This window comes from Chroicocephalus ridibundus, chromosome 3, assembly GCF_963924245.1.
Source record: "Chroicocephalus ridibundus chromosome 3, bChrRid1.1, whole genome shotgun sequence".
Lineage (NCBI taxonomy): Eukaryota > Metazoa > Chordata > Aves > Charadriiformes > Laridae > Chroicocephalus > Chroicocephalus ridibundus.
In genome coordinates this window covers 83,673,660-83,745,748 of record NC_086286.1, presented here as the reverse complement: position 1 = coordinate 83,745,748, position 72,089 = coordinate 83,673,660, and the positions used below count along the sequence as shown (strand labels likewise).

General features: G+C 39.3%; 1 protein-coding gene across 1 annotated transcript; it reads right to left on the bottom strand.

The window, feature by feature from the left end:
- Positions 1-25,191: 25,191 nt before the first annotated feature.
- Positions 25,192-60,042, bottom strand: MCHR2 (melanin concentrating hormone receptor 2). The gene is made up of 6 exons (XM_063331113.1): positions 59,943-60,042; positions 49,311-49,517; positions 41,648-41,857; positions 30,831-31,025; positions 28,697-28,816; positions 25,192-27,597 (listed from the first exon to the last, which is right to left on the bottom strand). Exons 2-6 carry the CDS (start codon positions 49,490-49,492, stop codon positions 27,273-27,275), a joined length of 1,032 nt encoding a protein of 343 aa, XP_063187183.1. The 5' UTR covers positions 49,493-49,517; positions 59,943-60,042; the 3' UTR covers positions 25,192-27,272.
- Positions 60,043-72,089: the final 12,047 nt, after the last annotated feature.

Sequence of the window (72,089 nt, the reverse complement as noted above, 5' to 3'; positions counted from 1 at the left end):
TGTTGAACTAGGTACATGCCTCTTTCTCTCGACACATGGAGAAGCGTAGCACAACTTGTTTTCCTTTACACTTCCTAGTCTGCAAGACTTTTGACAAAATAATAAATTAATGACCTTAGTAAGAGGAGAGCATATATGCATATGCTTACAAAAGTTACTACTAGCCTAATGGTGGATATGATCATTCTTATTCCTCATGTAGCTGTCCGCAGAAGAAATTAGACACCTTCACTGCTGTTCACATAATGGTAAAAAAGTGATTATGTGAAGTTGTTGACAGGATGATTCACATCAAGCTGGTGGGCAAAATTACCACCTTCAGCTAAACTCCACCGCCTCGGCACGGACATCTGCTAGTAAAACAGTCTCTGATCTGTTTGACTCATCGTGCCAGGCTGTGAACTCCAGCAGTTCAGGAGGTGCTTCAAAAGCGGGTCAGTGGTTCAGGCAGTCGGAGGGAGATCCACGACAGAATGGATTAAGCTTGCCAGCTACCCCCCACTTAGAAGTGCATGGAAGACAAAACTAATTTGCTCTCTTCCTTAGCGCTTAAATGGTACAGAGCATTTATGTCCATTTAAATAGATCAGATTTAAATACCTCATTTAAATAGATCAGATTAAATCCATTTATCTGATTTTTAGAGAAGTTGCAGATATATCCTTTATAAAAATAGGCTTTAAATGGTAATAATTTAGTTAAAATGACAGATTTATGCTGAAGTGCAATTATTGGTCTTTCATGGAGCAAGATGTTTTGTAAGGTTTCAGCAGTCAATAGGCACATGATGAGACTAAAAGTCTAAGCAACAGCATTAAGAGCATAACGAGAGCTGTCTAGCTAATATCACTGGGATTACTTGTGTTTTTTAAGTGAACAGGAGTCTGAGCCATAATCCGTTAAAATTCAGAGCAAGTATTTTATTGATTTTTGAATAAGTTCTTAAGCACTTTGCTAAACAGGAGGGCTCAGTACCTATAATCTTGTTTGCAAGTCAGGGATAACTACGCGCTGCTATTAAATTCTTACTTGTCATGATGCTCCACCACTGATAGCTCATTGGGAGATCATTATTGACATTCCATACCTATTTTTGCTGCACCTTGCTCAGGCTTTGCAAAATGTTAATCTAACTTGTGATTTTCCTATTGCATCTGCAGTCCAACTCACTTTATTGAGAAGTGAGCCTTGCCAAAAGCTTGTCTGTACGTGAAAAATTGCTTCCATAAAGTCTAAAATAATTACCAGCTGTGTCTTCTGAAATTCACACAGGCTACTATTCATCATCATTCAAACTGGACTTTGGATTCTTGTACTTCATGTTTATATATGAAACTTATGTATTTTTCTAAGTCTTTAAAAGTTCAACTTCTTTTGCAAGTCATTGGATTTTGTGAAAATGATGAAAATCAAATGATCTTTTTGAAGTGAGTTTAATTTATTTGAGTTTCCTGATCAAAAACTACTGGTCTGGATACATACTTGTGGCATAGAAATTAATTTAAACTTCTTGTATCCTCAAGTTACAGAACACAGTAGGGAACATTCTTCAATTTTCAACAGAAAACTTCTAATATAACATCCTTATTTTTACATATGTATTAAAAGCTATGCAGATTGTGTATGAAATGAAGCAGCTAGCTTGCTTCATTTATGCATATCAGTGTGCATTCAATGTTAAATGCAAACAATGCTTATGATGTTTACTAGATAATCTTAAATGAATTGGACAAAAATTTCTGAGCCATTCATATTAGGATAGCTCCTTGCAATTTCTGAACCATCAGCTGATACTCCCTCCCCAGACAGCATGCACTTTCAAACTTTTAACTAAGTCATTGCACAGTGATTTATAGCCATAAATAAACATGCGCATATATATATATAACCTCCTCCAGATAATAAGCAGAAAACGAATGTGGAAATAATCACAAGTTGTAAGTTATGAAATACAGAAAATTAATAAGGGAAGCTGTGGAGCTCAGGAAACATAGATGGTCGGCAGGGTGGGGGTATGAGCCGAAGGGGCCATGGAAGGTGGAACAAAGTTCTGCAGTTCATTAGAGTAGATAAGGGACACTGACTATAGGGGGAAAAACTCTTACTGGGAATGCTTAAGAGCAGATATTTCAATTACTGCAGATTCAGCTTCAACTTTGTAGAAAACAAGTCTGTCTAGATTTGCCATTGCCCTTGCAATAAAGTTATTCCTGTTTGTTCTTAATGTTAAGCTTAAAATGTCTTTAATTTGATGTAGCCCCCTATCCACTGCTCCCAGAGGGGAGAGCCACCAGCCTCTGACACAACTCAGACAGGCAGATATGAAAAGCAGCGTTGATCTACAAGTTCCATATAGGCTTGAAGGAGGCTGCCAGGGAAACTGAGGACAGGTGAGGGAATACTACACGAAGAAGACATCTCATGTCAAAAAGCTTAAATTATTAACGCCGGGAAGTGTAATTTTATGTCTTCTGTGCATTTACAGGGACACTGACAGATGGATTAAAATAGTTTGGCATCATCATCATCTGATAAAAATGGCAAGCATAGCAAAAGGGACCCATGGGTAACTCACAGTTTTAAGGGGACGACACATATTACATGGGATTTACTTTCCTCCTCTTCGGATATTTTGGTAAAGACAGCAGGAAAGGAACTGCATGTATTGAGCTCTGATGGGTTTTTTTGAGCTATATAAATGCAGATATACGAAGTGCATCTCAGATACTAAAACCAACAGTTTGAAAACCACAGGGATTATCTTATCTCATAACTAATTTTGGAGTATTGTAAAACGGAAGCATATTCAGCTTTGCATCCTTTTGCTTATGCTGTGTTCCTTTACCTTTTTCTCTCAGCATTTGCTTTTTCCTTTCAATTCTTGACTAAAAACCGATTACCGAATTACATAGGATGATTTCCCTACCCCACAGCAGCATTATGACTGTAAGGGTGTTAAAAACAGGGAAGGTGTCCCAGTGCCCTTGAAATATGGATGTGAACAAAGCTCTAAGATGGAGAGCCTTTAGCATGGATCCGAATGTCTGAGGTAAGTTTGTCTAGTTAAAAATAACTGAAGATGTAATTAAAGAGGGATGTTTGCAGCAGATGTCTGCATTTCAGATGCCACTGGGGATGCTATGAAAATAGATGGTCAAAACCTCTTTTCTTTTGGTTTCAAGGGAAACACTGCTAACTTTTCTGTTAACCTTTTCCAGTTCTCCCGTGGCCCTTTTTAGTTTTCTGTATATGAAACCAGCTAGGTATTTCTGTCTATTCTTTTGAAAAGTGAAAATTATTTGATTTTTTTTTTTAAATTCCTCCTCTCTTCTTCCTGCAGAAAGTGATAATAACAGAGGTTTTTTTGCCTAAAAAATTACAATATTTTAACATAGACATTTAAAAGAAAATAATTTTATACTGGAAGATGTCATAACAGAAATGTTTCAACCAATTCTGTATTAAAAAAAGGGCAATAGGATTAATTTGCAGGTATAAGACTAAACCAAGGCAAGACCTAAAAGAGTAGGTATCTAGGGGACACGGATAGCTCTAAAATCTTACACTTGTTTCCTGCTGCCAGAGAAAATCCCTACTTCTTTGATTTTACTCAGCAACACGCAGAACTGTAGGAAAGAATCACTACCATAAAATTGGCAAGCTTTTTTCTCATCTGTATAACAAAGAATACAAAGTATGTTCCACACCTGTAATTTTCAATCATAGAGATTTTAATCCTATGAGATTTCATTGTTTTGGCTTCCAGAAAAAAGAGTTTTCAAATCTACTTACTTAAGGCTGCTATGCAGGCTTGTATAATAAATCCTTCACATTTTCTGCACCGACCCAGGTCAGTGGTTTGCTCTTTGAAGCTGATGATGTCTTCAATGCAAGTGTTCAAAAGAATTGTTCGTATAGAGATGTCAGTTTTAGAGAAAGCAGGATGCATTGTTACTAGATTTATGCTTTATCGCAATACAGATTTGTCCAAAGGTATGCTACCAATTTTTAAGCACATTGGAGGAGAAGTTGTAGCAAATCCTGAAATTCCTTCAAGACGACTTTATTTTCTTAACTTTAACCTTGGTTTGGCATTTATTTAATCTCGATCACAGTTTAATTGCATTTGAAAATTGAAAGGATGCTGTCACATCTCTGTATCGTGCACTGTTTTTACTGTGTGAATAAAGAGGCTTCCAGCCAAACTATCACAATTTGTGGCAGAGTGATTTAAGAAATTATGGCCCTCCAGTTTACCTCCCTTTGCAGAGCAGGTAGAAGCAGATATGTACAAATGTCCAATGCTCCATGGGTCCCAGCCTGGCAGTGCTGAGAACTTAATGAACACCAGTAAGTGTGGCAATAGAGGAGCGAACACAGGTCTGTTTTTGCTGATTCTGAGAGGGCTAAGGATAAAACCTCTGGCAGAAGAGTAGCAGATACCACCTTGGAGTATCTTCTTTAGTTAGCCTAACTTGTCAGATGGCACTTGAAGTGTTTGAGCAGTTTTAGCTGCCAAAGAAAATATCAAAAAATCAGGGTAAATAAAGCCTCAGTTATCATTATCAGAATCTCTTATTTGCCTACAGTGGTTTGGCACGTGGACTTTCCACAGCTTTCACGAAAGTAGTGTTGGCAGCTTCTGTGGGAGGAGAAAAGCCCCCAGATGTTTTGCATTTATTTAGGGATTATGCTTTCTCCAGTCAGGTCACAATCCTGGATAGGAACAATTTTTATCTCTTTTTACATTTAAAACTTAACTTTTCTTTTTTTTTTCTTCAATTTGATTGACTTATCCGGAGAGAAAACAGATATCATATTGCTAACTTCCACTATTTGTCCCGCATGTGATCCTCATATGTTATCTATGATATTTATGTTAATATATATCAGTCATATAATAAAAGACTATCTCACAGGCTCTGGTAGTTATTGCATGGATTATGAGTTCAACTTCTGATCTCATACGGGTAAGAATCTTCAGACATAATGTTTTACTCTTGCAAAGTGCTGATTCAACAAACCTAAAAGAGATCTTGCAGGAACTTAATGACGGGATAAGAGATATCTCAGAGAAAATTTTTAGATATGCTCTTCCTGTTGGACAGAAATTTCAGCTTTCAGATATCCCCTTCCTGAGCAGAGGCCTTGCTTTTCCTGTTTATCTATATTGCTTTTCGCAATTTACTTTGGCTAATGTTTTCAACAAATTCAGGAAACTTTGCCTAATTTCAGAACATTAAATGAATTTGCTGTGGACAGCTAAAGTTTAAAACCAAAACATCTTGAGTCCAAAAAACAGAAACACCAAATTAAATGGAAAAATTTGGAAAATTAGATCATGAGTCTATGGACTTGGACATCTCAAAGAAAGGAACTATGTGGTTTTGAACTTTTGCTGTTTTTTTTGTTAATGTTGTTAACCCATTATTTTTTAATTATTTAGTTTAGGAGAAAAAGAAAGAAAAGCAATTTGGATTATTTCTTAGATGTTTGGTCTGTTTATTGTGCCTGTGTGTAGCATGTATAAAGCATTACACTAAAACCTCTGTATTTTAAAGAAGTGAAAACTCTTCATGTTCAGAAGCCAGCTGCAGTCTTACAGGTTCACTTGTTAGAACGCTTATTTTTAAATATAGTGTGGTTCTATGCTTTGCACAGGAATGAGTTTTACTGCTCACAAGCAGTTTTAGAGTGAGTGGAAAATAATTTTGCCTGTGAAATCATAATATCATCATAAATACATGAAGAAGAGTGATGTGTATTAAAATAAAAGTGTAGTATTAATTTTCCCTAAAATATGCATTCTTCCGTGCAAAGTAACAAAAATGCACACAGAGAAAATATTTTACCAATTTCTGTCCTCATATTCTTTCAAGAAGGGCAGAGACAATTCAGATAAAAGCGTCTTTCTGTTAAAGACACTGGCAAAACCTTTGTTGTCTTTATGAAGTTGACTTAAATCCAATTCTGTCTTAAAAGCTAATTGTTCTGCTATGCCTCCATCTGCCCCCTGATGTTGCTTTTAGTCTTTCAGAGAGTTTTAGATATTTAGCACTGTTTTTTATATATAATTGCACTAATCCTGACAAAGGAGCTAAACTGGGCCCTGAAAAAGACTCCCTCCCTTCTCTCTAATCATTGTTTTAGAACTAGTTCATACAGAAGATAAAATACTTGAGGAAAAATAGAATGTTTTATTGTTATTTTGTCCTTTTATCCCCAGAAGATCAGTAATTTTCAAACATAATCTATTAAAACCCTCTAGACATAAAAAAAAATATAATTGGGCTTTCAATTTTGACATTTGGGATTTAATTTAGGATATTTTTCTCAGTCAGTTTTTTTTCCAAATTGAATTGCTTTTCTTTTTGTTAAGCTATATTTTTATTATAATTCAGAGCAGCTAGAATGTATTCTTAAGACAACAAGATATTAAGTAACTCTGCAACATAACCTTTTTTGGAACCCTTATGCACTTCTAAGATGAACATCTTAAACAATAGGAAGTGTTTGAGACCACGTTTCTGTATAAATTTAGTCCCAAGGTTATAGATTTTTTTTAAAAACTTTAAGAAGAGTTTTTTATTTTTTTAAAAAATATTCTAAACATTAAAAAATAAAGGAATTCTGAAGGCAAATTTATATGGTTTTGGATAGGTCGTAGAGGATACAAGAGATTTGGATTGAAATCCTTTCTTTTTTCATTCTGGATCTCAGTAAATTCTATTGTTTCAGCCTTTAGTAACTTTGAAGCAAGGTGAAGAAATTATTTTCCCCCAGGTTTTAGTCATTCATTGAGGTTTTTTTGTGGGGCAGAGAGCAAGACAGTTTACAGAATAACAGTTCTTCATAACTTCTGTTGCATGAACATAGCTGTAGGCTCCATTGTCCAGCTTGGCAGTAGGAGAAGCATTTATCAATCACTAGACAAAAACAGTGGGTGTTACCTGACTACACACACACTTTAATTTACTAGACACCTATATCTGTTACTGTGCACTCATTTTAAAGCAAGTGAAAAAAAAAAACAACCCATCCTGTCTAGAACAAGATTAATCTAATCCAAAAGTAGGTGTATGTAGGAATGATTACTGTAAAACTCTTCACTACTTTTGCTTTCCCCTGAAGGTGCATCATACTTCAGACTTTCTCCCACTCAAAAAATGATTTATGCTGTTTAATTACTTTAAATATCAAGTACTGACTGTTTTAATATTATCAATGACTGTAATATCCATTTATCCAGAAGGCTAGAGAACACATTCAAGAATAAATAAAAGTTTTCACAGCTAGTTTCTGCTTCTTCCTGATGACTTGCAGCATATAATTCTCTGTATTCGTTGATGTAAAGCCAAAAGGTATTTTAGATCATCTGCTCTAACCTCTCTCACATGTCATTCAGCCTCATCTAGTCACTCTTGTGTTGAACATAGTAACTTTATGTAATGTAAGGATATCTTTGAAAAAAGTCTTTCAGGAAGGAATCCAGTCTTAACGAGGAGATAGACAAGCCCCTGCCGCTTCTCTCAGACAGCGCTTGCATTTACCCAACACACTGTGTGCACAGACCCTGTCTGTGGAGAGAAGCTCTCCCTTTCAGTCATTCAAGATAATATACAATTTCCTACAAGAAAACAACTCTACTCCTAAAGGATGCGCCCATGAGATCTTCTTGCTGCTATTTGAGATAAAAGCAAGGCTGCGCAGGTGGCGTAATTGCTGGTACTCGATGGGAGCTGCCTGCAGGCTCCTCTGTTACGACAGCTTGTGCTTGTTTAGGCTGACTGCTATGTGGATCTCTAATGCCTAAACATGCAACGGTTTCTTGGTCAGTGTCATGGTTTGGGCTGGACTGGCTACTGAGACCAACAACAGATGCTTCTTTTACTTCTGTCCCCTTCAGAGAAGGAAGAGCATCTCCCTTCAAGGAGAGAAGGATGAGAGAGAAAGAGACTTATGAGTTTAAAAGCAAATGAACTATTTTAATGAAATGTTAATAATAACATAATAAAAAGATAATAATATAAAAAAAAGAAATTAATGAAATATATATACAATATATACAAAACCAGTAACAAGCTCCCAAGATGACGATCACGTCCCTGGCAGGCACTGGGAAAGTCCTAGATTGGACTCAGTGACGGACAGGAACTGGATTCTGGATCTGGATTCAGGAATGCATGTATTGGGATCAAAGGCAGACAAACAGACAGAGTCCTCCTCGGATGTTGGCCATTGAAGAAAGAGAGCTGACACTTTGAACCCTCAGCTTTCATACTGAGCATGTGGCAGATGGGATGGAATACCCCGTTGATCAGTTTTGGGTCACCTGTCCTGTCCGCTCCTCCCCGCAGGTGGGATCCCTCTACACTTTTCCGTTTCCAACCCTCCAATGGGGCAAATAACAAAATTAGCTGACCTTGGTTGTTGTAGCAATAAACATAAGCAAGAGCCTCTCTGCGTACCATTCCCTGGCAGAAATTACGAACATTAGGTCTTATCTCTGCTAGAAGCCAACAGTGTGTGAAAAATATGCTGTTAACTTCAGAGAGTTCAGTTAGAAGAGGCTTAACTGAAAAGTAAAATTACTGAACAGAAACTTTGTTCTGTTTTACCTCAAACCCAGACAGACAGGATGAACACAGTCCCCAAATATTTAAAAATGTTTAGTGAAAGAATGAGCAGAACAAATAAGACACTGAGCATTAAATCAGCGTAGCAAACTCACCAAGATCTCATCACAATCAAAGCTCAATAGGTCCCTTGTTTCCTTCCAAATATACTCTCTAGACAGAAATTTGGATAAATTGCCTGAGCTAATAGAATAGAGAGTACTACACTGGTGCTGGATGATCAGCTACCCATAAAGCATTGTCCTTTTGTTTATAAAATCAAAGGTGATTTTTTTTTTCTTCTTCTGTATTGCACTTACTCACTGATTTAGCACACATGGGATTATGGAAAAGGCCAACAAAATATCTGATCTTCCAGTTGTACATCTTGCACAGATGTGGGTATGGGAATAGTGAAAAAATCTTACTGCATCTTGGTCTACTTGTGGACATGGGGAAAGAGTCTCTATTGAGTTACTAATATCCTGGAACAAAGCAGGCTTTTTTGTACAATAATATAAGAAAATAATAATAATAATAATAAGAAAAATATATCTTCTTCTGAAGGTGCACTCTAAAAAAATAAGATTGAAATATATACACCTTTTAATTGAAAGCTGACAGACTCTAGATACTCTTCTGTACTTAAATCTATTGTTCTTTTTAGCATTATGCAGAGATACAGAATTATTTAAAGGCTGTAGAAAGCCACTGCAGTGATGATATTAATAATAAAAAGCTGTCATGCAAAGGTTAACCTGGGTTTTCTTGACCAGCTGGCATTTCCCATTTAACCTTGCAAATTTTGCTACTTATTGCCTTTACCGCTGCACACCTTCTGTACCCTCTTTTATTGAATTTTTTTGAAGTGGACCTATATGCTTCTGACCCAAAACACAGAAAATTCACAGTTGCCAAATTCCTACTCTTGGTATCCAGACTTTCTGAACATCTTTTCTCTGGCCAAGCAGCCTGCAGCTGGCATGAGTAACCACCATAGCATAAAGTCATTTACGACTGAACTCCTCTTAGACCTGTGTTAATAACCAGAAGAGTAACTGCCATTATATGATTTAAGATTCCTTAAGCAAACAGGAGGAGATAAAGTGAGCTCAGGAAAGTGTTTTTGGAAAGGCACAAAGAGAAATACCTAAGGCAGGTGAAGCAAAATCTGAAAGTGTTTTATCAATGCTAAAAAGAAAAATAGAAGGACTATTGAAGTTGATCAGAATAAAGAAACTGTGATTGTGTGAAGGCATTGAGTGTAAAGTAACTGAATATTCATGGAGAGTTGAAATACAACATAATGACATTCCTGAGATCCAGCAAGCCTGGCCAACACGTGGCCAAAATCTTGTTATGGGGGATGGTTCTGCATATATCTGGTAAAGCTAACCTGCTAGAACACAGACTCATTTTATCTCATCTGATAAGTTGTCACTGCCCACTGCAAAGGTCTGTCACTCTGGAAATTGCATTATTTGATGCTGAATCTCTGATTTTTGTCAGGGTCTACCCAGTTGTTTCTGTCCTGTGTTGTTTGAATCACAGAATGACTAAATGGATATCTGGAGGTTATCTAGTCTGCCCCCCACCCTGCTCAAGCAAGGCCACCAAGAATAAGTTGCCTGGGACTATGTCCAGATGGTTTTTGAATACGTCCAAAGATGAATACTCCACACACTCTCTGGGCAACCTGTGCCAGTGCTTGGTCACCTTCAGAGTAAAAAAAATGTGTCTCCTGATATTCAGATGGAGCCTCCTGTGTTTCAATTTGTGATCATTGCCTCTGGTCCTGTCACTGGGCACACTGAAATGAGCCTGACTCTGTCTTCTTCATACCCTCCTTTCAGGTATTTATATACGCTGATTGGATCCTCCCAACCTCCCCGAGCCTTTGCTTGTCTAGGCTAAATGGTCCCAGCTCTCCCATCCTTTCCTCATACAGGTGATGCCCCAGTCCCTTAATGACCTTCATGGCCCTTCACTGGACTCGGTCCAGTATGTCCATATCTCGCTTGTACTGGACAATGTACTCCAGATGTGGCCTCAACAGCTCGAATAGAGGAGAAAGATCATCTCCCTCCACCTGCTGGCAACACCGATAAAAATGAGTGTAGCAAACATGATTGTTTTAAGCCACTTGTGCATGTAGAAAGCACAATTTTATCCTAATAAGAAATCAAGGAGTATTGTAAGATCCATGATGTCAACTTTAACACAAAACCCATCTGTCACTCTTGGTGGGAATGGTGCCTCTGACAGATTAAGATTGAAAGAGTGATGATTTTAAAGACAAGTGCAAAAACACTTTGCAGTGCTTCAGCAAACCATGGAATATATATTCACCTTCTGGAAGAAGGTGTCGTTGTCATGAAATCTCAGTCCTGCTCGGTGATCTGCATATTCCAAGGCTATAAGCCAAATCCATACTGTATTAGTATTATGCTTTAAAAGGTAAGCAACGAGGTCTGTGCCCCTATTCCTCTCCAAGAGGAGGATTCTGGAAAGGAGTTCCATGAAATCCCTTTTTGTTGGTACTTGTCCTATGGGATTTTCCTGGTAAATGGTTGTGTTTGTGTTTCTGAAGAACAATCATATAACCCATCCATAAAGCTGGATCCCTCTCAAATCTCCACGATGGTGAATGGTCTGTTCTAGAATACAGTATAATAGTCTGATTTACTAATATAAGGATTTCTCATTAATATGCTCACTAGACAGAAATTTTGGAGAAATTATCTGAAAAGAGGCATGATCTTATCCAAGAAAGGGTATTACATTGATGTTGGATACCCATATTCAAGTTGGGGAAGAGCTGGCTAGGTAGTAGCTCTTCCATGGTGATTCTCATGTTGGCCAAATAGGCATCAGCAACATACGCTGAAGAGGGCTGACATAATTCTCTTGTGTCTGAGCAAGAGTACAACTTGCAAGGCATCAGAAATAATTCTTTTGTTGCTCTCAGCGCTGGAGACTGCACTCCAAGAAAAATTGGAGCCAAATGGAAAGAGTCCTGAGGAAATCAGAATCAACAGAAGCCTAGAAAATGTAATTTTATGGTGTGCAGCCAAAGAAGAAAAGCCCAAGGGAGAACATGAGAGCAGTTTTCAATTACACAACACTGTTGTAAAGACATGGGGAATAATCTGTTTTCTATGTTCAAGAAGGAGGTGGCAAGAAGTAATGGTTTTAAATTGAAGCAGATTAGATATTAGGAGTATGAACAGTAAGGATTACTTATTAGCAGTAAGAATAATGGAGTAGTAAGTGAGGTTGCTTAAGAAGTTGTAGACTCTTTATCATTAAATGTCTCTCAACAAATATCTGTCAAGCATGACATAAGCTATTACATTATCCTGATGGAGGAGGGTGGTTGTGGTGATGTCTCAAGAACTGTTTTGAAGTCTGTTTGTCTACCCTTCTACGAATCTACGAACTTTCTGGAGACACAAGTCAAACACTTAGAATTTTTCTCACTTCCATTTCATTTTTTTTTTGCACCAAAGTTATATTAATCATCCTCATCTGTATGATGAGGCCAAATGTGTTATATGGGTCTTCCAGAATGCTTTTTGTTAGTACGCAAGAAACTCTGAGTAAGAGGAGAAGCATCATGAAGGGAGTGATAAATATAGAGCAGCTGACACATCTCAGAAAGCTCTAGCTGATTAGTGAGTAGCTGACTTTAGAAATTCATATTCATGCTGTGGAAGATTCCAAGCAGGACTTCACTCTTGGTTTGTCTTCAGACAAATGTCTGTGTTGCCTGATGGATCACTGAAGTACCACTCAGTCAAATGAAATGAAATCAGATCTTGCATGATATCATGCTGCTTCACTGGGAAGAGAATCAAGGTTGCTGTGTGCAGTGCCAAGTATCGACAAACCATTATATATAAAGAAATTTTGCTTGTAAGAAGGCCTGCCAACATGGTAGATGAGGGCTCAGTGTATGGCATGTGTTCCAGCACTGGTGAAGACCTTTGAAACAGAGACATGATTTAACAGATAATGATTTGCACTTTGAGTGTGGTGGCTGTCACCACATAGAGATGACTGAATCAGGTGGGGTAGGAGTCTACCCAAGCTAGGTACACTGGTCCCAGCTAAAAGACTGGTTCCAACTGATATAGGTACTGAAGTCCAAGTGGACTGGGGGGAGTTTGGAACAGTGTTGGTGTCAGGAAAATCGTAACTGGATTCAGCAATGGTGCAACAGTCCTGGTATGCTAAAGAAGATAAATACCACACAGTTCCAGTATGTGCACAGTGTGTAGAACCCCGAGGTTTTATTTTGTGGAAGAACCAAAACAAATGCTAAAAATTTAAATTTCCCCGTCAAATTCTAATGATGTCAGCCTGGAACAGAAAGCTCATGTCACATGTTTAATATATTTATAGATAAACACTGGGGCAAATACACATCTGGCAAAAGTAACGGTCTTAGGCTTGTTATTACTACTGCCATGTACAGCAGTAATACGCTCATCTAGCTGCTGTTGGCATGTGGTGGAGACCAAAGGATGGTTCATTTCTAGCCATGGAGCAGTTCTGGCACATTTCTGACCATGCCAGTAACATATGCAGAAATGGTTCTGGGTGTGCAGATTGTGTTCCCAGGTGACTATTGGAGGTCTGGAAGAATCACTCAATGTGCTTATCATAGTGTGCTACTAAAACTCGAGTAGCATTTAACCGCACAATTTGTGGTTAGAGATGTTTCTTGGTCACGGTGTTACAGACACAAATCAAAGTTCTTTTTTCCAAGTGTTTTCTCCCCACCCTGTTTTCATAACTTCTGGAAGTGTATAACTGCTCTTATCACTAGAGAAGAAGAATTTGCTACTCGCTTCATCTTCCTATTAAGCTGTCATCAGGAGAAATTGTTCATTCTTTTTTTCAAATACAGTTTCATTTTCAAAACACATTTCCATATCTAAAAAATTACGAGACTCTTAATGTTAACATTTTTGGCCCTGGGGGTAGTAGGAATGTGAAGTAAATATGGTGTTTTGCTGCAGTTGTTTTCAAGACAGTCAGTCTAGGTTATGGCTACTCTGGCACGTAGCCTGATGGATCCTTTCCCTCAGGCTGTGAAAAAACTCCTCTGTAACTTTGTCAAACTAAGCTGGAAGCAAACAGCTTAAGTGTATGCCACATAGTAAGTAACATTTTGCTTCTTTTGCTTTGTTTTGTTAACATTTTTCATTAAAATAATAATTTCAAGTCTTTTTAAAAAAATTGACAAATGATCTTCAGCCAGCTCTGCAGTGCAAAACTCACACTAGATGAGGTCCTGACATCAAACCCCTCCCTTTTAACATATTTACAACACCTCACAATGTTTTTTTCTCACACTTGTCTCTCTGAAATGCTGATCTGTTCTGCAGAATAATTTTTCAAAAAATGAGTTATTCCAGGGGAATTGATCAGGATTAAGTAGTGTTGAGATCTACCATTTGTCACTAATCACTTGCAGCACTGTTTGTTTGAGGCTAAGGGGCATTACAAATCTCAAAGAACCAGGCCAGGTAAAGCCGTGCCAAGATTTCTGCATCCTTATTAGACTTCATTTTATCCCTATGGAAAACCCTCATCATACAGCTATAACCAGACAAGGTGAGGTTTCATTATGACCTTTTAAAAAAAGGAAAGTGCCGGTAAATGCTATTTCTACTGTAGAGGGCATTTTCAGCGTGTGTATTTCTTCCCAAAAAATGTCTGCTCCTGTGCATCTACTCACATAGAACAGGGAGGTGTGAACTGGTTTACTTGCTTGAGATTAGACAAAATTCCCTCAAAGGGAATGCCCTAACCATGAAGTTGTAGCCTGCTTTAGCTGGGTTTGGGTGTGAGGAGGAGAAAATGGAGCTTCAGAAGTAATAAGGTCAGAGGCAAAGAGAAAATGAGCACAAGCACCAAATCTGGTGGCTTCAGAACAGCTTAGGGATGATGTATTTCTAAATCTCTTTAATACAAAATACACTGATAGTCCCAGAAACAGATGCCAGAATCTAAGGTTCTCCTTCCAGTACAGGTCGCTAAACACCCGGCCACATGCTCCTCTTTGGCCAAGGGCAGCTTTAACTATTACATGTACCTGTAGGAGTGATGGAATCAGCCACTTCCTAAACTTTTTTCATATGGAAGTTTCCAGGTGTCTCTTCTGTGCAATGACAGTCCCAGCAGATCAAATTTAGTTAAAGAAGTGAGAGCTGCAATGAGCTTTTGAAAGCGGAATAGCTGTCTTCAATACTCAGTCTGGAATGGGATACTACTATCTAAATCCTGCAAATCTTACTTGGGACATTAATGGAGGCGGTTTGTGCTATTAATAGAACAGCTGGTTCCCAGCACATCTGTGAAGAAACAGCCTCTGGAAAGCTGCTGCATGTGCTCCTCGGGTCTTGGCTGCCCACATGTCGCAGGTGGCTCCTTTTCTTTCTCCTCACCTGTTGGAAGTCCAATGCAAAAGTCTCAGAGTCAATGCCTGTTCCCACTTGTGCATGGCTTGCTCTCAGAGCCACTTTTGCTTGCTTGAATGACCCAAGTCATCCTAAAACAAGACTGTCAGCTATCTTTGAGACCTCTTTTTCCCACCTTAATGATCACATTTTGACATATTAGTTGTTCTGGACTGAAGCTGAATCACTTGAACAAGTTAAGACCTGTCTTTTGTTCATAAGCTCTGGGGTCAGTCTGCTCACCACTGGTGTGCCTGTCACAGTGCTGATAGCAAGGCTCCTTAATAGACCTGTGGCGTACAGAGAAAAACTGACTCATTTTGTAGTACAGCTCACAGTCACTCCAAACAGCATAACCCAGGAAGGGAGAAAGACTTTTTTACTGCTGTAAATCATGTCCATGTGGGGTTTTTGGCAGCTTGGTGGTATGAGTAGGTTAGCTAGTCAAGCTGTGCAGTGGTGTCCTGGGCAGTCATGTACAATACCTTGTTCAGGGTGTAGGAAGCCTTTACTCTTAAAAAGATGGGATTAATCTGCCCTTGAGAACAAGGGCACGCTTTAAATGTATTTACCTCATTTTTTTACAGCATGTCTTGGAATTTTTCTGAGGTAAAACATTTGCCCAAGCTGGTCAGGATGCAAGAGCAATTTTCCTGGGTTCAAATTGCACAAATTATCTTTGTTCCAGACTTGCAGTTTTACAGGGAAAGGATGCCCTGGCCATTTATCATCAAATGTCAAGTTGAAATACTCACATCTAACTGACTTATGACATTCTTGTTCTGCAGATTTGGCTATAGATTTTGGGAAACTCACAGGGCATGATAGCAAATGGACAGCACAAAAAATGGATATGGCAGAAAATGGATATGGCAGAGTGTGACAGTTAAAAAGGAGAAGCACATAATGACCTACACTTTCAGCTGGTGGGCTTTGTCAGGGCTTTCTGCAGAAGGTAGCCCCAGACCTGACCACTTGTTTAGTGACTGGTCATTAAGTGGGATGAAATATAGTGGTGGGTGATCCAGTGTGCAGCATTCTTTGCAGCTGCAAGACAGGTGTCCCTTGAAGCTTAAGACGCGCAGGGAAGTTTGAATGAGGTTTTTCTATATATGGCATATCCCACTGCCAATAAATATCCTTTTCCTTTTGAATATCTTACAGGTTTATTATAACAATCTGCTCAAATCTAAACGCTCATTTCAAACAGCCATTGAAATCATTACCAGTCTTTTCCAATATTTACTTTCCCATATTTTTTAGGAACACTGAGGTAAGTCTTCTGATCTTCCACAGTGCAAATTGGCTCTTATTCTGACAACGCTTGTTCCATCTGTCTGCGAACACAGTTTGCTTTTCATGAGGTCTGAATTAGCATTAGGATTTCTTTTCACTTCACCAGTCTTACACTTTTCAACTGGTTACTTATATTAGCACAAATTATGTTTTTAAAGTGTCTTTGGGTGATTTGTTTTACCTCATAAATCCGCAATGCTGCACCTCATTTGCCCCGTGGTACAAACAGCTCAGCTCCCTTCATGGAAGTCTAGGTGCTGTGCCTGACCAGCATCACCTGCCAAAGGAGGGAACCCTGCAGAATCTGTGAGCTCTGAAGCACATTGAGCAGCTCCACTGAAGTCATATGTGTAACAGTAGGCATATGCTTAAATTCTCTTTTGGAATTGTCCCAGAAAGTTCAGTGCTTTGGAAGACCAAGTCCAGAGCGCTTCAGTTCGCACCACACAAGCGAAGGGGGACGGCTGAGGTGTAGCAGAACGCACGAGCAGTGTCGATCTTGGCTCCTGGAGGCACTTTGCACTTTCTGTAGGAAGGTTGGGTGGAAGACGGAGGGGGGGCAAGCCTTCTCCTTAACCTGCCTGCCAGGTACACAGCATCAGAGATATCGCTGCCATTGCCACCCCTGCAGTTGTGAGAAGGGACCTTAAACTGTGATCTGGCCCTTAAAATGACCTTCTTCAGTATACAAATCTCTTAGCCCACACATAGCTAACTTTTTTTTTTTTTTTGGGGTAGGTCCTGACCGATAGCAGAGTCACTTGGAGATCATCATAAATAACAATAAATACTAGTGTAAGTCATCAGCTATTAAAAATCAAGCTATTTTTACTTAGGTAACCACTTAAAAAATGCCTGCCTATTTCTAGGTGTCCAAGTGAAAAGATTGGCATGTGCTTTTTCTCCTGTTACACTTCCATGCGTGAAACTTCATCCAAGCATGTAATAATATATTAAAGAATATTTTTGCATGTATTTCCTAAATTTGTATTTAATTCAATCCATTTTGTCAATTAAAAATAGTTATTTTATGCTAGACAGTAAAGGAGTTCATCTCAACCACTGGATTTTGTATTGGGTAGACTCTTCAAAGCTGATTACTTGGTCTTTTTTATGCGCATGCTGAAATGCATGTGCATGTGTTGTGCATGCAATATTATAAGATCTGCTTCCCCAAGCTTAATTCCAAACCCAGCCTTCAAGGATCAAACATTTCAAACAGATAAGAGGTCAGTTTTTGTCTTTTTGACTGGATTTTTTCAGGACCCAAAAACTTGCTTAAAAAAAATTGAGTCACCATAGACATTTTGTGATCCTAACTGTATACTTAGTATAAATTCTCTTCTACTGTATTCTGTTCTATTCTATTCTATTCTATTCTATTCTATTCTATTCTATTCTAGATTTCAGTGTCATCAAGATAGCATTTGAATGCTAGTAGTTCAGTAAATGACATAATACTTAGTACATATGGACATTCTATACATGTTCTACTCATAAGTAGACATATTAGGTGTGATTCATTTAATCAAATTCTGTATTTGTGATGCGTGTATCTAATCTGAACAGGCCCTTGCACTCCTTTTATAATCAGTGGAAGAACAGTAAATTGGTATGATTCATCTCATTCTAATACAGATGTCTATAATAAATCATATGAATTGCCGGAGTCATAGATTTTTCCCTCCTTAGCTCTAAAGGTTAGCAGAAGGATGACAAAACCTTACTGCCCATCTCACCACAAATCTTCTACCATAGTGTGTTAAATTACGTGTTGGTGAGGGATGAAATAACAAATGGTGGCTTGGTTCAAAGTGCAGTGCTGCTTTTCTATATTAGTTAATAGTGATAGGAGCAAACTTATTTTCCAGTGTTACTGACTTTGAGTAGTAGCTTGAATAGACCTTTAAGTATAAATAGGGTCATTCATGCCATACAGTATGAACTGAGTTATGGCCAGCTATTATATCAGGTTACTCATAAAATATTGCTAAGCTGCACTTGAGAATAAGCTACATACTGGCACTCATTATGGTTGGTTTAGTCCACCTTGTATAGGGGACAACAGCCTCGTTCAAGTCTGCTGTGTAATGGTGGTCACAAGCTAAGTATGGCTTTCCCATATGCCCAGGGGAATCTTAGGCATTGAATTAGAAATTCAGGTCTCCTTGGGGGAAATTAAGTGTTTAAATAGTGTTTAAACATGGAGTAGAAGAAGCAGACTCCCTTGCTCAATCACTTGAGCCCATCACAACAGATCTTCTACCTGTCTGCAGATTGGGATTGCACCAAGGTTTTTCACGGATTTACTGAGTGCTTGTCGCCAGACTGTTCATAATTATTGCTTGCAGCTTGCACTCGCAGTAAATTTCATTACAACTTGTTTCTTTTCCAAGAAACAGAGGGGTTTTTTCAACAGAAAATAATTATCAAAATTTTTGGAACCTGTTACAGTAAAACAGAACTGTTCTTTGAGCTATAGGTACTTTTCACTTTATTGGAGTTTTGAGCTGACTCACTGAAAATACTCTAGTTTTTGAAATGTTTTTATTCATGTTGATTTTTGGAGAAAATGGCTGATAACTTAGAGTGGGGGGTGCACCGTGAGCTTTGCCCACATGAAGGATCCTCCGCTGCAGAAGATGAATACTCAGAAACTTGTAATAACAGTCTCCCTTAAGATGCATAAACGGGGGCTAAACTCACAACATCTAGATCTGCAAAGAATTTCTGAAAATGTATGGTACTGCTTTTCTATTTAGTTACATGCAGCTCTGGTAAGTGGCTAGTTATCTTACTAAAGGTGAATTAAATGTACTGCCACAGTGGTTTATTTAAAAAAGCTCATATTTCAGAATTCACTAATGAAATATTGAAACTTAGAAAAAGGATTACTAGGTCATTTTCATTTGTGCTTTGGTGCTGGAGGTAGTTGGCTAAATTCACAAAGTTTTCCTGTGCTGTTAAATATACAGCGAAAAGGAGGATTTCCTACTGGAATAAAAAAGTCATATGAATTTTGCCCAATATGGTCTATGAGAGAGCTGGTTGTTAAAGTAGTGCAGAGACCCAAAAGGCACAGCAAATATGTTCGGTGAGGACAGCCCATGCTACTACAGCTGGACTAGAGCTGGTATTCACGTTAGTTGTCTCTACTTGTAGTACAAGTTGAACTATAGGCAAAATCTAGCAAATGTGGTGTTCAGCAGGATGTGTGGCAAAATGCCAAGCAGTGTGTACGTTTTTTCAAAAATTTGATTACAATTCAGCAATTAATTTTTTCTCCTCTAAAATCCAATGGAAAAATTGCAAGGTTAAATATTTTGTTGATGCAATTGTAGCTTCATAAGGATTAAAGTCCAAATCCTTACAGGTTTCTTGTACAGAGGAATCCTGAATGAGATATCATTGGAAAAAAGTAAATGTAGTTCTCCATCCGCGTGTATAGTTTTACTTCCAAAGCAAGAATATCACTATTTCAGTAGTTACATTGCTTTTTTCATCCACAAAAATCATAAGGTGTAGAAAGCAGTGCTGAAAAAGCCAGACCCTCCCATCCTCTTATTTTTTTGTGTTCTGCTAATGCTTACTGGATTTTTAGACTATACATATAAACTTTAGAGAAAATGGCTTATGTCCCAGGAATGCAATTGTTAGTTCTCTCTCCAGCTAAAAGCAAGGATTTAATTTAATGTTTTTGGTTTGTGAGACTTTACCCCAATTTATTTAAATAGAGCAGATTATGAGACTATTCAAGTTACTTTTGTTTTCTTTTGCTGCTGGTCTAATGAATGGCAGCAGTTAAAAGCACCACTAATGAAAAAAATGGAAAAAAATCCTCCTCAAGTTTAAATGAATGCATTTGTTATTAATTATTTTCTCTCTGTATTTTCCCTCTTCCTTAGTGCAAATACTTTCAAGAAGATGGCGTTCTGATTCTTCAAATACCAAAGAATTGCATTTTCCTTCTTGCTTTGTCTTATCTGCTCTCTCCCGTTCCCCTGCTATGATTTTCCAAATCACAGAAAAGGGGAGGGAGATGAATTTTGGGGGCTGCAACTAAAAAGGGAGAGGGCTGAACTGTATGAAAAGGCATTTCTCTGCTCCCTTCCCAGAGCCCAGGGAAGGATGCCAGCCCCCAGCTCCTTCCCTGCCCAGCGCTGCCAAATGCCAGCCCAGACCACAAACCCTTCACCGTCCTTCGGTGGCTGGAAGATGTGCTGGTAAGGGCTGTCTGCCTGAAATACCTAATATTGTTGATTCTCACTTGTCCTCCTCTTCCTACCCCTCAGTGACATTGCTTTTAGCTTCTTGACAATGGGTCCTACTTCAAAGTTATCTTTCTCTGCGGTGTTTGTACGTGAAGGAATTAGGAAATCCAGGCTCACAAGCAAGGCTTCCATTTTGATCCCACATCTTAAGCCAGACAAATGGCTTGAATTCCGGTCAGGTGCATCTTTGTTCAAACGTCAGCTTTATCCAACTAATTTGCTGAAGTGATGGGTGCAGGTTTTAGTGTCCTCATTCTTCCCACTTATCTTGTGGCTCCAGAGCTGGCCAAAGCCCCTCCAAATCTCAAACTACGCAGGAGACAAAGCAGTACATCATATCACAAAGCAAAGATAAAGTTTCATTGTCTTCAAGGGGTGATTTACAAAAAGCTGAGGAAATAGCTCTGATATTCTCATTTCTCTACAGGAGACCAGAAGATAGATGTCAAAGCATTCAAACATACTCCTAAATCCAGATGAATTAAGGAGTCAGAAGCAGGTGCGCGAGTATTCTACTATATCAGAGCTGCAACTACAGTATATTTAGAACAGACAATATTTGCAATATACAAAGATCTATTTTTCTAAAGTGACTGTGTCCATGGAAAGGTAAAGGACGTCTCTACACAGTCTGTAACATGATTTATTAAGCATTGAGAATATCCCCCAGCAGAGTTTGTTGCACTGCTCAAGAAAACAAGGAAGTGCAGAGACATGGTTATACAAATCCCATGCGGAAAGAATTCTTTAAAATGAAAACCTCATTGAGCCAAAATGTCAAAACCACTTATGATAAAATGAAGAAACCATTACTTTTGTCTTAAAGACTTTATTAAAAATACTTTTACTAAGGCTTTTAGTATTTTTTACTCTCCAGTACAAAAGGCCTAAACAAAACACTATCTAGCCTTTCCATCCCTTCTGTTACATAGAGCATTGTACGAAAAAGACATATGGAGCAAGTTTAAAGCTTGAGCTGAGACTGCAGCTATTGGCCCAAACAGTTCATACAGCTATGGCGTCACTTTCAGAGGTGCTTCTTTTCAGTTTGCAGGGTAGGACACCCAATTATAAAATAAGTTTTATTTTTTTCATGCCTAACCAAACAGAGAAAATTATTATTTTATTTAGCATCAGGAACAGTCCTGGGCCATTGTTAGCAACACGATAAAGATTCAGCAGTATGAAGTCAATCTGCAAAAGGACAAAACTAGAGCTTCCTTCGTTATCAGAAGTCTTTCTGGTGTATATGCTACAGGTCTTGGGGATTAATTCCAATGACATCCTTTGAAATGGGAAAGTAGAATGGCAAGTAATGGGCCCGTCAACTTTATCACCTTCCCTAGAGCAATGGAAAAGGTAGCCACCTATGATAGTGTGGTATGATCCACATTAGAAGGCATCTTCTATCTATCTGTCTGGTGAGACAGTTCATACCTGCACACAGTCTGTCCTCTTTCACAGAGTGTGCGCAAAGAGGTCGTGGCACAGCAGTGAGTACAGTGGCAAACAGCATGTGAACAAAATGAGGACTGGCCAGTTCCTCCCGGGTAGGAGGGCAAGAGAGCACTGATAGTTAGAAAAAAGAAAAAAAAGGGAAAAAACCACACAAAAAAATAATTAGTTTAAGAAACTCACAACCTTTTTGGCATGAACAAACAATTTAAGAAAGCTTGTGCAGCCTGTTAGTTCCTTTTATTTTTCCAGTTTTGCCAGTGATGCCATAGAAACTAATTTTCTGTTCCACACAGTCCTGCAAAACTGAAGGTGAAAGATTAAAAGGTCTGACAGGTTTTCATAACACCTCTTAGGAGGGAAGGAGAAAGGGGAGTGTGCATTAGCAGAAGCTGCTCTGAAGTAGTTTGATCCCAAGATCTGTCTGTCAAGCAAATCTCAAGTCTAAGGTTTAAAATAGTAATTATAATGTATGTGCAAGACTGGTTAAATGATTGCAGAAATTGTCATTGTTATTGGATCAACAACACTTCACACAGAGTTTAACTGAACAGTAAACACGCTTTTAGCTTTACATAATACACTTAACTGTGTGGAAAATTTCCCTACAAATATTCAAATGTGCAAGTGTGTTGTAAGCACAAACAGGAAATCACTGCATTACTGAGTTTGCTCTTGATTTGGGTGGTGTCGTTTCTCTTTGAAGAGCCACCCGGGTGATTCTGATTTTCTTTCAAGGCAGGAGGGAGCTGACAGACAGCACAAGGGACAGAAGACGCTACTGCTCTACAGCAGCATGGCCACAATAGGGGATCCTGGCCCAAATACACACATGGGTGTGTATAAACTCAGCCCTTTGAAATCCAGCTCCAGGAAAGAACAGTCTTCCTATTGTAATCCTCAGCCAGATCACCTCTGGAATGCTAATTTTATCTGCAACTATTTCCAAAAAGCATACCTGCTAGGGACCGTGCACAGACATCCTCTCTCTCTTCTCCCTCTGCACAGACCTTTAAGTTGAGTATGCCCTGTAAATTCATCTCCAGATGGTAGTGGCATTTGGAAAGAAGATTTGGGCCCCAGTATGGCAAATCACGTAGTCACGTGCCTACATTGACTTCTGTGAGACTATCTACATGCTTCAAATGCAGTAAGTCTGTTAAGTGTTTTTACTGGATAGGGAATGCTGCATATATCATACCATTACCGACTCCTAAGCTATCCAATTTCACTTAGGCATCCAGTTTGCTCATGCAGGCAGTGTTTTAGACTGGATGATGGGATTACAGTAGTCATCACAATGTGTGTAACAGGTGATATGTTATTAAATCCCGAAGGTTTGACATTTAATTTTCTGGAAGCAGTTTCAGGTCCGTAGTGCCCTGGAGTACGTCAGGGTTGGATTCATGATGGTTTGGAAACTCTCAGCTGAAACAATCTGATTTAATGACTGAATATTTTCTTCCTCAAACTATTATCATAAATTCAAATACAGTAAGAGCTTGAAATGCTGAACTGGATGGAGGTTGCAGCATAGTGTTTATAGTCCTGATCAAAAATGCTGCATTTTAAAAAAGTGTTACTTGCAAAATAAATACAAAAAAAATTATCTGAATGTATGAGCGTACCCCTCACCTGTACACAGATACTACTCACCAGATTGCAAGTAAGTATCTTGAAAGAAATTTTTTGAAATATAGTTTGTGTATAGCTTACAGTTATGTGTGGTGCTGCAGTGGCAAAACTACACAGAAAAGCAGGGAATGGAATTGATGTTCCAGTTTGATTCCAGCAATACTTTACCTTTACATGGCCTTCTATGGTTTTTCTTCTATAGCATTCTTCCTTTATATCCAGACTTTCATCATCAGTACTATTTCAACTAAATCACCTACTTTACAAGCTTTCAGAGCTATTTAAAATTCAACAGGATTGCAATATCTTCCTTTCCCCCCCATATCTATAGACTGGTTTTATTTTCCAATTAACTGCTTATTCTCCAAAACATTAAAGAAAAAGAGTTATTTCTATCATATTCCTTTATGAACTTTCCTTAACATAGAGAATTTAGTAACTCGTAAATAAAAATTTTGAATATTTACACAAATCTATTTGAAATACATCCATTTTATTTTCAGATACAGAGAATTAAAGCAATATGGAGAAGATGACAAAAACACCAAACTGCAAACTATTTTATTAGTGTCCCACACAAGAGGGCATTCAACGTCCTGTTGAGCTTGCTGTTGGTAGGATAATTTCATGAAGTTGCACTTCTGTGGTTCCATTTCACTGCTATGACCCCAGAAGCACAGGAGCTTTAAAAGTGGAGGTGTGACAGGCAAAAGAGAAAAACACCAAGGCTATTAAAAAGGACTATTTTACCATTCTTATAAGTGTTAAATATCATATCCTGAGTTACCATGGAACTGATGTAACTCACTGAACAGTTAAACAAGTTTGAGAAAAGTCTTCTTTGAGGGGAGAACTTGTGCATAGTGATCTACTTTGATTCAAAAGGCCGGGGCGGGGCGGGGGGGGGAGGGCGGGAAGGAAGAAAAAAAGGAAAAGAACTGAAACTCGTAAAGTCACAGTTGTAACTCAGAAGCAAAGGTGGCACATGCAGGCACAGACCAGAACAACGAGCTAACCAGCTTGCTCTTAGCAAGGCTATATTTTGGTAATACTTGATAAGCCACCTTGTGCGCAGACTGTTAATTAATTAATTAATTTTTAATGACAAGGCCTGTAGGTGCAGACCAGACTTTTAACAGACTAATTCATAAAGCTTGGAAAAGTAGAAAACCTTTTTCAGATCTGAACAAACTGATCTGTTGAAATCTCATCATTTTGCAGCTGTCTTGTAGAGTTTAATGATATTTCCTCCACTCATAAAGTTTATCTTGAGTATTCCCTTAGGCTACTAAATAACACCATCACAAACGCTTTATGATGCATTTTCTATGTAAAACTTTAGCTTTACACTATGAATAGCTATTTCAAACCCCTTATAAATCCTTTTTCTGTATGTGTGAGACACTATGGGACTGGCAGGTGCCCCGTGATGGCAGAAGACAGGGCAGTAGCTCAATCCACAGTTTGGGAATGCCCAGCCCAGCCTTCCCCTGCTGAAAGATGTTTTCTTCTTTCCTGTGCCGTGGGTCCTGCAGTGGGTTGGCAGATCATTGTTACGTGCCGGTCCAACTAAATTGGGCCTGGGAGAGGTTCGCAATGATTCCAAGTGTGAAATTAAGACACAAACGAGGTCAGACGCCGCTCACTGCAGGTTTATTGTTATTCCCCAGCAAAAATCACTAAGACAAGCGATAGAGTAAAGGCAGAAGTAGAGGAAAGGCAGAAAAGAGAAGCAATATTAGGGACTGTAGCAAGAGTATAGTCACCACCACAGGCCTGATGACATCTTGGCAGCCCTCTGGAAGTCCAGTGGCGTCCCGTTGATCTGTGGTTGATGGTGATGGGGGTCTCAGTCCCAATTCCCAAATTGTGGTGGGTCGGCGTGCCAGTTATAGTCCAGGTAGCCCAGGTCAGTCTGTAGCTTGACCAGTCAACGTGACAGTGGCCCTTGCCCAGCTAATTGTCATTTTACACAGTTTCCATATAACCTTTTCCTGTCCCCTTGCTGTTTGGGCAGTGCTTGGCTTCAGCAATTTTGGAGTTAAGAACACAGGCTCCGGTGGGCCCCAGGCTAGGCAGGGCCTGGCCACTCTGGTAGCCAGAGGCCTACACCCTCTCCAGCTGTGGGGAGCAACACACCCCTTTTCAGCTGATGGCTATCTTGGGTGGTGACTGGCAAGCAAGAGGATGGTCTGCAGAAGGTGCTAAATAGACACAAGCAAGCTGCTTATCAGCCTGCAAGCCTGCCGTTGATTTGCAGAAGCTTAAGCAAGCTTTGAGACAGTTATTTTAAAGTTCCAGTCTTTCACAATCATGGAGTGGGATCACAAAGCGTGACCTCCACAGGGCTGCAAATAAATTAATAAAAGGCCCACTTGGGATGGGACAACAAGACGGGAGCTAACCTAAGTGTTTCAGATTCATCAGGTCTTCGAATAACAAGAATACTGTAGACATAAAACCTCTGGTCCTAGTGAAATGTTGTCTTCCCCCAGTAAAGTGATAAGTGAAGTCCTGAGATAAGACAAAGAGAGAACATGATGCAGATAAACTCACAGTGTGGTGAACACCAAAACTGTGAGCACTTCTCAAGACATTAGATTTTTCAATGGATTTTTTTTTTTCCACCAATTTTCTGTATTAGCTTTAAAGGTGCTAATAATATTGCCTGACTACATCCTACTACTAGAAATCTCGTGGATTAAGTGTCGACAACAAGCAGGCATTCTTCTACCCTTCTTGAAACGAGTGAGAGTGCATCCTGGGAAAACACCAAGTTCCTCTCAGCGCTCATAGTGAGATTAACTCTGGGCTCTTTCAGGACTGAACACCCTTCTCGGAGCTGTCTTGGAAGCAGGGATTTTGACAAAAGTGAAGCAATGACATATCCCTGAAACACAAAGCTCTTTTCAAAACTTAGGTTTAATAATTTCCAATGACACACACTGTGAATTCGCTTCTTTGTTTACAAGGGCACAACAAGGTTAATTCAAAGGCAGTTTTCCTCCAAAAGTGCCTTTTATGTCTCTCCCCTGCCTTTAATAGCTGCAGAAACGAGTGTCATATGAGACAGCTGTAGATAGGATAAAAATCAATAGTTATTCCCTTCTGAGTCATCAGTAACTAAGTCTCTTTTGGTCATTAACGTATAGTTTCCATGACTTCACGCACAGCGTCAGATCCCAAATGCCTGCCACAGTCATTCTATCTTCTTACTACGAGAGGAATAGTTTTTTAAAATCCGCTTTAACCTCTATACATTTGTTTCATCTATGTACAAATCATCATAAAAAAAAAAAGCAATGACACAGTAACAAAGAATATTTTTGCAGAGAATCCCTCCTCTAGGAGCTCTAACCTTTCAAACAGCGGTGCAAATCCTCGTCTTACAGCAGCTTGACACTGGTGCAATTCCAGCAACAAAGCCACTTCTGAGTTACAGTTTCATGAAGGAAGTAAAATCAGACCCATCTATTGCAACCGATAAAATGTACACATGGATAATGCGTTTTTGTTGGGAGAAGGCCCTCCTTTCAGAAACTTGACTTGAGGGTGTTTTCGATGATGTTGACATCCCGTTCTGCCATCCTGATTTCCGTGTTTGTGCACCGCTGGAGACGCTTCTGGAAGTTCCCACTAAGCAGGATGTAGAGAAAGGGATTAACGCTGCTGCCGGCGTAGCTGAAGCAGATGGAGACGTAGTAGCTCACATAGAAGGTCAGGGTCGGCTGAGAAACCTGAAGATTCATGAGCTGGATCACATGGAACGGGGCAGCGCTTACCACAAACACGCTGACCAGAGCAAGCACCATCTTAGTGAGCCTCATGACTCTCTGCCTGGGGATACGGGTGGCGTAACTGCAAAACAAGGAAGGATCCCTAGCATGGGAAGTCAAGGTGGGAAAATGATGGCATGGATTGAGTGTGCTAATGAATTGCAGTTATTTGAGACCAAATTCACCTACAGTGCGAGCAAAGGCCGTCTCTCAGCAATTTCATTTTTTTGTTGTTTGCACATTATTGTTTCTTCTGCTTAGGTTGAGTTTGATCCTGTGCTACACACATACAGGAGCCACTGCGAAATGTTTATGTGTATTTGATGAAATACTGACAATTATTTTAATTTAAAACGCTTACTCTTTTTCAACATGGGAGCTATATAGTTTGCATCCCTTTTCATACACAACTACATTTTTTTTTTTTTGCTAACAACTAGAAAAGAAATATCCAGTTAAAACATTATTATTATGAGCTTAATGGAGATTTAGAGAAAAGAAGCAAATGACTCTCCTGCCTGAAGAATTAAAAACCACACTAAAATGGAAACCAATTTCTTTTTTCATAGAAAAATCCAAAGCACATAGTCCTAGAACTAAAACATGCTGACCAGGAGCTGCTGTCACGGAAACCGGGAAATTGTATTTCATTTGTTTCATGTGTCAATTTTCGTTTCTTGCCTAGACTTTCCCAGGCTGTGAACAGCAGCTAGGGATCCTTGTGGGGCCTGGAGTCCCCTTCCTACCAGAGGGGAAATGCAGCCTGGAGGCACCCAGCCTGCAGCTCCCTGGGACACGGCAGGTGGTACCAGACCTGGCACCCACCTTCTCCCAGGGCTTCCTAATCCCTGAACGGAGAGCTTGGACCCACAAAACCTGAATGGACAGGTGCTGTCCTGCAGCCAGAAGCACAGGGTTGGGTTCTGCCTTTTTGTTGACTGAGGACTTCAGCCAAAACTTTCTCCTCAATGTTTCCTTCTAACTGGATTATCTTGCTCCCTCCCCTGAGTCCCGTCCCTAGTCTGTTTCCTGGGAACCTAATGCAGTTTGAAGCACTGAAAGTTACATGATGTAATACCTAAGTGTTGTTTTAGGACTGTTCCTTTTGGCTTGTTACTTATAAAACCGTTGCAGTCTGAGCAGAGCATGTGAAATAGGAGGAAACATGAATAATACTTTACCTTCCTGCTTTCTTGTTTTGCTGATACATCTCCCACGTGTAACATAAAATTAAAATATAGCAAATAAGTATCAGTGGTAAAGGAAAAAAGAAAGTCGTCATAGTAAGATAAAGTGTATACCTGTCAAGAAAAATGAAAAAAGAATAAACAACGTGATTACACAAAGGCGATCTCATAAATGTAAAAAAAATATTAAAAATTTTTCATAACGTGGTCTCTGATTTGCGGTTCTTGATTAGAGGTAGATGGAGCCTGTTTTATGTAGCAGCAAGTACCTACAACTCCAAGTACTTTCAAGTATTAAAGTCTGCATTAGGCAATTCTAGGAATACTGTTGACTGCAAGAAGATAACTACAAATTATACCACTTTGCATTCTAAATTCTGTATGTTTGCACTTTTTCCAAGGCCTGTATAATAAGTAAAAATTCTTACAAGCATTTTTGGAGGATGCAGTCTGCTCAGTCCACTGACATTTTGCTACTCTGATAGTAAACCAGTGATGACCATCTTCTGAGCACAGTTTTTTCAATTATTCTTGCATCGTTAGTCTAATCTAATCTACACCATATTTCCTAGTTGGTTTGCTGGTATTTTGTTACAATTTAAATTACTTTGTTTCTAGTTATTCTTTATCAACTGGAGAACTTCCATCAAGGAAGAAAGTTAGGTTGTTTTGTTATAATTTGTTCCTGAGAAACAGACATAGAGTTTTTCTTACCACTTTACAGATTGAGAGTTTAATAATTTGTTAAACTTTATGGTCATTGAAGTTCATTGCTTTTAACTCTATCTACCAGAGTCTCCTGTTACTTGTCTTCATACTTCTCTGTGTTAAAGCCTGTAATGTGGAATGAAACGAGCCTCTGACAATTGTTCATGCCATCTGAGAGAGGATGGACTAGACTGAATTCCCCGAATCCTTTCAGCTCTGGTTTTCCTCTATTTTCTCTGATTTCTTTCAGGTTATTGGGGGTGTCATGTCTTTCAAAAGTTCTTGAAAATAATCGGTCATACTTCAGGGCTTGTTTTTACTAATATCTTAAATCTTCAGCAGTGGATTTCATCAAGCTTTGCTGGCATTAAAATATTTAACTTCTGTACTGTTTCATATTTTCCTCTCTTTTTCTGGTGCTCTGGAGTTAGAATTAATTCCATTAAATATCTGGTTGCAATTTAATTGCAAGAGGGGAGAGGGGAAAGGTGCTGGAACAAAAAATGCTCAAATACATTCTTTTAGGCTTTGTCTACATTAACATGTAGTACAAATGAGTAGGGAAAATCTGTAGAATGAAGTACGTGGTGCTTGGGACATGACACGTTATACTCATGTTAGGGGGTTTAACTTTGGATTTTCTCTAACTAGATACTGTGGATTGTGGCCTGAATACACAGCAGTGGTTTGGAGTCCATTCACTGAGTTTCCGGAGCACTTTTTCCAGTCTGATTTCACCTGAAAAGCATACAGATCACGTGTGCTGAGGCTGCTGAATAATGTGAATTCAAGTGTGGTAATTAGAGACAATTCAGATACTCACTCCAAAAATTCTTTCCTTATCCAAACAACATACTAATATAAAACCACCCAGCATCAGCCAAAATTTGCTATCTGTTGCTTAAGGTTTCTAAAATTTTCTCTTATGTCCCTTGCTAGTCATCACTCAACAAACTAGCTTGAATTTAACAAATAGGCAGGAATCTGCTTGGCCATGAGATACTGGAAAGTCACATATGCAATTATGAGGAGTGTTTAATCTCTTCTGTGATCTATATCTTCCAAACATGACAGTCTGCCAGGTCAGAAAGGGCAATGAGATCCCATTTGTGAACAACAGTTACCTAAATGCAGCAAGAGAAGATAAGGAGAAACAGAAATCTTTCAGTTATGTTTGCTATGTGGGAGCTGTCTTGCTGAATATCATCGCGCTGGGACTGCCTCTGTGTTACCAATACAATCTGAGATGCAATGACTTGAATGATACAAGGCTCAGCTCTAGCTTGAATTCGATTCCTTCCTTCCATCCATCCATCCATCCATCTGCCTTCCTGCCTGCCGGCCAGGCACGTCAAAGACAAAATGGGTGGCATCCTCAACAGCAGCTTAAGACAAGATCCCCCAAGCTTTGAAAGCTTACCAGAGAACATCACCAGGTGAGGTTAGATCAAAAGCACAACTTTCCAAACCATCTTTGAACTTTATTACTTTTGAGTAGACCCACACAGGGAACATCAGAATAAGTGATGCTACCCATAAACATAAGTTGACTCGAATTGTCTTTGATCTTGTTCTCAGGTGGGTTAGGCGAAATGGCTGGACAAGAGCGAGGTACCTGTAAAAGCAGATACCAGCAATATAATAGAACAATGATAAAATATTTAGTTTAATATTTTTGATTGCAAAATGAAAATTCTAAGAATAGCCATGGCAAGGTAAGAAAACTGCATTTTTAAAAAGTCGTCTAGTACAACATGCCAGAATGGCTTTTATTCAAGCAATTCCCTTAACATTCAACAAGTATTGCTATAGCTGATCGTGCTTTTGGTCACAATATTATTTAATTAATATGATAAGATTTTTTAATAAATTTTAGTGGATTAGCATATAGGAGACAGAATTTAAAAACTCAGACATACAAGAAGCAAGTAGAGACAAAATCTGAGATGAAGTTAGTTCTGGAAAAGGACTGGAGATAATTTAGTGCAGACAAGACTTATTTTTAAAAAAATAGAACTTTTTGACATATTTTAGCTCTAGGAGTGCTCAAGTTATAGTTATAATTTAAATGTTTAGTCTCCCCATAACTGAAGATACAACTGAAAGTGTTCACTACCTTAAAAATAACCTTCAGTTAGCAGTGGCTTATGATACAAAACAAATTCAACTTCTCTTTCATGACCTTCATGTTTTGCAAAAGGTTGGGGTGAACTTTAATCTATTAGATCAAACTGGATTAAAGCGGTCAACCTTTGAGCCGAAAGCAGAATATTAAATGGAACAATTAACATATAAAAAGAAGGGGAAGTTAAAGGAGGGTGTGTTTTCCCTCTATTTTTTTCAGGAGTGAGTAGGGTAGGTAAAAAGTCCACTGCATTTGGTACGCCTTTGCATTTCCAGATGAGAACAGACTACCTACTAACACTGATTCACAGCTTAGCAACTTGTTTGGGAAGATTGTCAGATCATTTTAGAATAAACTCAACAAAGGTAAACAAAGCTGACAATTAATTTCTTCCTTTTTCTTTCCATTCTTTGCACACACAGAATCTGGCATACTGGGACCATCATAGGCCTGGCCAAAATGTACTGGGTGCAGACAGTATGTAATGGAGGCTGAAAATTCCCATTGCCCTGGGTCTTGGTACTGTTTCATGGCTGTCGAACTCACTGCACTCTGTAAAGCTGTTTGAGGGGTGCTGCAGCACGGCCCTGTGATGGCTTAGAAGTGATATAACCACATGAGACAACCAGAAACCTGAATCGACTGACCTCACTTTGGTGCTCCACGGGCAAGCTGCTGCAGATACAGCTCTTGTCAGTGGGGTCTCCTAGTGGAGACCCCAGCAGAGGGATGATTCTTGTCACATAGCTGTCAGCTTAAGGACATGATCAGTTATGATCCCCTCTGATATGTGATGAGAGGTCTGCCACTGAGGTCCTAGCCCTGCTAGTGGCACCTGTATCCATTGCTACCCAGATTGCGGGTGATTGGAGGCTTATGCTTCTGCCTTGGCCCCATGTCCACCAACTCGCTCCCTATGACAGGGAAAAGGGCGGGTGGAAGAACCCAGCCTCTGGCAGCAGGAGCTGGTGGGTGTGTGAGCAACCATAATGCTGAAGAGAAATGGGTGAGATGTAACTTATGGAGAAAACACATTTCATCCATTTATCATTTATCATAATTCTTAAATTAATAACAAGCGATACAACCAAATGAAAGCTCCTGAATGTCAAAGTTTTACACAAAAAAAGGGGAGAGGAAGCTTTGGGGCATCTTTCTTTTTATGACAAGCCTCTAGAAAATGGATTAAAAATTTAATTTTACCCCTTTCAACTATATAATACATGCTTTTTTTCGTGCATAAAGCTGGAAGAATTTTGGGTAGTAGCAGTGAAAGACGCCTCTCTTGTGGGACTTAGATTGACTCAGTTTCTTTTAAAAAGACTGAAAACAGAAACATGGTCACAGAAATCTTTTAAAACTATGATTTTTCTGAAATTAACAGAAAAAGATTTACTAGCTGCTATGAGAAAGACAAATTATATAGAAATTTTAACAACACTTGAAAATAATTTTCTTAGTGATTGGCTGTTATCAACTTCTCTACCTAATTCCTTCCTGATACCTTCATGTGAGGGTATTTAAAACTTGTACAAGTTGAAAGGATAAAACAGAGAAATGTTTAAATACTGGTGAAATTTTCACTGAATTTTAGTTTTTGTAGAGGAGAAAAAAATGACAGCCCAGCAAAACAAGGCAGTTCAAGCAAGCGTAATATGAATGTTAAGATAGCTTCTGGTACTGCCTAAGAGGGCATCTTTTTTCTAAAGGGTTATAATGTGTGCGTGGACTGCCACAGCACTGCTCAGCTAATTAAGGAAGCTGATTCAGAAAGTACATCATTCTTGTAGAAGACTTTTTTTCCCCAGAAAGTAGTATTTTTGGTGTGTTCTGAAGAAGGGCCATTACAGATTAATTTTCTGTCGCTCTCAAGCTATACTGTAGCTAGAAATGAAAAACTATTTCTCAATCAATGCTGAACTACTTATGTTGTTCACAGACCAAGTGAAAAAAATGCAGAAAAAAACACAATAAAAACCTGCAAGGAACAGTCTTCATAGTCATGTAATTCCTTCTTAAAAGTATTTCAGGAAAGCAAAACAGGTGTAGACGTTTATTAGGATGATTAAATTATTAGAAATAAAGGAACAGAGTTTAGTGGAGCTATTCTAGATTTACATTGTTAAAAACACAAGAAGCCAGATAGGCGTATATAACACCAACTGCAATGCGTGCAAATTAAATGGTGCATTTTGCTTTCAGATACCATGGTATGCATCTACATTTACTCCTCTAAACCCAGCAACACTGCTGTGAAGTTTCTTCAATGCAGCTGAGAGCAGAAGCTTGGTAAGTGACTGGCTGCTTAAGAATGTCTTCACCAGGCTGAAACCTCAAGTTTAATTAGACTGTGGGTTAACTAGTCCAGTACTGGTATCAGTAAATAACCAGAAATATCATTAATTGTACAGCAGTAACTTTCAATACCTGTCATTCCTTTGCTATATCTGTATTAATACATAGCCATACTTGCACATTCAACACCATGTAAATATCTGACACAAATGAGAAGATCCTTGTCTGTAGGTGCTGGCAACATGTTTCCTGCAAGACCTTGGACTATTTCTTGGGGTCCTGTATTTGTTTTTCACAGATGAGGTTCACCAGCCTGTCAGAACGTTGTGCCTGCGGCACCTCAGTTGCTTGGTATTACTGCCCTTGGGCCAATGAAGATCAGGAACCAGTGCATAAGATCAAGAAATATTCATATTTCATGTGATAATAAATTATTTTTAGTCTTGCTTGAATATGAGTATGAAAGAGATTTCTTTCATCATTCAAGCTTTGCAACAATCAAGTTCTTTTCTCTAAATAACATTTGAGTAATGGCCATTATTGCTACAACCACAAAAGGCTTTTCTGGCACATGATATCTTAAAAAGCTGTGTCTAATTTCATGCAGTTATTCTCGATCCTTATGATGGTGACAGAAAGAACAGAAATCCTCTACATTTGCAATGGTGGAACTGCTTTCTACCGTTCTCAATACAGCTACCTCTCCTATTTCACTGGCGGCTTCATGGAAATAGCTTCTGCCACTGATACTGCTTATAGGATCACTGTAATTGAGAGTAATTTACAGGCTTCTCAAGTTCTTAAAACTTGTGATTACTCCCGCTTTCCACAAAATTTGACCTCTTAGTTGCCGTGTAAGCATACTATGTACGCTTTGAGCTTGCTTTCATTTTTTCAAGTGGTGCAAACAACAACATCTCCATGCAAAGTAAGGGAGCAATAGTGCAACTCTTTTTAAAATTGGCAGCAGAGACGTTTCCAAAGAATGAATATGGAAGAAAATTACAATGGGCATTACAAAAGTAAAATTTTAAAAAAATCAGCAAATAAACTGTGAATTGAAGGAAATCTTTGTGAGAAAATGAAAGTGTGTAAGATGGAAATAGGGCGTTGGGGAAGCACAGAGAAGTGACATTAGTAGCTGACATGGAGGAAGAAGTGCACCTAACCAAGCACCCCTCTTCCCGCAGGCTGCAAGAAAGGTGACAGGACATGATTTTCCATCCTTTTCTGTGCTCTCCATAGACCCCATGAGTCACCTCTTAGACATACACGCTTGCTGCCTGCTGCTAGTGAGAGACTGAACTTTATCTCGTGCCTAAGTTGGATGATATAAAAACACCTTAATGCTTTCATATGCTTCTCCGTGGCAGGGAGGTTTCGGTGAGATCTCCCTTTTTTTTCAAGCTGTTTAAGCTTGAAACAAAGGTTAGGTAAGTTGTGTTAACTTACCTAACCACAAAACATTGGTTATTTCTTATTAGCTCTTTCATTAAGAACTGTGTATCGCACAAAGATTTTTAAGAAAGGTTCACACACATAGAGATTTATTACCATGGTCTGTAGCTGATGGTATATAGTTACTTTAAGGGAAAAATTAAAGTGAAAATAGAGAGTGTGGAAAGGTAAAGCTGTCCTGAGTGGCCAGCTGGGAAGAGAAGCAATAGGGGGTCTCCAGAGAAGCATCCATCTCTGGGCGTCTTCTCCATTGCCATGCGTGGTTCTCCCTGCAATGCTCTTTTCCACAGTTTCAACATAGTTTTCATCGGGACTCACTTCTTACCAGTTGCTCCTGCCTATGATGCTGTTGGTGTTGCTGAGATCATGCTTTGCTGAGGCTGCATGCTGACTTGCTGTGAAGTTTGGGGCACGCATGTTTTTGGGTCCACTAATTTCAACCAGAAGCTTTGACCACAGGGTAGGGAAAGGGAGGGGAAGAAGGGGCGATTCCCACGCTGGTGGCAGTCACTTCCCACGAGAACCCACCGTAAACAATGCGGTTGGGTTTGCAGGTGCAAGGCCTGAGGATAACAGCGCAAGATCCACAGCGTGGGAACAAGGGGAAAGAGCTGCCCCAGAGGCTCTGGGAAAGGCTGCTGCGGCAGCTTGGGTGACCGGGTGCAGAGCTGCCAGCAGAAAGCCAGCTACAGAGCTTCAGAGAGAGGGCTGTTAGCAATGCAAAAGGCTGAGGCTCTTAAGGCACCGTGAGACGTGTGGCTTAACGGATGAGGTTGCCTTTGCTCAAAGAACCACGGCCCAGCGCAGCTCAAAACTGGCCAACAGTGAATGTAACATTTCAATAGCAGCTGCAGTCTAGCGGCTGTCAGGCTAACGTAGGTTGTAATAAAACTAACTGCGTTAATGGGCATTGAAGACCATTAAGGGAAGGAATGGCATGTGCAAATGAGCCCTCTAGCCTGGGATGGGTACTGAATCCACATCTTCCTGCTCCAGAGGTTCCCATCACTGCCCAGGTGTTGGCTGATCCTGGCTCCTTTGCGGGGTGGACATTGTTTTCCTGGATGTAGAGCTGAGTTTTCATAGGTTTCTCACAAAACCGTAGGGCAGGTGACTAATGATCCCTTAAAATCTGGCCTGCATATATGTGTATTTCCCTAAGTATTGTAAGATGACTTTTCACACTTCCTGGATCAATGATTTTGCTGGACATTTTCATATACTGATAGGTGACTATAAAGGATAATTTCGCTGGGTTTCTAATTCTCATTTTTAATATTCATCGAGGCAAAGGGAAAAAAAGACATTTAGTGAACTTAAAGATGAAGAGGAAATCATTAGGGTGGATGGAATGAAAACACCACCAGGGGAGGGGAGGGTGGGGGAGGTTTAGATTAGATATTAGGAAGAATTACTTTACTGAAAGAGTGGTCAGGCGGTGGAACAGCCTGCCCAGGGAGGTGGTTGAGTCACCATCCCCAGAGGTATTTAAGAAACGTCTAGATGTGGCACTTCAGGGCATGCTCTAGTGGCAGAGATTCTAGGTTTTTTTTGTGTGTGTGTGTGGTTGGACTCGATGATCTCAAAGGTCCTTTCCAACAATGAAGATTCTATGATTCTATGATTCTACGAAAAATTCCATTCTTGATAGAACTTAAACTTATTCCAGCCTGCCGGTGTTCTGACTTACTCTTCCCCGGACAACGAGAAATTAATCTCACCCTAAATACTTATCAAGCAGCTTTTGTCTCCATTCTTTTGCAGCAGTGGGTTTCTACTGGTCATTTCAGTTTGGATGTAATTTTCAATCTTGCCTATTTTCTGATGATAAATTTGTGAAATGAAACATGATTGGTGCATTTGGGGAAACATGCTATCTTGAAGCTAGGAAGTAATTTCCACTTCAAACAGAGAGTGGGACATAAAGGCAGACTTGTGCCTCATCTGACAAAGTAATCATCAGCAATAAAAGAGTATTTTGTTGGGAAAAGTCTGAAGAATACTTAACCTGAAACAAACAATAACGGGAGTGTCTGAGTTGTGTCTCTGACACAGAGAGATGGCGAAGGAGGCAGTGATGGAGCCTGCAGAGCTCTCAAAAAGCGCAAGGCACCATGTATGTGATGTCTGTTACCCATGCCTATTACAGCATTTCATTTTTTGCCTTTCTGCCAAACTTGCTGTTACAATGCCTGGAGCAATATCTATCAGGCCAACCATCACCAAAGTACACGGTACAATCTTAAAAGCCAAGGTGACACTTTGAAGGAGAAAATATTTCATGGGAGCATGCTCTCCTAGATAAAGTTGTAGGTAATTGCATGTCATCTTGTGTGATTTCTGGCAAAGCCGTAAACATGGGGTCATACTGATGTCATGCACATAGGACAAGGAGAGGGGAAACGTGTCTTAGAGCTTGGATTTTTCCTCACTTTTTTTCTTCCTGCTTCTGGACATATCTTAACCTATCATATTTGACATTTTATGGTCTAGCATTATTACTATGTATTGCATATTGTCACAATATAGTATACCGACACTATTATTATGATTGATATAACTAATTATTATAAATTATCTGATTGTTAATTATTAATATATCATCTGGATTGGCTCAAAATGTACTGCTGTTAGGATTGCCCCAAGGGGCAGCAAAGTGTACTACACTCAAAGGCACATTAAGGGCTGCTCAGGAGACTGAGCTTTTAAAAAGCTTTTACCTTTTCCTCTGGCTGGGGTGTTTGTGGCTGCATGTGAAGGGAAGCAAGGAGCGACAGAAGGAGTGTGAAGAATGAGTAAATGGATTAGCCCATGACAAATCAAGTGGTTCTGGTTTTAAATAACTGAAAGCCCACGACTTTCATAGAGATATGGCCCCGTCCTACCAGTGATACTGCCTTGGTAAATATTTCTTTGAGCAACATTACAACAACGGGCAAACCGGGAACACATTTTCTCACGCCTGTCAATCTTGGCTGCTGCAAACACTTGGAACACCTGCCTGTTTCTTCTCAGCCGTCACAGAGCTACTTACGCCAGATTTATCTTCCCAGCTTCACCTCTCCATTTATGTGCCTGAAGCCTTACAGGGATAGGCTAAATAAATATTTATGCAGCCTTCAAAATTGCCTGGCACCCTGTGTAACTCTCAGACTTCAAGAACTTGCTCAGGGAATTTTTCCCATGCACAGAGACACTTTGCAAACAGGATATTCACCAAAAGCAATTATTTATTGGTGATTACAATAGGCAACAGACAGCTAGGGCTTACCACCCCTGTACGGCACCCTTGAGTCTGTGCTGGGCAGTGTCTATGGGAATAAAGGGGCATCTTCAGACTCCCTGATTTTTGTTAGTATTTTATGTTTCTTCATGACTGTGTTTCTCTTCTTGAACCTTTGAGCTGCTGTCTCCACCTCAATGATCTTGTCTCTGGCTGCAATCTATCTGACCTTTCTTAGCCATGCATGGTTCTACTCTAGGAACTTTCGCAAAGCTTAGCATTTAGCAGCTTTCTCAGGAGGCTGCAATGAGATTGTATAGCTGTGCCATACCAAAAGTACGCCTCGGATCCCCTATCAAGAGGTTTACACCTTTTCTTATAACCAAAGTTTGCAGAAGTAGGCAGAAGGAAGTGCACTCTGTAAGAAGGGACCCAAACAGTGGCATTTTCCTGTGAGGTGCTCCAGTGGATTCGTGTGGCAGGGAAAATGAGATGTGCCTCCCAGCCTTCTGTCACGGGAATAAAGTACGACATAGGTTTTACCAGCTGCATCTTGTGTGCTGTGAAGAAATAAGGAGTGATGTGACTTCCGAATCTGGATTAGTTTTTTTGAACGTGTAAGTCTTGGATCTTTTCTTAAAGCGTTCCTTTGCCATTTTAAAGAAGTCACTACCGTCGCTAATTGCAATATTAATCTTCATTTAAGTCAAGTGACTTCTTGGAATGTTCCAAGTAACGTTAGTATAGGACATCATACTGGACTTTCTTTTCACCCATCTCTCCTGTCGCACGAGAGACTGTGACATGAGACTATGTCAATATTTGGGCTTGAGGAGGTGCTGTCTGCATCGTACACAGTTCTGATTTCACTTAGGCCATATTTGCATAGTGATATTTTAATCAAAGAGTCAGATTTACTCTTCGTGTACATGGGAGTAAATTATATTAGGATTGTTGCCTATGCGTGCCTATGTGCATCCAGAGAACAGGTGCTGTGAGTTGCTTCTTACGAAACGTTCTTTTAACCAATAGGCAAAAGTTCTGCTACCAAAGTTTCACCCAGGTTTAATTTAATATCTGCCTGTGGCATAACATGAATCTGTATTAAAAAAGTGTGCTTGATATCAGCTTAGGAAACTTTCTCATAAATTTTAATATGCACACTCAACTGGCATAGTTTTTACAGTTTTCCTTAATGTTTCTTATTTCATATTAAAGTAAGTAATGGAAAGCAAACTTTTCTACATAGTGCCCCTCATAAATTGACCCTTAAAACTCCATGGAGAGAACAGCTGGTTTTAACACTTCTTAAGATCTTCTAAAGAAATTTGATTTGCAAAAAGAAATGCTGAAATAGTAAGGTCTCTGTTGGACCGTTGCGTGACATTGTTCACTCCTATTATGAAATAGAGGATTTCAGTGAATAAAAATGTTATCCAGCAACGCGACAGGTATTAATTTGCATTTTATTCATCTCATGCTTCTTCTGGAAGTGTCTTCCCTGGTCTGACCTGTTCTTGTCTCCCTTTAGAAATGCTTTTATTTTTGAGAAATGTGAAAGAGAACATGAAGCTGTCCGATATTACATTAGCCATAGCATTTACTAAGGTATAATTATGTTTCTTGCGTTTATTGTGAATTTGGGGTGATTTTACAGTGAAACAAAACCTGATAAACTCTGCTGATTTGTTTTTGCAAAATAGCTGATTTAATCCTTTCACTTAATGAAAGCTCCTGGGTGGATTCAGAGGTGCTTTACTGAAACTATCAAGCACTAAACAGTTTGGGAGCTTGTTATCTGAAAAACCTTTGTCTCTCTTGGCTATGGTGTCACAATTGGTATTAGCAGTTATAAAAGAAATAGGAGAGAAGTAATTTGAAGAGCTTTCCCTAGGCAAGCGTATTTGAGATGGGAAAACTTGCCTTAAAATAGAAAAGAAAGCACAGGCTTACCCTCAGTAATTTGAAAATAACCCACCCAAATGTCTATTTTAAGACATGGCTTTACTTGGGACATAAACTGGTTTTTTATACCAGGTTTTAATATTTTGACTTTCCTCATTAGGATGTCATGTCTTTTTCCTGCCTTAATGCTTACTGTCTTTTGCATAAAATATTTTTCTAAACAGCAAGATTAAAGATACTGCTATGTGTAAATTCTTTAGGAATATAGGAAAAGACTGTCATTTGTCATATTACTCATATGCAAATTAAGAACAGAGCTTTTAACATCGAACTTCAAAGGAACTGATAGTTTCTTGGCTGTTTTTTAACTACATGTCAACCAAATAAGACTTCTAATATCATGCGTTAGTGTAGCCTCTTTGTGACAGCCATACTTTATCTATTTCAGAATTATTTCAAACTTTCAATTTTCTACTTTCTGCTTGCTCTTTTCTGATGATTTTTCTCTCCCTCTCTTTAGCAGCTGAATTCCACTTCCATGGAAGCATGCTGTCTTGTACGCTACAAGTTCAATAGCAACCATCCTTCTCATTGGCTCTGTTTATTCTAGCTCATAAGTTCAAAGCTGTCTCTTGAACGTCTTAATGACTGACTAGTGCCTCGTGCTATGCAGGAAAGTTTGTCTTTTTGTTTTCCTTCATGCTCTCTCTGACATATGAAAGAAGACCTCTTTGGTCCAAAGCAGACTTTTCTTTCCTGTGTTTCGTGACTTTTTCCTTAAGGTCAGGAATATACAGATGCTGGTTTTGAAATCTTTAGTTGTGATGAAATCTAAAATTCTTGTTGTACTTTTTCTGTATTTTAATATAGGTTTTAAAAAAACAAATGATACAGTAGGTTTCTGCAGTCAGCCTGGAAGAAAATTTTTTGTCTTCAACAAGAATGGTTAAAACAAATATAGTTTTAGTGACATTAAGCCTTTAGTAGATGCTGCGTCCCTAAAAATAAACCCCAGAAGAGTGGCGATTAGGATCCCTTAAGGCCTTGTTCACAGCATGATGCTATAGCAAGACTTAAAATATCTCCACAAACGTCAGAGAAGAATTCCCGCAGTTTTCAAAAAATCATTAACCATAACTGATGGCATTTCTCATTCTTGAATTACTACAGCTTTGCATAAACACAGGGATTATTGTCCTGGGGTACAGAATTAAAATCTGAAATGACATACCTGTCCAAACTCATTGCTGTCATAATGGCGCTGCATGTAAACTGGTTGCATGTGTCCAGGGAGGTAATGATGGTGCAAAGAGGGCTGCCAAAAACCCACTCGCCTCCACGTGCCCATTGGTGAATGAGAAAGGGCATGCCAATGATATGAACCAAATCTGCTATAGCCAGATTGCAGATGTAGATATCTGGGATAGTTTTCTTCTGAGTTCTGAAATAAATTGGAAGGCATGAAGATGATTACTTGACATAGTTACTGTATTGTTTTCCAAGTATACCGTTGATAACCAGACCTCAAAACTGAACTGGACAGCAATAAGTACACTGTCAGAATGACTATTTCATAGTCAGGGGAAGTTTGTCAACCCACAGATATTTCAAACTAAATATTTTAGGCTCGAGAAAAATATATTTGTCATAATTTTGCTTTCTGGTGAGGCTGAATGAGTTATTTAATTTATTAACACCAGCACAGTTATCCATATTCTCCTTTGAAAACTATAAAGGTTTCAAAATAAACACAGGTCTGATGGACATAGGAACTCCAGAAATAACAGCCTAGCATAAATAGGAGGAGAGAGCAGAGCCTTCCTGTAATGGAGTTGATCCAGGGCTGAGTCTTGCTTAAGGATGCAGACAGGATGTTCTCAAGTGCTCAAGGTAAAAAGGGAACTGGTGAAAGAGGAATGATCCTCTGGGGAAAAAAAAAAATAGTATGCAATCAAATGTTTAAAGGTAGTATCATGAAGTTTATACATACATAGGGAACACAACTGAGTTAAAACTGTATACACAGTCTTCATCTAAGTAATGCAAGTTTGGCTTTTCCAATGTCGTAATGTCTATATTGCATAGTTTTTGTGTGATATATATGCTTTTCTAGATTCCTTTACCAAAATGTAATCCTTATCTTAGTATGGCCCCTGATTTAGGCTTGGAGTAATGTTATACGTGCAGTTGAAAGAATTATTGACTAAGTTGCCTTATTCTATACAGATCAAGGAAAGAAGTACAAAGCAGCTTTGAGAACCACTGATATTTGTAAGGTATTTTTTAATTACAGGATCTTTTTAAAAAGGTCCACAATCTCCATATAGAAATCAGCTCACCTAAATTTGCTTACAAATTAGATGTCTAGTCTGAGCTAGTTGTCTGGGTTGCCTCACAGTATCTCTAACCAATTTTTTTTCCAGTCTACGGCAAAGTACCAGTTTATTTGTCATTCTTATGGGAAGATCCAGAAGAATCTGCAGCTGGGAAAACTTCATCTGGCTGTCCACAATCCATATTCAGAAGTCCAACTCTATGACCATAATTTCCTAAAATGACCTGTGTGAGAAGAGTTCTTGATTTCATATTTTTCATGTTGCCTTCACTGCATGCTACAAACTATGAAATAACTATGTTTCCAAAGAAACAAATCTAAGCTAAAGGGAATGAGACAGACAAAAGTATTTTTTTCAAACATTTTCAGTAAATTATGAAGTATGATTCACTGTCATCTGGTTATGATGCTGAAACCAAAGCCAGACATCTATAAAGTATATCTTCTGGCAGTAATGACCGGAGCTTGTGGAGAGAATGACGCATATGTGATCTTTTTCCTCCAGTGCCTTTAGCTTTGTGAATACTGAAGGATGCAAAATCTCCAGGAAAAGAAAAGCCCCAAACTGTGTTTCCTGCAAGGCATCGAATGGTGCCATTATGCTCAAACACACAGGTTTCAAGGCATTTGAAAACTGCCTGCACATGTCATTTTACGAAGAACTTGAAAGGGTCTTTTTCTGCTTTATATCATTCACATTAACAGGATAAATCATAGTAAATTAAAAATTACTTTTGGACTCAGAATAAGCATCTCAAATTGTCAGCTCTCACACTTCATGCTAAATCCAATCAAAAAAGAATATACAGTAAAAAGTTGTCCCATGGTTGATGTAAAGGGAAGTGTTGTAATACCCACTGTCTCGTGCTTTACACTGAGGTTCGGAAAATGATGCCTTTTTAGGTCAGTGTCCAGAGGCCAGGACACGTATTTTCATATGGACTTTTGTATAGTTTCCTGGGATGGCTTGGAGCCACAATATTTAAATGGTAACTTATGCAGTAAACTTTATAATCTCGAATAATTTTGGCCACATTTTATAGTTTATAACTTTCTTATCTTTCATTAAGATGATGGTGCTTGCCTTCTGCTAAAACTATCACTTTACAACAACAACAACAAATCCAGAGAAATAATAGTGATAGACTCAATTTCAAGCTTCTTTCTTTTCGTCCTTTCAGTGATTTCTACCTTCTTGCCACAGTTTCGAAAGTTTCTCAGCAGTTTCTCAAGCCACAGATATTAGCTGGTCAATTCATCCTTCCACCCAAGCCAAGTCAATTTCCATCTCTGAAACACCCTATGAAAAATGTACAAAAGGACAGCCGCTGTTCTGCAAAATCTGTGAATATGTCAAATCTGTGGTTAGTCCTACCTTCTCTTCAATTCTCCTTCTACAGATTAAACTCATTAAAAATGGATTTGAATGATCCCAATCCATTAAAAAAAAGACGTGTTGAGCATACACGACAATGTGATAATCCATACACTGGCTGTCACTCCAGTAACAACTTCAAGGAACATGACAAGTGCATTGTGTGTTGTCATCAGTCATTATTTATCCCCTCTGACTGCATTATGTGCTGTCATCAGTATTTGTTTATACCTTCCTGCACAGAGAGTCTTCATTAACGAGAAGCTTAAGTGTTAATTTGGAAGTGATCTTTCAGGTCAAAGAGAAGATGATTTATAAGTATCACAGATTTAAAAACATAAGCACATACCCTTTCTTCAAATAGGAAAGGTGAAAATAGCATCCCTTATTGGCGAGGTCTGCAATGGCAGGTAGCACCATCTTTAAAGTTATCCTCCTGCCCAGGCCTGTCCACTCCTACAAAATCTAACCATTCCCAGCAAAGCAGCTTGACTTAGAAGCAGCTTTTTTAAATTTCCAGCTCTGACGGTAACCATAGCCCACTTCCCTTCTGCTCTCACTTGGAGTTTATCTAGATCCTCGGTCCCTAAGAAGAAGAGGTCCAACAGCAGCATCCCTACACCTACTTAAGACTATCTTATAGCCCTTTTTTTCTGGTAAGCATGCACCATGCTTCCTCTTGGATCATTTATGTACATGTTGTTTTCTCCTAGTGGCTGAAAAAACATCTCAATATTTATCAGGAAAGACTTAGAGTATCTTTTTCTCCTTTTAATTGAGGGTGGAACACTTCTAAGCTAATTTTATGCTTGAAATTTAGACCTGTAATGTCTCCAAGTGATCTTGGCTCCTATAATCACTGCAGAGAAACAGAACTCTGGGGGCAATTAAACCTGTCTTAGATAGGTATATGACAAAGATGATATGTATTACTCTCAGTAGTGCTTCTCCATGGAGAGACCCAGATGACTGGCTTGGGCAATGAAAGTTAGGACAAAAAATTTGCTCACATCTGTACAATTGGATAAGACCTATAAAATCTTGTGAGACTGAATCTTGCTCAGTACCCATTATGAAAAACTGCACAAAGAAATTTCTGTTCTACATCTTTGCCTCTGTGCCTTCCCTGATTTAACCATATCTAGCAATGAATTCCAATTAATTCAACTACCTAATCTGTTGCTGGGTAACACAGAAGTTTGTCCAAGATATTCTGGTCCAAAAAACCATTACTGTTTAACTGAATCTCACAGCCAAGCCAGATAACATCACTTAGAGACATGTATCAGTTGCTGTGCAAGATGTCATCATGGGAAATACCACATTCTAACATTAGCTTGTTTTTTATTTCGGAAACAAATCTAAAACAGAATCATAGAAGTCAGAGTAAACTGACAGCACGCTGTCTCAGTGCAGAGACACTTAGCTTTCCCATATCAGCAAGGAATAAAGAACAGAACAGCCGAGATACGTTGTAGGGCACTGGGTATGTTGTTTAACATGTTTGGGTTTTTTTTCTGGATTTTGGAAATGCAGGAACCTAAAATTGGAAGAGGTAACCCTTGTTACAGAACTGAGTCATCAGCTGTCACAGGTAACAAGATCAGAAAAGACCTTCTCATGACAGAGGAGGTCATCTCAGAAATACTGATTTTATTTCCACTACTCTTACTGAAGGCTATCACAGGACATCACTGTTCTAGAAGGTAAAAATCACCTTCTAGTCATCAGCCTTTAACACCTCCTGACTGGGGTCTACCCAATTGCTCTTGTATCCGTTTTGGCCTTTAGTTTAAACAGTCCTTTACCCATTCTGCTGTATTTGATCCTGATTTATAGAGAGCAAGCATAGACATCTGAGCTTTTTTTTTTTAAAAAAAAGCCAATTTAGGTGAATTTTCATAGTTCTCCATTCTTCTGGTTGTAGTAATTGTTCTTTTCTGTTCTTATACCAGTCTGAATATCTTATCTTTCCTGGAAACAGCTGGTGAGAGTTATATTTCAGGCCTTGTTATGAGCCTGGAGAATGGCATTAGCATTTCCCTCTTTCCCTTGGAAAGGCAGAGCCTTACATGTATTACAGCTGTGTGTGCTTCTCACGCAGCTTTAGCTTAATGACAGCCCACAACAATCCCAGGAGCTTTTCCTCTGTTGTTTTCTAACTGACAGCGGTGCTTCCTACTTATTTAAATAAATAAATAAATAAATAAATAAATAAATAAATTTTCTATGGCTTTGTGCTATTAAATATTATTGCTTTTCTCTTGCTCTAGTCCTAGTCCCTCCTCTATTCTTTATCTGTTTCATTCTGTGTGATACTCTTACACGCTTTCACATCAGCCACATCTCTCCAGCGTATGTCATTAGTAATACTATTGACGCACTCCTACACTTCGCCCCAGGTCTCTGAGGCACAGTATGAAATCTGCCTGGCCCCCATGATCAGTCCCTGAAAGTTCCACGTTGACCTATTTCTCCTGAAGATCTTTTCTGGCAACTTGTTTCTTATCAACATTGGCTAGTACCATCCCCACTTTAGCTATTTTTTTTTCTCATGTTATAATTCTTGAACTCACTAGATTGTTCTTCAGCCAAGTTAATAACTTCCAACACAATAACATATAAAATCTGATAATATAAAATCTCTGATCTGGATAGGCTAGCTGTATGTAGCGGTTTCAAAAACTTCCTGCTGGTGACTACATTCAGTTGCAAATACACCCTCTCCAGCTGAAGACTCAGAATGCAAGTTTTGTGCCACTTATTTGCAATCCCTGTGTTAGGAAATGCTATTTTTCCACTTGCAATTAGCTGCCTTATTAAAAATCAAGTTAATCTGAAAAGCCATACTTATAGATAATTGAAATTGTATTTGATTCCTTTTTCTCTTCTGTAACATATTCTTCCTTAAAAATACAAAGGCAGACTAATGCAGCTAATTGGAGTTGTCTGGATCACATTTTCCCCCTCCACACAAAAGCATAGCCATTTTCCCACCAGCTGGTCCACCAAAGTCAGTAGATTTACGTAAAATGCTTGCTAGCAGAACTGCAGTTTTGGGGACCAGCTTTTTGAGGTTGCTGGGATGAAGGTTATTGGATACTTCTGGCTGACACTGAACCCTTGCAGCATTTTGTCCACCATTTTCTTTTTCATTAAATAGCAACATATCTCAACTCCCTCTATTATTCCCTAGGGATGAAATTCATTCCCACAAGAAGGGCCAGCCAAAAGTCACTGAGTTACTAATTTTTAAATTAAATCTCAGTATAGGCATATAGTATATGTATATCATGTATAGGCATATAGTATATGTAACTTTCATTAGGACTTCTAGGTATTTTCTCCCAGTAAGCTGCCAATAATATAATTTTAATTCACACTTAAAAATATTTGTCCCTAGCTGGCAGACCTGCAAACAAAACTGGGGAGCTGAAAGTCCAAGGGTCTTTCTTTACCTTATTATACCATTTGCTACTGGAAAGTAAGTAACTTTCTAGTTAATTAGAGAGATAATCTAGCTTCTTTCTCTCTTAAAAGAATTGACTCTGTAATGCTAACAAAATTAAAATGCATGCATGAGAAAACGTGTTCAATACAGAGCGAAGACACAACTCGGAAGAAGAGCCATTGAGTAGAATCCGATCTGTTTAGTGAAAGGTGAGAATTTGACATGGTTATTTTTCAAATATAGATACATTTTAAATGTACATTCATCTACAGAGTCTGAGGTTTGTGGCTGTCATTTTTTGTGTTGGTAACTACCATATTAAATTTTTAACACACTGCTTTCAAATTCTTTTCCTATGTATAAATGTCCATGCCCATAAATTTGAATGCAAATACGGTTTAAATTATATTCTCTTTTTCCAAGTCATTGTCTGTGTCTATTCCTTCTGTCTCTCATATTTTTATTTAAGCTAGACAAAGGCTTTTCACCAGGGACAAAAAAAAATTTTTGTTCCTTCTCAGTTTCCTTCCATTCTATTATTTTAGAGACTCTCGACTAATTTTTAGAAACTCAATGATTTCTTTTTTCCTTTCTATTCATTCATACATTTAGAAAGCCATATTGCCATTATGTTTGCTTCAGACATACTGTTTCTACATGTCTTCTCATCTGCATTCAGATTATGAGCGACAATCTTCTTGAGTGTATCAGGCATTAGATTTATGGTAGTTTCAAGGGAAGTTTACTAAAGGTCAAGGGCTGACAGACACTTAGCTCTAGATTGGCCTTTGGAAATCTTGCCTTTAGCAGCACAGCATGTAGCGGTGGAGTCCATCTATTAATCCTTGTGGAGTGTGACGTCTATTATTTTATGCTGTCATAATTCTTAATGTTAAATTTGCTCTGAAGATAAAAGCCACTTTTTCAAGATACATGCTTATGGATTTCAAGTTTGTGGTAGCATCAGCCACTTGACAGCAAATTCTTTATTATATAGAAGAAGTAATATCTTGTTAAAATTAAGAGACTAGAAGGTATTTTCTTGCATAAAGGATGGCTGGGTCAGATTTTATGACCCAAAAAATTTTAGCAACTTCAGCAATTTTACCTTCTGAGAATACAACAAAAATACCTTGAGGTATTAATTCCTGTCATGTGAGAATCCTTGACTGGCACTAAGACCCTTGTTGCCAGAAGAAAGGTGATGCTGGAAAGAAGCAATGAGTTCTAGGAAGCTGCTCTAAATGGACAGAAGTTAGATAGAGTTTTGCTATTAAAATAATATGAGGTAGAAGCGTAGTTTTTAAAGGAGAAAAAGACTATATTTCAACTGATCTTAAAAGCATTTTGTAAAACATTGTAATGCCTGGCTACTACCATAACTACAGTTTGAAGGTCAGTCTAGCTTTTACAAGTGCCCCTGTGGGAATATTGCTACCAGTTATAACGGAAGCCAGGGAAGAAGGCATGTATTTTGGTTTCCTTGAATATGTTTGACATCAATCATGCGCTTAAGTGTTTTCTCACAAGAGAAAAGGCTAAGCAGGAGTACATTACTGCTATTTGTAGTCATGATTTAATTTTTTTTTTAATGAGAAGTAAATGTCAATGACTAAACGAAACACGAAAAACTTCCTATCCTTGTCTTTGCTGAGCAAATCACTTCCTTAGTTTAGTCATATTTCATTTTCTTCAGCGATAAATCTTATTGCAAAATGTATTCAATTCCATACCTTATTATTGTGAACACAATGAGGATATTTCCAACTAAGCCTGTTGAACAGATTATCCCAATCAGAGAGGGAAGGATGATTGTCTCTGCAGCACTGATCACCTGGTAATGGTGCCACCCACTCCAAGATCTGTTAAACAAGCCTGGTGTACCGTTCTGACAGGAAGGCTGAAATTCACTCATTCTTCAGCGACTTTAGGACTTAGTTCTGTAGTAACAAGAGAAAATAATTTATTCATGGACTAATCATTTGAATACCATTGTTTAAGTTTGTTATCTAAGTGTACATTGCTGTTTAGTGATCATCTGCATTTCATAAAAACCTTTGACCAAAATATTTTATACATTCAGGATTGGATATAAAAGGACTGGGTATTGTTTTTTTCAAAATGAAACCTGTGCTGTAATAACTCCATTATAATTTAAAGAATTTTGTAATCTTCCCAGACACACCATTTTAGAGTCACAGTGCTTATTCTGCTCTCAGAAAGCCCACTGTCCACTTTTTCTCTTGGCTGGGGTGGTCCCGGTAGGCAAGAAGTTGAACACAAGCCGTCAACGTGCCCGTGCAGCAAAGAAGGTCAACAGCACCCAGTGCTGCATTAGGCAGAACATTACCAGCAGGACAACAGAGATGATTCTTCCCCTCTACTTAGGCTTGGTGACACATCTGCAGTGCTGGATCCAGGTCTGGATTCCCAAGTACAAGACAGACAGGGACCTACTGGTGGGCCGTGAAGTTAGTGAAGGGACAGGTGCACCCGGCATATGAGAGCCAGAGAGGGCTGGGCTTGTTCAGCCTGGAGAAGGCTCAAGGGGAATCTGAGCAATGTGTGTTAGTACTTGGTTTCAGGGGAGAGAAGATGCAGGAGCCAGACTCTTCTCAGTGGTGCCCAGTGGTAGGACAAGAGGTAATGGGCACAAACTGAAACACAGGAAACTCCACCTGAACACAAGAAAGAAATTTTCCCTGTGCGGATGGTCAAACCCTGGACTCAGATCGCCCTGAGAGATTGTGAAGCCTCCACATACCTCCATCTCTCTGAATATCTCTTAGACATGTTAAAAATCCCCAACTGAATGTCGCCCCAAGCAAACTGCTAGAGAAGACCCAGCTTTGAGAAAGATGTTTGATTAAGTGATCTCCAGAGATCTCTTCCTACCTCACCTGTTCTGTCATTTCTTGAATATGTGAAATATGAGGCAATGGTGTTAAATCTAAGCTTTTTATGCAAAATCACCTCTAATCTCGTGTGTCCATTTTGAGATGCCCGAAGCTACAAGAAACCTATAGTTTTCTCAGCTATATGTTGTACTTGAGGACAAAGCCATTGTTGGAGATGCACATAGGCCATTTCTTCAACAGCTCCAGCTGTTGCAGCAAAACTATCTGTCTTCTACCCAATACAGTTGCTTTCCAAAATACACTGAACAAAATCAGTCTTTACCTTCAAGATTCTTAATTGTCTGGATATGCAATCCTATATTTCCTTAAGTAAAGATGGTATATTTCTCCTTAGATCGCTTTCCCCCACCACTTCACCCATGCAACTGCAGCCCGAGTCTCTGCTTTATTTGCCTAGTGCAACTTCAGGCTGGCAGGATCTGAACAAATGTATAAAGGCACTCTGCTCAAAATAATTTAGTAAGCCCTGCTGAGAGCCCAGCAACTTCAGATAAGGCACTGAAGAACAATACAGCCCTGCAGTTACACCTGTACCCAACTTTAAAAAACAGTAAATTGAAAGGCAGATCATACTTGCGTATTTTTAATCCTAATTTGAGACAAATTTACATCTGTAGAAAATTTGATGTTTATTTCAGTAAATATGGTATCCTGAAGCAAAATTGCAGCCTCGGATGAAGTAAAAAAGTCCTTTATATAACGTAAAATTCCCTTATGCATTTGAGAATAAAATTACCCTTTTAACAGATTTTTAGTCTTTACGGGAGGATGAGTCATTGGTCTGCAATAATATCAAATTAACAGTAGCAGGTTTCTGCTGTTCAAGATACAAGTGACGCAGTGGGTGATAAATCCTTAATTTACTTGCCAAAACCAGGGGGTCTGGGAGGCTACCAGAAATAGGAAAAACTAATAAAAATAAAATGCAGTGACAGATTTTTTTAAAATCTATTTTAAAAACAAGCAGTTTCCTGTTGTTTACAGAGAGGAAACTTACCTGCATCAATATGTTCCCTCAGTACAAATAAGGGAGTACTTTTTACACGCTTATAATGCATTTAAGTCAAAGACCACTAAGAACTTCTTTAGAAGCTTCATGTTTCACAGCAAAGCCATGATGTAGGAAAGTATCTCTTGATGGTGAAGTTTGATCTGTGCCATATGAAGCTGGAGTGAATGGCATGTGGTCACACAGTTACTTGTATTGGTGAAGATAAATGGCTCCCTCAGTGAAAATAATTTCTCTTCACAAATATACTTGAAACCATTCCTTACTAAGGCATTTACAGGATACATTAGAGGTGTGATTATTACCTATATTATAGCAAAATCACATCCCTTTCAAGAATTAAAAAAATGGAAAACTCAAAATGGGTTCTGTTATTGGTGTAACCTCCCATTCTCAATGAGCGATTGATCCAATGGTCATTTAATAGTAAAAAGATACACTGGGCTAAAAAGAAAATTGTGCGCGTTTAGTGCTTAGTTTCTATGAAGTGAGTGCTACCTTGTTTGTAAAAATGGCAGATGAGAATCTTTCAGCCAATAAAAAAATCATATTTCTTTCTGTTTGAAAGTATAAGATCAGCACTTCATGAAAGAATTGGGAAAAGAATAAGCTTTTAGTTTAGTAAATAGAGTGTCAAATATAACAGACCGACTTTAAAGCTAATAAACCCTTCTGTTTTTTTAACTCTCTCATTCGATTTATTAAAGAGCATTATTTTAGTACTTGCCTCCAAAATTATTGTCATCATTCACCCTTTAAATTTCAGCTGGGGAGTAGAAAAAAAGCCTTATAATTTAATTAACATCATCCCTGAAAGGACAGACTGTTCAAAAGTGTATCATCAGCTTTTTTCAGTGACAAAATGTAAAAGCTAAAATATGCCCTCTGAAGCTTCAAGTTTTTAATACATCTGTTAGGTGTCCGCATTTCCTCTGATAAGCTATTACTGTACACAAATGGAGTGCTGAGTCAGTAAGAAAAACATCTTAGCCAACCTAAGTTCAACTATCAAAGCAAAACCCATATAGTCAGCGTTGTGAAGATAAATACAGGGACGTCTTCTCATGGGCCCTAATGATCTAGTAGCATAATTCTTTCTTGTACCTCACTTCCTACAAACTCTGGCAAGGAAATAAACTCTTCCAAGTGTAGCAAGACCTATGATGGGTCTGTAAATCAGGGTAACATACTGAATCATAGAATCATTTTTGTTGGAAAAGACCTTTAAGATCATCGAGTCCAACCATTAACATAACACTGCCAAGTCCACCACTAAATCATGTCCCTAATACAGATGCTTACAACCCATCCTGTCATTCCCCTATGAAATGGCAAGCTACCATCTGCAGCAAAATTAACAAAACTCCGTTACATTAAGAAATAGAATTACAGGGAAAATTCAAACCAGTAACTTTTCACCACTTAAGGTCACAGAAACCAGCTGCACACAAATTCACCATGACAGTGACACAAATTCACAAACCCCAAAAGCTGAGAAAAGAGGAAGCTGGCTCCTTGGTTGCTTAAGCATGGAAGAACAGATATTTAGGACATGGAGTAGGGCTTCTTCTTGAGGTCTGGATCAAACCAGCTAATGGAACTGAGTAAAAAAACTTCCAGGGATGGGGCTTCCACCACCTCTCTGGGCAACCTGTTCCAGTGTCTCACCACCCTCATGGTGAAGAACTTCTTCCTAAAGTCCAATCTGAATCGTCCCAACTCTAGTTTTAATCCATTCCCTCTAGTCCTACCATTACCCGACATCCTAAAAGGTCCCTCACCAGCTTTCTTGTAGGCCCCCTTAAGATACTGGTAGGCCACTATAAGGTCTCCTCAGAGCCTTCTTTTCTCCAGACTGAACAACCCCAACTCTCTCAGTCTGTCCTCATAGCAGAGGTGCTCCAGCCCTCTGATCATCCTCGTGGCCCTTCTCTGGACATGTTCCAGCACGTCCATATCTTTCTTGTAGTAGGGGCTCCAGAATTGGACGCAGTACTCCAGGTGGGGTCTCACAAGAATGGAATAGAGGGGGACAATCACCTCCCTCGACCTGCGGGCCACACTTCTCCTGATGCAGCCCAGGATATGATTGGCTTTCTGGGCTGCTAGTGCACACTGGCGGCTCATGTTGAGTCTCTTGTCTACCAGCACCCCCAAGTCCTTTTCTTCAGGGCTGCTCTTAAGCCAGTCACTGCCCAGCCTATATTGGTGCTTGGGATTGCCCCAACCCAGATGGAGGACCTTGCACTTGGTCTTGTTGAACTTCATGAGGTTGGCATGGGCCCACCTCTCCAGCCTGTCAAGGTCCCTCTGGATGGCACCCCTTCCCTCCAGCATGTCAGCCACCCCATGCAGCTTGGTGTCGTCGGCAAACTTGCTGAGGGTGCGCTCTATGCCACTGTCCATGTCGCTGATGAAGTTGTTAAACAAGACCGGTCCCAGTACTGATCCTTGAGGGACTCCACTTGTCACTGGCCTCCACTTGGACATGGACCCATTGACAGCCGCTCTTTGGGTGCGGCCGTCAAGCCAGTTCTTTATCCACTGAAAGATTTGCATAGAACAGTTGTGATTCTTAACGAGTGTTGTTAATATTTTTCCTGTATTCATACAGGAAATACATATATTTCATTTCCTGTTTTTGATCAGTTACACTACTGGAGTGTTTATACAAGTTGGCTAATTTAACTTCTTCTATATAGATGTGTTTCTTGTTAAGTATCTTATCTGTTACTAAGCAGTTCATAGGCTTAAAACAGATGGGATTTATACCATGAATTTCTTCCTCCTCATAACTGCCAGGGACTATTAGAGGAGTGAGTACATACTAACCCTGATTTGGTTTTAGTAACACAACACGCTTTTACTAGAGGCAAAATCAATGGAGGAGAATAGCTTCTTCTATCTATAATTTATGCATCCTGAAGGAATAATTCTTGGCAACAGCTTAATGAAATAAAAAAGAAAAATAAAATCACATTTTCATTCAGTTCCATCCTGTTACAGACTGACTCCCACGTGGAAAAAGTCACCTGTAGAACTTGACTACTGTTTGACTTAGTGACTATTCTCACTTTCTGTGGTGCCTTTGACATGCTCAGATTTTGTCTGAAGGGCACAGTCACATCTTGCTGTTGCAAGGTTCTGCAGTTCAGCACCGAGTTTAGCATTAAATTGGAATGTTTTGAGTTGTTTAATTAGGGAAAAGCGTATTTCGTCTCATTGCTTTTTGATCCGCTGTCTAGAAAAACTAGAAGATGTGGATTTAATTCTTGCTTCTGCCACCAGTTCAGTGCATGACCTCAGGCATGTTTGTTATATCCTTTGTTGCTCAGCTAGTCCATCTGCAAAACGCAGATAGTTATGAAGTTTTTCTCACACCTCGGTAAAGTGATGAAAGATCCAGAGGCAGAAGATATTCTCTATACTGGTATTCGATCTACATCTTACCAATATACTATAGTCTCAATTACAGTGTTGCATAGTCATAAGGGCTTTACGAAAGAGTGTGAAAACCTGAGAGTAATGGGTGCAACCTGTGCTTCCACAGCGCAACCATGAGCTCTGCTTGTGGGCACTTTTTTGCCTAGTCATAGACTGCGAGTTCTGAAGTAGTTCTTTGATTTTTATTCCTTATTAAAATAAATAAATGCCTACATGACTATTTATATTATCCTGCTTGATCAAATATCACTTAAAGCTCTGAATATATTTATATTTCACATTAGGGAATTCATTGATTCTTCTTCATACAGAACTGTAAACTTCCCTTTCTCGTAACTCTAAGCCAATTACTGTTCATTTTGATTACAACATTTATTACTTATGGGACATTTCTGATTATCCATTTCTTAAAAGAAGTGTAAGATTAAATTCCAGCCAGCTTCTAAGGCATTTAGAAATACCTCAGTATTCTTGAAAATGAGGCCTCCGTGCTTGAACACACAACATTAAAAAGAAGACAAAAGAAGAAACTCTGGTGATTCCTACAGCTCAATTGCGACAACTTCTGGCACAAAAAAAAGCTACTTCCAGGAAAAGACAGAGGTAACCCTACCAGAGAACTCATTAGATTTCTACCAGATATGAATATGTATAAGTAGCTTGTTTTAGTTAATTTCTCTCTTGTGTGGCAGATTGTCTCCTCTCTAGTACATTGTATCTCTATTTACAATTTGAATTGACTCTCTTTAAACCAATATACGACTTGAAAGTATTACCGTCAGAGTGTAGAGAAAATAAAAGCTACCCATAGATTGGAAGAGGACAGCCTTTAATTAGATAACAACATATTTGGGACGTTTGGAATTAGGGCAAACTTCTTGACATTCAATATCTTGGATAAGTATCTTGCAAGAATCTATTTAAAACTAGATACTAATTCCAGATGTTCTCTTAGATTTGTTTTCTTTGTTCAACTGTAAAGGACTCATAAGAACTAACACTTTGATATTTATTGGAAAATATGCTTATTGCTTTTAGAGTGACCTCCTCTAGTTATTTTTTCTCAGCTAGGAATGATTGTCAGCCATCTGGTAACTTTTGTGAAGTAATACTGTTTGGGAAGTGCAGGATGTTGAGTACAAGTAGATAAAGAATGATATTCAGCATCTTTTGGGAAGCTGGAAATGGAGCGTAGCATTCTGGTTTTGAGGCACCCGTTCAAAGCTTGTGGAGTTTACACAATACAAAAGAAAACAAAACTTAAAAGAGAATGAATGAAGAAGAAAGAAGGAAGAGAGAAAGGGGAAAGAAAGGGAAGAGGGAAAGGAAAAGAGCCCTGAGCTGACAAGTCTCAAGAGCAGAAATTTAAAATTTATGCAAAGTTTTTTGAAGCCATTACATAAGAATGTGGGACATCCAGAAATCCTTGGGTTTCTGAATCTGTTCAGAAGCCTGCTCAAGGGAGCAAGTGAAAACACTGATGATATTTACTATATCCACTTCAAGATGAGATCACTAAACTGACTTCACAAAGGCTTGTTGATGAGGTAATAAAGGTGGATAAAAGTTAACTGGTTATTTGTCTAAGGTTGTTGTCCAAGGAAATGACTGTGATTTGTGCTGAGATATGCTATTCAGCCTACTTTTGATTAACCTTTTCATTATCTACTTCTGAAATATTGAAACACCTTAATTACTTCCCTTCTTATGCTTCCTCTGGCATTTGTGAAGATTTCACTGTTAAAGCTTCTGAAAAAAATCCTGCCTACAAATTGTTTAAAATAAGTATGTTCTGAGCACTGTCTCACTTGGCCATCTTCCACCTAAATAAAACTGTTGCCTTGTATCATAGATCAGTTTAAATAGGTATGCTAGGACTGGTGATGATGGGACACTGCTATGTAAATAAGAGTGTCCTGACATGGTTCCCTTGGAAAATTTGCGGACTGTTTGCTGTGAGCAGTGTGCCATATGTTACACGGCAAGGGGTTATTCTTTAAGCAAAGTGAACAGCAACTGTGGAATGGGTCAATTTAATTTGCTGATACAAGTGTCAGAGAAATACCAGTTTACCTGTATATCAACCATGCCCTTCTTGCAAACGATATTTTTCTTCTCTCTAGGAAGAAATGAAATGAAATGAAATGAAATGAAATGAAATGAAACGAAACGAAATGAAATGAAATGAAATATAAAATAAAATAAAATAAAATAAAATAAAATAAAATAAAATAAAATAAAATAAAATAAAATAAAATAAAGTAAAATAAAATAAAATGTACGAGATTGTTCACAAATAGGGCTGGGTTGTACTAACAATTGGGTGAGGGTAACTGTGTTCAAATGAAGAGCCGAGGACAAGGGAAGTAATTAAGCAGAGATCAGGGAAGTAATTAAGCAGAGATCTACCTACTTGGCCTAAGAACTGAAGAAGAAATTTGGACCACAGAATATCTGCCTCAGTTGTGCAAAGCATCGCTGAGACAGGTCCCTCCACCATCATGCAACAAGCCCATCTGCACCATGATGACAAGACCAGTTGCTGGAAATGCAAGGTAAATGTTACTGCTTAGATTATCCATTTATATCCATGGAGGCTGAAGAATTTGAAGCAGCACATATGTTTAAACAGTTTATATGGCTTTTTATAGGAGTGGATATAGGATACTTCCCAGTACTTGGACATAGTACTAAGTTTCAGAATGAGCGATCAACTGGACACCAAGTTAAATGAGAACAAAGAAACATTAATCTCTGGCCTGCTTAGGGTCTATCCTCTATTTTAACCCACTGGGATGTTATCATAGAACCGGGAGAATTACTACTTATGCTTCCTCTATATTCCCCTGTTTCATTACACATACAGCTCCACTGTATCTTTGCCCCCACATAACCTATACGATGGATGAAAATTCAAGACCAGGTCATAGCTAAGTGATATCACATTTCCTTGTCAAGTATAATCTTCTTTGGTCTTTCTGTGTGGTGCACTGCCTAACACCAGGAGAGATAAGAAACTTTCTGGCTGTTCTTTCTTTACTTACAACAGACTCTCTTTGCCTTTTCTTGGCTTCCTATGCAGTCTACTGCCCGCACACTTGTATCAGAGATAACTGCAGAAAATCTGGGTTTATACTTTTTCATGAACACTCACCTAAGAGAACAGCTGTTACTTTCCAAACCACTATTGTAATCTTGATGTTGTCACCCAAAATAATAACCCTGGATAAACAAACCACTGTAGTGTAAACAAACTTCTAATCTACCCCTTTGACGGATTTTTTTTTTTTTTTTTTTTTTGTGAGGAGGGACTGTAACAACAGAAACTTAGAAAATACTGAAAATGTTGCTCAGGATGTGACATTTTTGTTGAGTTATAGAATTTTAATGACATCGTAGCAGAAGTTCTGCTTGGAGTTTTCTATGTAAGGCCAACATAAATTCAATAAGAGAACTGCTTCCACAGCATTTTCCAGTAAACTCCTTAGCTGGCATGACAAAGCAGATGTTTATTTCTGTAATTCTGATGAACGAACCTGAGGTAAACTGTTAAGGGAAGGTATTTTTCTTCACATGGTATGACTTGACTTCACATGAGTCTGATATCAAAATGCAACAAAAAAAGGCAGAGTGTCAGGAGAAAGACTATTTAAACTCAATAGTCCCATCTGATTTTAACCCCTATTTTAATGCTTGAAGGTTATGTTGCACCATAGCCTTTAAAACCCCCCTCTACATTTCATTTTTGACTCAATTTCTGCTGCAAATGAAAGATATATGTGTCTTCTTCAATAAACATGAGGCAATGAATGACCAGCAGAAAAGGTCATTTTGACTCATTCCAATGAGCAGGAAAGACTGGAAAAATAGAATTCTTTTAAAGAGTTGAACTGCTGACTTAAAACATAGCTGTCATATCACACAAATATTTTCTTAGCCTTCCTATTTTCTTTCTAAAGCCACCATCCAAAGCACTTTGCCTTAAATAATGCCACAGCATCTTTCTCTCCAAGGACTGCTTGGAGAGATACTGAGTTTCTTTGTTCTCCCAGGCAACTCACCTTCTGTGCCATTTACTGAAGGCACACGCACACCTTCCCACTGAAGGCAAGCATCAATCCAAAAGTGGAATTTTTAACTTTATTTTTTTTAAATAAAAAAACCCCAAACAAACCAAATACCAAACCAAACAAACCAAAAAAAAAGGGAAAAAGAAAGAAATCCCTCACGGCTGACAGCACACAGAGCACAAAAGTTCAGAAAATTGCAGCATCCTCCGTCCGGCATCTCCCCCTGCCCCCCCCGCTCCCCCCCTCGGCCCCGCACGGCGCTCCCCGTGAGAGCGCCTTCCCTCTCCCCGCAACCCCCCTGCGGAGCCGCCCCGCCGCTCGGCACCGGGAGGCGGGAGCAGCGCGCGGCGCCCCGCCGCCCCGCTCCCGCAGCGCCCCGCCACCTGCCTCCCGCAGCGCCCCGCAGCCGCGCTCCCGCGGAGCCCCACGTCCCAGCTCCCGCAGCATCCCGCCATCCCGCTCCCGCAGCGCCCCGCGTCCCAGCTCCCGCAGCATCCCGCCATCCCGCTCCCGCAGCCCCCCGCGTCCCGGCTCCCGCGGTGTCCTGCCATCCCTCTCCCGCGGAGCCCTGCTGCCCCTCTGCCGCAGGACCTCGCCACCCCTCTCCCGCAGCATCCCGCCATCCCGCTCCCGCGGAGCCCCGCAGCCCCTCTCCTGCAGCGCCCCACCACCCGGCTCCTGCAGCGCCCCACCATCCCGCTCCCGCAGTTCCCCGTGTCCCGGCTCCGCAGCGCTCCGCCACCCGGCTCCCGCGGAGCCCCGCCGCCCCGCTCCGGCACGGCCCCGCCGCCCCGCTCCCGCGGAGGGCCGCCGCTGCTGTGTCCTGGGGTCCCCGGCTTCTCGCCAGTCCCCCCGCGAAGAGAGCAGCCCGCTGAAGCGGAGGGGTCAGCGCTGCCCCCCCGCGTCCCCTGTGGCAGAGCTCACCTGCGGCCGTGCTCCGCTCCCATCCACGTCTGAATCCGGACCCGCCGCTCCGTCACGCAACATTCGGCGGAACACGAGGGAACAGCCTGTTAGACTCAACACATCGCCGGCGGCTGTGCCCGTCTCCAAATGCTTACAGAAATGTTAAAGATATAAAAAAAACCCAACCCAACCCAGCACCATAGTTACCCTGGAGAAAACAAACAAACAAACAAACAAACAAACTCCACTCTGAAAGGAGTTTGAAGATCACAGGAAAATACGATGCCTATTTTACCGCCTACTCCGAGTTCCGCAGCACTTACATCTTCACGGTTTTAAAACCCCCTGACTTCTCAGGGAATCCTTAAGAAACAGGAAGGAAGGACAGGGAAATGGCCATCATGTCACAATGATTGTCCAAGAACCCTGGCAGTCGCTGAGCTACATTAAAACAGAAATGGCCAGACAGCTCTGGCTCAGGCTTTTCAAATTATAACATCTGGTTCTGGCTCTGTTATGCAAAGGTAGTGACCTAAATATATTTTTTTTAATTCCTTGTCTCATATAAGTTTGTGAATATGTGCTTTAACTGTATAGTTAGTCCTTTTTTTGGTAGTAAATTTTCATAGTATATATGCAATAAATACCTGAATGAAAGACCCTTGAAAGCAAGACATCACAGCATTGTCGTGTTGACAACAGGTTATTGTCGCAGCTGCCTTTCACACTTAATTTTGGCAAAAATAATTTCAATTTTGGGGGAAATCTATTTTTGCTGAAATGTTCCTGACTTCTCTTATTTCAAAGACCCATCTCAGTTGACTAGGTTCAGAATCCACATCACCATTTCAGCTCCTGTAGACAAAAAACTCACCCCCAAATTCTGAATTATCTTTAAAAACCAGACACTCCCCCTATACCCTCTCTGAGAACTGCAGCTCACATAAGAATATAAGCAACATTAAATGTTTCAGTGGAGAAATGCATGAGAATGCACTAGAGAATAGCATGAGAAAGGCTACTAGAAAAAAAAAATCAGTTTGGGAAACACCGCAAAATATAAGTTTTACACCCAAAAGGAAGAGAAAGCCTCAGTGGTGTATTCCTTAGCAATCTTGTCCCTTTCCAGCCCTGTGCTCTGGAAAGGAAAGGTTCTCAGGCTGCCGCCAGCTGCCCTGCCCTGCCCATGGCTGAGCCTTTAGGTACCTTTAGGTGCCCCTGGCGCCCCTACGCCTCCTCAGGTGTGCCAACATACATTAGCCTGGTTCTTGTCAAAATGATTGGAGTTAGAAAAGCTTGCTATAAAAAGAGCTTAAATGGATTCCTCTCAATCTGACAGAACCAGCTGAGAGACTATAAAGTGTAATTATACACATTGTACTCGCAGATCTGTGAGAATAGTAACCTCTGGCAAAAAAAAAAAACCAAACCCAAACAAACCCCAGCACTGGTCAGAGTCCTCTGTGAAGAAAAATCCAAGGAAAACTGGGCAAATGTAAAGTCAGGCAGCCAAAACCGAGGACTGTTGTTCATATTTAGGGAGTGGAGATGTCTGTCTCAGGACATAGTGTCTTCAGAAGGGATTATGGGGGAAGGGGAGAGAGGAACGAGGGGCATCGTCGAAAATCAAATAAACACAGGCTCTCGGGTGCGACAGGGCAGGTAAGTGGCTAATACCATCCTTAGATATAGAAACATTAATACCGATAGGAAGGAGAGGAGGAGAGATACTATCTTTATTTGGTACAGGGAGTGCTGTGCCCTGTTCATGCTTTCACAGCACAGCAGAAATCACGGAAGATTTAAAAGCAAGATGAGAATTTCGAGACTGGAAAACCAGCACGTGGAGAGTGACAAGGAGGGGGGATGATTCTCTCTTCTTTAGCAAAGAAACGATTAGAAGCTTTTAATTTCATCAGTTTATAAATATCAACATCAGGAAAACAAAAAGTTTTAGCTGAGAAAGCTCTTTGTCCATCAGATGGCAATACAATTAAACGGACAGTCTGAAAAGTGAATTAGAGAAAAAACCACGGTGGAAATAAGACATCAATTTATAGCTAAGAGCTTGGCGGTTAGTAGTCATTGGAACAACTCACCAATTTGAAAGGTAGGTTCTGCAACACTGAAACCATTCTTAAAGCAGTTGAGATATTTTTCTGAAAGAGATATTCTTGCTCAAATGGGAATTAATTGCAAATAGTATGACTTGCAATGTTTTGCAATATTTTACAGAAGGCAGATGGCCGCTCACAGTTTCTTTACTAGCTTTCTAACCCAAGAGCAAGCTGATGCAGTAGTTGGGAGGTACTTACCCCTTTGGATGCAGCTTTGAGTATGGATTCATATGTTTCGACTTTGCTGATAAAGTGGCAGAATGGAAATCTTTGGACTTGTGACAGTTTGTGATGCTGAGTACCTTAAAGCAAGTGAGGTGGGAGATATGAAAATACCTACTGAGAGGCGGATTGAGGCCAGGCTACCAGACAGTTTCCATGTCTTACCAAAAAACTGTTACTGCTTTTCTCTTTTCTTCAGGCATGGTATAACTCAAGCAATTCTAAAAAAGCTATTCCTTTCAAAAGGAAAGCTTAAACCTCCAGAAAATTGCACCAAGATAACGTTAAGATCTGTCATTCTGTAAAGATAGTAAACACACTGTTGATTGCTTACTGTGATAAAGCTCAAAATGTGGTAGCTTATTTTTCCTTCTGAAAGGCATTTTCTTGCCTTAACCGTTATGTGCTCGTACATTACTTCATTTCTTTCTATTCTTAATCTTTAATAGGGACAATTGACAGTTGTTTTTAATTCATAACAACTTGACTCATAATCGGTGACATGCTGCAAAGTTAACAAATCCGTAACTGATCTGAGCTCCACACAAAACTTTGTATCTGGTTTGGGACAAGCAATGAAAAAAAAAGAACGGCTCTCAGATGAATTGGGGGATGTTTACCTGTAACAGAGCCATAACAGGAGTAAGTATTTTGAATTAAGATTTAGCTGCATCAGGGACTGGTACTCTGGACTCTCTACGTACTCATTGTTTCTCTTGCTCTCCTTTTGGTACAGTGAATTTTAATTATTTTGTGAGAACTCTAAGGGCATGAGGAGAAGAAGGCAGAGGTCCCTGCTCAGAATACCCACGTGGTTAGGCCATGCTTATCACAAACTCCCTTGGGCAGCACAGATTAATTTATTCCTAGTCTACCAAATCCAGGAGTGTTACCCAGCATCTCTGTGATCATAGAATTAATTTCATGATCATCATCTCTGCTTTCTAAAATAGGCAATTAAACCAGAAATTATTGCGGAGGTGGGGTGGAGGGAGAGCAAGGGATGGTGTTAGGAATATGCTTCATGGGTGGAGGCTGCTGCCTCCCTCACATGGGTGTCTGGAACCTCATTGCCTCAGAGAAGCGGGTGATAAGCCCTTCTCTTTAGCGCGTCTGGCTTCTGTAGCTTCTGGTTTTGACACAGAGCTTTCTTCATGTGGTGCATGGAAACCTTATAGGATAGTCTATGAGGGAAGTTGTGACCTTTCTGTGAATAATCCATGTTTTTGTGAATGCCCTAGCCTGAGAAATGGTTAAGAAGAAAGTTAATTAAAAAAAAACAAAAAAGAAAAAAGAATTTGACTTAAAATTTTCCTCATGGCTGAAGTTCAGCTAAAGGCTTCCGCTTTTTCTAAGGTTATCTATTGGTATATTGACAGAACAGCCTCATATTAATTTGTTATAAGCTTTTTCTCCCCCTCGAAGTATTTTCCCTTGAAACAGCCTTTCTTTGAAAGAAAAATGAGTTTCTATGTATACCCTTTGGTTTTGGTCCTAGTCTTTAGGTCTCGCTCACTGGCATTTCAGTAGTCAATGGCAAACGCCACGTATAGTTTGCAGGAGTTTAGCTTGCTTATTTTTTTCTCCCAAGGTGCTGAGATACTCCAGATTTTACTTCTCTGAAAACATCGTACCCTTCTTGGCCAGGATATTTTTATCAGGTTGGAGAAAGGGGCTGAAACATCTGCTTCTTCCTAAGGGACGACATGTTTGACACCCTGTTTCTTTGCAGAGACATTTCTACACAGAAGGAGGCTCCGTCATTTCATAGCACATTCGGTGCAAAGCCTCAAATGCCCGCAATCTGCTTTCCCACTGCCCCACGCAAAGGGACTGCTAAGAGCAGAAACACAACACCCCACTGTTTCCACCTGCTGCCCTGAACACAAGTCCCTTCTTACCCGTGCGACACAGGCAGGATGCTTCACAGGGCTACACCAAATAACTACAAGGAGTCAATGCCACCAGGTGGTGCTGCTAAACGTAGTTTTCCACATCCTTTTTATCCCTGTGCGAAGCAAAGTAGTCTAAAGCTCTACCCAACAGCTACCTTGAGTTTGCTCAGTTGTATGAAGAAGCCATTCTCTTTGGGCAGGAGAGAGCAGGGGAGTGTCATCTCTGCCTGCACGCCTGAGAAGAATCAATACCTGAGCCAAACTGCCTGATACGGGAGCTTTTTTGAAAGATGGAAAGCGCACACGCGTTTTAACCGCTGCTCTCCCAGACAAAGTAAACACATTTCACTGTTACTTCTGCCAAGTCCAGCCAGGGTCCAGCCGTTACCTTCTCTTTGACAGTGAGGAGCAGCAATGAGTTTTGAATGCTGAATTTGGAAAAAAGGTTGATAAAATATTTGTTAATAAGTTCCCCCTACCCAGATAGCAGTGTTCCACATAGAACTGATTTAGAGGGAAAACTGGAGGAACTGAGAGTAAAGACAATAGTTGCCACCTCTAGACAAAGTGCAGACTGCACTTTTTTGACTCTGCATTCTTGGGTGATTTCTTTACGTACTCCAATGTGCCTAAGAGTGAAAAAGCAATATAATCCCAGTGTTACAAAATAAATCTCCGTTTTACTCCCCAAGCTCTTTCTATCTGCAAAATATCTAATTGGAGAGAGCTATTATTAGTTCTGAAGTGTATGCTAGTATCATGTGAGATGAGAAATATTTATTGAAAATACAGTACCAAATGTTAATAAATTCCTCTGTGCCCTTACCTTTTTTTTTTTTTTATTAATGAATTGGTACTTCAAAATGTCTTGGCTCATTTGTACATTTCTTGAGGTAATGTTTTCACAGCAAGCAATTGCTTATTGCTTAAATCTGTATTTTTCATATTACCGTTGGCTAAAAGCAAGGGCACATTTTGTAAAAAAATGAATCTTTTCCTAGTGATCTTTTCTCAGAGCAAAGGTTCCAGAGACATTGAAAGATATTTTTATACCATCCTTAATATTTTCAGAGAAATATAAAAGGTCATTCAGGTATTCATTATACTGTTTGGGTTTTTTTTTCTCCTTCAAGTTGAATTTTCTTATTTATGCCTCAGATCATTTATGATCTTGTAGCCAAAGAACTTGCAAGAAAGTGCATGGAAAGTCATGATTTTAGACTTGATGAGGCTATTTTCCTTGCTGACATGAAGTCAAAGATATATCCTCAGCATTTATTTACATACTTTCCTGCACAGCAGCAGTCATATATAACACAACTTCAGAGCCAAGCACTCTGGTGCTGTGCACAAGAAACTTCATCTCCCCTTTGCCACTTTTCTTTTCTTTTTGGACTCATAAGTTTTTTTCATTATGTCTCTGTCTGGCAGTTTCGGGGAAGTTCCTTCTCAGAAGTTCTTGATTTATTTCTCTCTTTTTTTTCTTTTTAATGTTGGTTTTTATTTAAATTGGCAGTATGCTACTACTTCATGTTAGGCAAATCAGAACATACCTGGAAAATAAACAAGGCTCATGGAAAACAGGTCTGCAGCCTCTAAGAGAACCCCCTAGAGCCAGACCCACTTTATTTAACCATCTGTTCACCAGTTCACACAGTTTATGATCTTGGCTTTGGGGTACAACCTCTGTCTCCCCAGCTGGCTATAGGCTGTGGCAGCAAGTTACCGTCTTCAGGTGAGCACACCGAAAACAACAATGTACAAGCATATTCTACCTGCTCACAAGCCTAACGAGACCCCATCTGCCACCATGACAGTGTTGTTCTGGTGGTGAGAAGGACTGATGAACAGTGCCAGTGTCGGTGCCAATGAGCAAACTCTTTATGAGCGTATTTATGATTTGCCCTCTTAATTTTAACCTTTCGCAGCATTGGGACATCTGTGGAGCAGGTGTCAGATGTTCTGTACAGTCAGCCCTTGCCAATGGAAACCAGGGTGACAACTGATCTGTGCATGTGAACAAGGTCAAAATACGTATTTTTATGGAGGCTGTTACTTGGCTAGGTAAAATGCGCACATAGTTAAGTCTTTTTCATAAAAATAAAAGCAAGTATTTCCCTTCAAAACCCTCAGATGTATCCCCGGACACATTATAAAGGAATTATGCTTTGCAGTCACACCAAGGTTTTGACTATGCTGCTGGTAAGTTCTTATCAGTTCCCATGACTGATGTAACAATCACCGACACAGCGGAACTAGTACAGGCTACAACTTCAAACTGGGAAAACTTTCAATTTGAACCAGTAGAGAGGCTAGAAAGCTATGACAATTCAATCTTTTTCAGTTGCATTTGTCTCGCTGAAATGATAAATTCCAGTGTACATCTAGGTCCTCCTTCCAGTGTATGCAGCTGATGTATTTAGAGATGTGTCTTATTAAACACCTGTTCCTAGCTAGAAGTGTATCCTTCTAATTGTCCTGCACTTAGTTTTATCAATCTCTTTCTTCTTCTCCACATTTATCTGTCTTAATTATTTTTTTAATGTTGAGCGATCTGAGAGATGCGAAATTTTCCGCCTTGATAAGGGATGTACACATTTCCACTTCTGCCAGCAGAGGTACGTGCATGACTGAGACCTAATATCACCTCTGCAGCTTTCGTTTGTGACATCCAGCTCTTCTCAAGCGAAGGAATAAAGTAAGAATCAGAGTTGCCCAAGAATGCTGGGAGAACAAGGATAAAAGACTAACTCAAAATGAGGTGATAATGCAGGTATCACTCAGAAGGCGACAGTCCACAAGAAAGCGTGCTCTACTGCCTTATACTGCAGTAGGAGAGGCGGAAGTTGTATACACAAAATTATGTATGTACAAATATGTATGGAGTTTGAATTAGCTAGGCACTTTGTGACATATGTTTTTCTGCACTGAAAATGCAGGAAGGTTCCTGCTCTGAACATTCTAGATCATTGTTGTTCTTCAAAACATCAAGCTACCACTCCTCCTTTAAGTTAGTTTCTAATGGAAGAGAATTGTGTTTGCCTATTGTGAATGACAGCATGAGACTCATATGGCCCCATTAGTTAGAAGAAATAATCAATCAACAGTGTTAGATACCAGTAGCTATTTTTAAGCACTCTAACAATGGCATCTTCAATCCTAAGGAAAAATTTTGAAAGGATCTTTTGAATAATGAGAACAGAAAAAGTATTTCTTCATCAGGAAAGTTCAGTACTTGTAGTTGCTGGCAACTACCATCAAAGATAAAATGCAATCATAATCATAATTGCATTTCAAACTTCATCTTGATGTGAGATCTGCAAGTCTTAGCAGTTAATAAGTTTTTAGATTTTTATCTGCAGGAAACCGGAAAGTATTTCTTTTGAGTTCAGTGGATTTCTTCAAACCCATGGTGAAAATTTATTTTAAGAACAGTGAAACAATTTCTAACAAGTAGTACATGCTAGGATAGCTCTGCAGTCATTTAACTTTGCTGATGGATATTAACTTCCTTGATAAGAAATTCAGATTATATATAAATCTGGTAATGATAATTCATATCACTTCTAGGGGAAGGCAATTTATTTCAGTTCAGGAGCAAATTTTTTTCTTTAGACTACTTAAAATACAAATGTTTTGAAGAAATTACACTGTAACTGAAATATTCAGAATAAATAGTTCTCACACCTTCTCAGACTATTCCTAGAGAGTTTAAAGTTTAAAGAGATTTTAACATCCCCATTTCTTTATAACACCTCAGATAAAATATAAGATTTTTTAATACTAATCAGATTATAAAATATAATATATAAGATTTTAATACTAATAAGATTTTTTAATGTTAAAATATAAAGTAGAATGACAATATCACAAGTTCTTTTCAATTATATTGGTATCTTAGGTTGCAATGATTACTTTGGTAAAACATTGAGATTACTAATGACTAATTTTAGTCCTTCATAATACTATTATAACTACTACTGTATTAAAATGGAGCAGAATAAAATAGAAGACAGAAATATGGAGAACAAATGTGGTCATTCAACTATGTAGCTATTTTAGAAGAATATGACAAATACTGGAGGATAAACACCTGTTAAGCCTTAAAGGTACGTAGAACATTTGTACATAGATTTAAAAAGTTACTGAAAAGCAAATTAATTGCTTCAGTAGCTTCCTCTATCTTCTGCAACTATGTGTTTTCCTTATACATTGTGATACCTGCCTCTTGGGAAAATCAGATCTATTGAGAAACCTTTCACGTGTCTACAGAATACTCTCTTTTGTTGGTTGAACAAATTTAGTTCTTTCATTGAACCTTGTTGGCCATGTTTTCCAAACTTCTTGCGGTTCAATGAATTGCCCCCAATGTGTGCTGTCTCCTTCCTGGCACTGAATGGAGCAGAAAGGGACCACTACTGAGAACAGGAGAAAAAAATACACTGCAAAATACACTATTTGCAGCTATACTAGGGAGACTGTATTTCACCTCTAAGCCAATCTATGATTTTATCAATTTGACACATTTTACTTGCAAAATAACTCAAAATAAACTAGAGCACTTTATTCTAAAATTAAATGCTCCAGTGCTGGCAATTAAGTGAGGTGTAACTGTTCTGCTCTAATCCAAAGAGATATTTAATTTCCAAAGTGAATTATACTAAACTGAATGAGGTCCACTTACACCACAATAAGCACAGCCTATACATGAAGTTAGACACAGTTAATTACAAACAGCTTCCAATTTGGTGAAGCTAAAGTGATTTTTTTGCCATGATGCATGATGTCATCATGATGACTGACCTCTGATTGTCAGGAACAAATGTAAGAAAACAAGGACTGCTAGGATACAAACAATCCCTGGCCATTTTCCTTTGGAGATACACACAAGTTCCTTTGGTAACTAGTTTGATTGGGTAGGACACCAGCACTACAGTAAGGGCTGCTTCATACTGGAGGGATTCTCCTATGACCAGTGTCATTCCGTCCAGTTGAAAAGTAGCAATACTAACCTAATTCTTCCATCAGCCCAAAGGCATCCTGCCCTCAGGAGGATGTAGTATGTGTTCCAGAGATCTGTTTGTTTGTTTACTATTGAAAAGAACAGTCTGCAATACAAGTATCCCTGCAAACTTAAGACAATTTACAGAGTTAAACTTGCTCTCACGCTCTCCTTCAAGACCAAGGGAATACCACAACACAGTTCATGGCAAAACTTCCTCCCTTTCTTCCTCTCTTCTCCTATCCCCTCATATGCCAGGTTAGTCACTAGCAAAGGGTTTGGATGCTCTCATAGACACAGGAGCGATGCACCCTAGTCCCCACAGAAACGTCTTCTGCATTGTGTGGCTGGCTTCCACAGTGTGTGCTTTCATTTCTGGTTCTGATTTGAAAGGAAAAAAAAAGATTATTGGCACATTTTCTGGGGATTTGGAGCCTGTCAGTGTATTAAACATCCATTCTCAGTGAATAATTACAAGATAAGGTGTCTCCAGAAACTTAGTCAGAGGATTAGCTAGCTTTTTGGAGCTTGAGCCGTGGCTGAGCTTGGCCATGAGCTCTTAGACATGTCAAAACTGTAATTTCTGAGTATATTCAGAGTTACAAAGCAAGAGTTTTTAGAAGTTCAAATGGCACCAAATTACAAAAGCATTGATGAGGGAGGATTTTCAGAACTCTGGTTTTAGCTTCAGTAGCCTACATTCTAGTAGTACTCTGAATTTCATTCATTGAACCTCACCTGTACAAGTATATTTCAGCAATTCACAGAAAAGAACTGTGAGAATAAAAGAGTATTAAAGAGCATAAGCATTTGCTCATTTAATCTAGTGTCCTGACTTCAGCAATGGCTTAGAACAAGATGACATTTTGAAAGCTATAGTACTCAGCCTTTGTAAAGATGTAATCATTTGTTCAGTGCTGTGAATAAACAAGGAAATCTCTCCAGTGGCCATTGAATGAGCTGAAGTATGAGCCTGATGTCTTTTGTTAGCTAACAATAACAGAGCACACCTTGTTTCTCCCTTAATTTTAGATCATCAAAGCTCCAACTATTTACTACCTGGCTTAATTCAGACTTTATGTAGTGGTCACTGATGTGTTTTGTTTGAATGAACTATCATAGCCAAGTTTTGTATAAAACAATATGTTCTCTGCCAGGGAAGGCCAAAGAGCTTAAGAAAAATGGTGAAAAGAATTGTTACACAACAGACATCAGCACTAGAAAGCATTTTTCAAAACCACCAAGTTTTCTTATTGAATACTGAAATGTGTTTATATGCAGATTAGTGCAGCCTGGCCATAACTTATTGCAGTAAATTAATATATTTCGTGACACTAGCTAATTAAGCCAAACCTTGTGACCTTCTCATAATTAGGAATTGCAAAAAGTTCAGTGGTTTATGAACCACTAAACATAGTTACAAAAATCAGGAAAGAGAATCTATTATAGACCTACCATTTGATACATTACAACTTGATGAAGCTTTTAATTGGTGTATTCTAGTTTCAGTTGCAAAGCGTAGCGTAATTGTGGTAGCAGAAACTACAATCAATTAATCGCAGCCAGGGCATTGAACATGCTTCAGAAGATACACTTGCCATTTTAGGTCAAATAAGAGCTAGACAGGCAAAATAACAAGATAATTACTGAAAACAGTGTGATGTTTTTTTAATTATCTTAAGAAAAACACAAATGAAAATATCTGATTTTTGAACAACACCACATGTACCATACTATTCATTTAGAAAATGTGTGACGATGTGATGTTTTGTCCCACATTGATTTGATTTATAGTGTAACTTAAAGTATTGTGGCTTTACACAGTCCAAGAAGAATTTGAATATAAGAACAGATGTCATCAATAGAAAAGACAAGAGTACAGCATACACACATAAGAACTTCGTATGTAGATGATGAGAAAGGACATTCTGATCTTTTTGTTTAGTCTTCTGCAAAACACAGAAGCAGGTTTAGGGGAACAGTTTCTCTGCCATGATTGTGCAGACTGTTTTAAAGGTGTGCAGCCTCCCCAGTCAGCAGAGAGACGAATCTCACTTTAACAGGCCAGATGCAGACATGGGGTACTTTTCACGTATTTTCCAGTGATGCTTTACTGCATAAGCATCTCAATTCATAGTAATGGGATGTTTCACCCTTTTGTACAATGGCATTAACTAAAGCACTTGTCCAGGAAGAGGAAACCTGGGTTCTGAGCATATGTCAAACTTAGCAGGTACATGCCCACATTGCCAGGAAATTGTGCTCATCATCAATGTGCAGATATGTGGAGTGCCCGATGGGCTAGTGCTGCTGTTCAGGTTGAGTCACTCTATCACCTTGAATACAAGAATCATGAAGCAGGAATGTGGGAAAGAGGACACCGGATTCCTTTGTTTAGATGAGGCAGGTAAGACTTATGGTTTCGCCTACGCCTAGTAAGTTTTTTCAAATTTTTTACCTGCAAGCCTTTAGATGGTCCTAAGCTTTCCAATAAAAGCTGTGGAAGTCAAGTGAAAGTTAGGCTCTGTAACTCTTTTAGGCCAAATGCACAGTGACCATCTTCAAGAGATGCAGACTTAATTTAGAGTCCAAAACAGAAGTCTAGAGCACAGGGGTTGCTCCAAGCAGAATGCCATGGGTACTGTGGTGTAGGAGACATTGGTCTTACCTTTGTACCTCATTACCCACAGCTGCAGCTGAGTTCTACACTTCCTAAGTGTAGAACTTCTACACTGTGTTCTTACACTTCCTAAGTAAGTCTTCTAAGTGCAAAGCTATTGAGAAAGTCATAAGGTGCATCACCATCTTCTGTTACCAAAAGAGTTAACCATGCTATGAATTAACACTTAGATATTATTTTAGAATGGGTTAGTACCACTAGATAGCCTGAATCTCATGCAGCTACAGACACTATAGACTTTCATGTAGA

Bases quoted from the DNA above. Each gene is read 5' to 3' on its own strand.
- MCHR2 (XM_063331113.1), bottom strand. From the start codon at position 49,492: ATGAGTGAATTTCAGCCTTCCTGTCAGAACGGTACACCAGGCTTGTTT. The intron at 41,858-49,310 runs GTATGGAATTGA...AATTTATTTCAG, and splicing joins ATTGTGTTCACAATAATAAG to AACTCAGAAGAAAACTATCC. The intron at 31,026-41,647 runs GTATGTCATTTC...CTGCTTTTACAG, and splicing joins ACAGCAATGAGTTTGGACAG to GTACCTCGCTCTTGTCCAGC.